The sequence below is a fragment of the Staurois parvus genome, unplaced genomic scaffold, assembly GCF_062004578.1.
Source record: "Staurois parvus isolate SC_StPar_1 unplaced genomic scaffold, SC_StPar_1.0 ptg000067l, whole genome shotgun sequence".
Taxonomy (NCBI): domain Eukaryota; kingdom Metazoa; phylum Chordata; class Amphibia; order Anura; family Ranidae; genus Staurois; species Staurois parvus.
The window spans coordinates 3,852-75,940 of record NW_028317863.1 but is presented as its reverse complement, the minus strand read 5'-3'; the positions used below and the strand labels follow the sequence as shown (position 1 = coordinate 75,940).

The 72,089-nt window shown below is 45.6% G+C and overlaps 4 protein-coding genes and 1 pseudogene across 5 annotated transcripts; 4 read left to right on the top strand and 1 right to left on the bottom strand.

The window, feature by feature from the left end:
* The first annotated feature begins 11,041 nt into the window (after positions 1-11,041).
* On the top strand, positions 11,042-12,616 carry LOC149469573 (E3 ubiquitin/ISG15 ligase TRIM25-like). Its single transcript, XM_089668969.1, has one exon. The coding sequence runs from the start codon at positions 11,042-11,044 to the stop codon at positions 12,614-12,616; it is 1,575 nt and encodes a 524-aa protein (XP_089525095.1).
* Positions 12,617-27,449: 14,833 nt separating this feature from the next.
* LOC149469572 (E3 ubiquitin/ISG15 ligase TRIM25-like) lies at positions 27,450-33,746 on the top strand. The gene has a single exon (XM_089668966.1). The coding sequence runs from the start codon at positions 27,703-27,705 to the stop codon at positions 29,266-29,268; it is 1,566 nt and encodes a 521-aa protein (XP_089525092.1). The 5' UTR covers positions 27,450-27,702; the 3' UTR covers positions 29,269-33,746.
* A 7,418-nt stretch (positions 33,747-41,164) lies between these two features.
* Positions 41,165-41,280, top strand: LOC149469571 (U2 spliceosomal RNA; annotated as a pseudogene).
* Positions 41,281-44,695: 3,415 nt separating this feature from the next.
* On the top strand, positions 44,696-46,345 carry LOC149469570 (E3 ubiquitin/ISG15 ligase TRIM25-like). The gene has a single exon (XM_089668970.1). The coding sequence runs from the start codon at positions 44,696-44,698 to the stop codon at positions 46,220-46,222; it is 1,527 nt and encodes a 508-aa protein (XP_089525096.1). The 3' UTR covers positions 46,223-46,345.
* A 7,152-nt stretch (positions 46,346-53,497) lies between these two features.
* LOC149469569 (aquaporin-8-like) lies at positions 53,498-69,785 on the bottom strand. 2 transcript variants are annotated; one of them, XM_089668965.1, is made up of 7 exons: positions 69,512-69,785; positions 65,966-66,095; positions 63,823-64,116; positions 61,091-61,217; positions 57,246-57,457; positions 54,685-54,819; positions 53,498-53,789 (listed from the first exon to the last, which is right to left on the bottom strand). In XM_089668965.1, the coding sequence occupies exons 3-7, from the start codon at positions 64,092-64,094 to the stop codon at positions 53,747-53,749; spliced, it is 789 nt and encodes a 262-aa protein (XP_089525091.1). In that variant the 5' UTR covers positions 64,095-64,116; positions 65,966-66,095; positions 69,512-69,785; the 3' UTR covers positions 53,498-53,746. The 2 variants fall into 2 exon arrangements, with proteins under 2 accessions (XP_089525091.1, XP_089525090.1); XM_089668964.1 differs by having other exon boundaries at positions 63,823-64,119; positions 69,512-69,700.
* Between the last annotated feature and the right edge of the window lie 2,304 nt (positions 69,786-72,089).

The window sequence follows — 72,089 nt, the reverse complement described above, 5'->3', positions numbered from 1 at the left end:
TGTAATGTGATGTAATCGCACAGCAACCAGAAGCGGGGGGGGGGCACGCAGCTCGCTCAGATTTGATTACATTACATGGTTGTAAGGAAGGTAACAATGTATCTGATGATCCCTTTAGTGTGGTGAACTGAATGAGTTTTAGAATGCGAGGCTTTAAAAAATAAAACCCTTGGGGGGTCAACTTATGATACATTTGTTGGCCGAAGGTCACAAGCATTCGCCCAGCCGCCATGAATTGTACCCGCATTTCCTCTATTACGGGGGCTCCAAACTACAACTGGCAGATTTTCGGAGGAGAATATTCGTAAGAAAAGTCTTCCGAAAATTCTTTGTACCTTCGGTGAACGGACGAATGTTGTTTGAAACAGCTTGGGGCTTCACAGCCGAGTGCCCACTGCACATGCGCGAGAAGCGCTGCGCTTTGTGAATGGCCCGGCAGTCTTCTGGGACCTGTCACGTGTCCCAGAAGATGTGGAGGGAAGGAGGGGGAAGGACAACTCTGCGTAAGTGGGAGAGGGTGCCTGTTGAATTCAGGTACCCACTCCCCCCCCTTCCGCTTCCCAAAAGTCTGCAGTCTCTGGTCATCTGTGCCGTGTCCGCAGTCTCTGGTCATCTCCTGTACTGTGTCCGCAGTCTCTGGTCATCCCCTGTACTGTGTCCGCAGTCTCTGGTCATCTCCTGTACTGTGTCTGCAGTCTCTGGTCATCTCCTGTACTGTGTCCGCAGTCTCTGGTCATCTCCTGTACTGTGTTCGCAGTCTCTGGTCATCTCCTGTACTATGTCCGCAGTCTCTGGTCATCTCTTGTACTATGTCCGCAGTCTCTGGTCATCTCCTGTACTATGTCTGCAGTCTCTGGTCATCTCCTGTACTGTGTCCGCAGTCTCTGGTCATCTCCTGTACTGTGTCCGCAGTCTCTGGTCACCTCCTGTACTGTGTCCGCAGTCTCTGGTCACCTCCTGTACTGTGTCCGCAGTCTCTGGTCATCTCCTGTACTGTGTCCGCAGTCTCTGGTCACCTCCTGTACTGTGTCCGCAGTCTCTGGTCACCTCCTGTACTATGTCCGCAGTCTCTGGTCATCTCCTGTACTGTGTCCGCAGTCTCTGGTCATCTCCTGTACTGTGTCCGCAGTCTCTGGTCATCTCCTGTACTGTGTCCGCAGTCTCTGGTCATCTCCTGTACTGTGTCCGCAGTCTCTGGTCATCTCCTGTACTGTGTCCGCAGTCTCTGGTCACCTCTTGCACTGTGTCTGCAGTCCATTGGTTCATAATATTTTTTTTCTTGTTTTCCTCCTCTAAAACCTAGGCACGTCTTATGGTCAGGTGCGTCTTATGGAGCAAAAAATACGGTAGAACTTAAAATAAAATACATAGAAAATATGAAGACATTATAATAAAATGATAGGAGATTGGATTTTTATCTTGTGGGGTTGTGATGGTTTCATCAAAAGAGTTTTTATTAGTATTACATGCACCTATGTTGTACATATTGAGGGAGATTTACTAAAACTGGATCACTGAGAATCTGGTGCAGCTCTGCGTGATAGCCAATCAGCTTCTAACTTCAGCTTGTTCAATTAAACTTTGACAATAAAACCTGGACACTGATTGGTTTCTATGTACAGTTGCACTAGATCTTGCGCACTCCAGTTTTAGTAAATCCCCCCCATTGAGTCAACACAATAGATAAGGTCTCTGCAATATAGCATACAGAAAAGGAATGTATTGCATAGACAATTTCCAAAGTTATCAAATTTCTGAAGACAAATGAAATAAGAGACCTAATCACAGAATATTTGTAGAAATAAATGCTACATAATATAGCAAAGCCCCTATATTTACTGTAGAGTATTATCAGAAACTATGAAAACCAAAAGTGTCGTGTGCTGTCCAAAACCTAGATTTTTGGAACTTCGTAGTACCCTTTGTCACAGATCGCACGGTCGCCTCCACCAACATGCGACAATCGCACGACCGTGACTAACAGTAATACGTTACGCCCACGGCGTCAGACCCCAGACCTTCTCACCAAACTCGTGACCGAAGGACCGGCCGATCTAAAACCACGGTGTGACGTGCGTAACAAGGCCACACCCAGCTGCACCCTGCACAGTGATTGTCCAGCTAATGGGCTACAATCGGTGCCTGCAGCCTGAATGCGCTTGTTACTGGGTCGGGTTAATTACACAACTAACCCTCTACTGCCACCACCACTTTTGTCGGAGACTGGGAAACTCTCGTTATCAAATATACACTATAATGATTAAAAAGTCACCTGTCCAATATGGTCAATTGGGCAGAGAATTAAACAAACACAGTAGCATCTCTTCAAAAGGCAGGAATTCGTGAATTGCAAATAAGCGCTGAAAAACAGTTTAACACTTTCAGAAAGAAAGATTTATAGAGTCAAACAGGTGCAATAAAATATTTACAAAGGGATGTCACTAAAATGTATATATATATGTATATAAAGGTATAGCGAAGAGATAATAGGGAGGAAATTACAGGGTTAAGTTACTTGCCCATATGCCTTGGTAGCAGATCCAAGTTGCAGAGCAAGATGATTCGTTGATCTCCTTTTGTTACGATGTTCAGCTGAGGAGATCTGTTACACTCTAACTTCTAGGCTTGCTAGCCTGTCTCTTTTTTAAAAATCCCTCTGAAAGGGGGGGGGGGGTTGCTCTGACTACGCTGTGTTGGGAGGGGTCAGGAGAACTCTGAGTTAGAACCCATATCTGTCATAATCCATGACATGAAACATCGGGGAAAAGCCTGACTTAAGGAATGTTCAATTACTGCTGGTCAGTTTTATGATGGGTGAAAAAGGTTACACTTACACAGGCGGCTGGCACCAAACTAGGAATGCCTAGCCTGTGTTGACCCCCCACCATCTGTCACTCAGGAGATAACGTTTGCCTCTCAGGAAGGGAGGGGGGTAGGGAGTGTGAGGAATAAAAGAAAAAGGGGAACTCTGCGTCCAACTCTGATGAGCTAGTTTGCTACACCCTTTGATAGAACAAATCGCCAATGATTCTACAGCACTGAAGCCTGAGTACATGAGACCTAAACACATAACAGCCACAAGTTGATGCTCCGTATAATGGACAGCAAGTAGAAGGATCTGCCTGCCACATACCTCCAATTTTCTGAAAATTTTCAGGCATCTTCTGTGGTCATAGATTGGTTTCCTATACTGGAGCGTTTTATCACTCTCTTCTTTCCATTGTTGTAAGGTAGGCACCCCAGCTTGGATCCACACCTTAGCTATCAGCTTCTTGGCCTCTGGTGGGGATTTTCAAGTAGATCTAAAACCTAACTGGAATATGTTTTGTTAATATACCCAATTAGAATGAAAATAATATGAACAATAATATAAAGCCTGTTCCTCCCATTACCTTATCGTCCATTCTCCGGGTTCCTTTAAAAAAGAGCTAATTCCTAGTGGTGGCCACCACAACTATAGCAAGACCCTGGAGATCAGAACATATGTTTTGTTAACCACTTGCCGCCCTGCCACTGTACATATACGGCGGCAGGGCGGCACTCACAGGCAAAACCACGTTTTAAGACGTGTGTTTTGTAAACAAATAGGAGGCGCGCCGCTGCCCTATTTGTCCTGCGGATCACCGCTGCAGATGTCAATCGCCGGGTCACAGCCGCTCCTTAGCGGCTATGTCCCGGCGATCGGCGGTGAACAGTGACAGGGGGCACAGCTGCAGTAGCTGTGCTGTCTGTCACTTCCTTCACAGTTCGAGGATGAGCTGATCGAGAAAAAACAGTTTCTCTTTCTCGATCAGCCTTGTCCCGCCCAGTACACACCCCGCCCCCTAGTAAAACACTCCCCTCACTCCTATAACCCTTCCCCAAAATAAAGTTAACCCCTTCCTCCCCAGTGCCATTAGTACAGTGTCAGTTTTTTTTTTTTTTGCACTGATCACTGTATTAGTGTTTTTGGGGATGTCAGTGACCCCAAGTCAGTACCCCCCAATGTCAAAATGTCCGCCGCAGTCCCGCCATAAGTCGTTGGTCGCTGCCATAAGTCCCTGATCGCCGCCATAATTCGCCGATCGCCGCCATTATTAGTATTAAAAAAACCCTAAAAATCCCAGTATCTTTCCCGCCATTTGTAAACGCTATAACTTTCACGTAAACCAATTAATTTACACATATTGGGTTTTTTTAAGCAAAGACATGTCACAGAATGCATTTTGGCAGAAATTTATGACTAAATTTGATTTTTGCATTTTTTTTTACTGGACATGTTTTATAGCAAAAAGTCCAAAATATGGTTTTTTTTTTCTCAAAATTGTCAGTCTTTTTTTTTTATAGCGCAAAAAATAAAAACCGCACAGGCGATCAAATACCACCGAAAGAAAGCTCAATTTGTGGGGAAAAAAGGATGTAAATTTAATTTATGTACCATATTGCATGACCGCGCAATTGTCCGTTAAACTAGTGCAGCGCTGTATAGCAGAAAAATGGTGTAAATTGCAGTATTTATACCATAGTTTGTAGACGCTATAACTTCCACACAAAGCAATCAATATACACTTATTGGGATTTTTTTTTACCAAAAACATGGAGCAGAATACATTTTGGCCTAAATTTATAACCAACTTTGAGTTTACTATATATTTTTTATAGCTGAAAATAAAAAATATTGTTTTTCTTCAAAATTTTTGGCCTTTTTTTGTTTATAGCGTGAAAAATAAAAAGCGCACAGGTGATCAAATTACACCGAAAGAAAGCTCTATTTGTGTGAAAAAAAGGACGTAAATTTCGTTTGGGTGCAGCATTGCATGACCGCGCAATTATCAGTTGAATTAGTGCAGCGCCGAGTTGCAAAAAGAGGCGTGGTCATTAAGGGGGGTAAATCCTCTGGAGCTCAAGTGGTTAAAGTGATTCTAAAGGCTCAAGGTTTTTTACCTTCATGCATTCTATGCATGAAGCTAAAAAACCTTCTGTGTGCAGCATCCTTCCAGCACCCCTAATACTCACCTAAGCCCCCTCTCGATCCAGCGATGCGCGCTGGAGTCTCAGCTATCCCAAGACTCCCTCTTCTCATTGGCTGAGACAGAAGCAGGAGCCATTGGCTCCCACTGCTGTCAGTCACAGCCAGTGAGCTAATGAGGAGAGAGAGGCCGCCCCTCCATGTGTGAATGGACACATTATTATAATACAGGATTTATAGCGCCAACAGTTTGCTCAGCACTTTACAATATAACGGGAGACAATACAGCAACAATACAGTTCAATACAAGAGGGATAGGAGGGCCCTGATCCTGGGAGCTTACAATCTAGGAGCAGTACGTGCCCCCATAGCAAGCTGCTTACTGTGGGGGCACCTGACAGGAGGGAGGGGCCAGGGGAACCTGCAGGGGACCTGAGAAGAGGAGGATCCAGACTGCTCTGTGCAAAACCATTGCATACAGCAGGTAACTATAGGCATGTTCATTATTTTTTCTTTTAAAAAAAAAATAAACCTTTAGAATCACTTTTATTTACCCTTTTGGGATGAATTTCTAAACATTTTCAATGAAATCATGGACAATAATATGAAGCCTAATCCTCACATTACCTTATTATCCAGTATCTTGGTTCCTTTATGAAGGAGCTAATTTCTAGTGGTGGCCACCATAACTAGCAAAACCCTAGAGATCAGAATATACCCCTGACTGTTGTGATGTGAGTGTGTGAAATAAGTGAAATGTAACCTTTTGAGATAAATTTCCCCCAGGAAGAGAATAAACTTGAGCTTGTATTGTTCCAGTAGGAATACTTTAAGTCCTCTCTAGAGTTCTCCATATTCCAAGGGCACCTAGGAGCCTGATTTGTAGTATGGCGGCCTGCTGGGAGTAGCTTGGTGAAGGGTCACACTCTCTTTCTTTTATTTTCCTTTCTCTCCTTCTTCTGTTCTCTTTTCTGATTGGTTCTTCTTTTTCTTTGTTTTATGCTTCCTTAACATTTTTTTTCTTCTCCCTGTGTAGTCCCTATAGTGGTAGTCTTTGTTATTTTTGCTAGTCAGAGGCTGGGTAGCAGCCTGGGAGTGAGGTAGTGAGGAGACCTCAGGACAGGCTGGGAGGAACTCCGGAGCCCTTCCACCCTTCCAGAAACGTCTGGAACTTTCTGGAAGAGGGTCTGATGAGGGGAGGAGGCCTAGATTAGCATGTTTATGGGAATGTGGCCAATCCCCAGTCAAAAGGCCGGGCATGGTGGCCAAGGGCAACTTAAATATGACAGAGCCTGTGCAGCAGGGAAATTGGGTGGAAGATGGACTAAGAGAAGGCTGGAGTGTGGAACCTGGGAGGGGGCCCCAGGGAGGGGAACATACCAACAGGCTGGTTGCTGGACAGAAGGATCTGCCCTGCCCTACAGTCTCCTAGGGAGGATAACATGTCAGCCAGGAAGAAGTCAGCTCAGCGTAAGGCCTGAAAGCAGCTGCAACCCACCAAGCTAACAGGACAGGACAATGTGAGTACTTCTACACCCCCTGGGCCAGATAAAGGGAGAGGGCGGTCAGGTGCAAGACCCAAATAGCTCTCATCTAGGAACTTAATTGGCAGATCTTGGAGTCCCATGCCCAGGGATACCCTCAGTGCAGCCAGATGAAGAGGAAGGATTCATCTGGGGTCTGAGGAGGTACATCAAGGGGACTTCAGTGCTTCTTAAAGAGACAGGGCTATTTTTCTGTTCCACAGTTTTGTATGGTGTACAGTTCGCTAGGAAGTTGTCTTCAAGTTTAAGTTCCTCGGGCATCCCATATACCCCTAGACCCCATCCAAGCTCAAGGACTGTTTTACTAACTCTGTATATCTAAAGGTAATTGAATAGAAAAATTGAATAATGTATGGCCAGCTTTAGGCTGGCTCCATTCTGAATGGGGGAGCAACAGAGACACACTTGGACAGCAGCATTGTGAGTAAGGGGAGAGGGTAGTGTTAAGCTGAGTTTTTTTTTCATTCCACCATTTGCATTGGCTGATGGCTGGTTTTTGAGTAGGACTGTTAAAAAAAGACAGTCGAACTACCGGCTTCTGTTGAACAGAGAGATATATAGACATCGAACTTTGGACGCTTCCTGCTGAACTGGCTAAACTTTGATACGTGTGTACCCAGCTTTAAATGGACTAACAAATTTAGATGGACTTGATTAAAAAAATAAAGCCGAGCTCCAGCTCACACTTTATAAGCAGTTACAGCAACAGTTTTGTTCCTTTTTAGATATAAGTTACATATATAAATAAAAGCTGATCATTGCATGTATCTCTGATAAATGCAGGAAAAAAAAATAGATAACTACACACCTCAGAAAGTTAAAACTCCAGCTTCTTTATTTTAACTATTAAAATCCTGAGGAACCTGGCTGACGCGTTTCACATCCACAGATGTTTAATCATAACCTGTTGCATCTGTGTGCAGAGGGCAAATATAGAGCCAGCAATCAAGGCTCAGCCCTTTTACAGCTGGACACAGGGTAACAAAAGTTCCCAACACCTTACAATGCCATACTTTTATTTAAAATCAATATAGAACACAGAGTATATAAAATCTTATAACAAAACCCACAATAAACATCAAAGGTGCACATTCCAAATCTACATGTAAACGTTCAAAAACTACCTCCTGAAATGCAGTGGCCTCACTAGGTTAGTGTCACCTGTTGCTGTAAAGCACGGGTGCCAAAGTGGCGGCCCTCCAGCTGTTGCCAAACTACAAGTCCCATGAGGCATTGCAAGATTGACAGTTACAAGCATGGCTCCCAAAGGCAGAGGCATGATAGGACTTGTAGTTTCGCAACAGCTGGAGGGCCGCCAGTTTGACACCCCTGCCGTAAAGCATAGTGCCACTCCCCCCCCCCCCAATAAGGTTTAGAGAGAAGGGTGTGAGAGAGCGTTGGAGGGGGTGAGAGAGAAGAAGTAATAGGGGTGTGAGAGAGACAGGGTCAAAAAGAGAGAGGGTGGTGAGAGAGAGGTGGTGGGGAGTGAGATCGGTAACTCAACCGATGAAAACAACAATTAAAGTACTCCTGAGACCTGCTCCCCTAATACCCCTCTCTGGGACAACCCTACGCTCCTTCATCTAAATACTATTCCTAATCCAGTTGTTTGGCAGAGAGTGGGCATTCAAACCCTCAGTCATATCTTCCAGACAGGCAACCTCCATACCTTTGATCCATTGAAAGAGGAATACAAACTCTCCAACTGGCTCAGGGATTCACCCAGAACAGCTGAATTAGGAGAATCTGAGGTCTGGGGTAGTACAGGAGATGCTGGCTAGCTCTCCAGGATGAGGATTTTTGCATAAAGACTTGTACATAGTTCAGGAAGATTGTCCTCAGTTTTTCAGCTCCCATACACCCCTTACCCTATCCAAGTTCAAATCCCCTAATAAAACTTCGAACCAAGCTCAAGGACTGGCTACTGTATCTTGGATGCAAGGTGATGTGGAATATGCATGTTGCTTGGCTGTGCAAGACTATAGGAGACCCAAACTTTAGTGATTCCTAAGGGGGTAGTACTATACTTGCTTTATGTCTTGTTTCTAGTGAACCTTGAACCCTTTGCTACTTCCATAAACATCCTGATTTAAACCATGTCTCTGCACTTCTTGTTTGCCAGATTATTGTACTCTCTCCAGGCAGTATCTTACTCCTTTCGCTCCTGCTGCCATCTGTATCTGCTCAACCCTCTGTTACCGACCTTTGGCTTGTTCCTCTACTATACTTCTGCTTGATTCCTATCTGCAACCATCTATCACTGACCTTTGGCTTGTTTACTGACTATGATACCTATCTGCTACCTCTGCCACCAGACCCAGGCTTGCTTACCTCCTGGTGGGGCGATCCTGAGATCCATGACCTGCAGCAAAGTCTATATCCACCTTCAGAAGCTCAGGTGAAGACTAGTTAGTGCTTAGACCTTGGGTGAGCCTGTGTCATCTGCCAGGGTGACCTGCTTGTGTACTTATCCTACCAGTCATAGTGAACCTCTGCACTGCTATAGCTACTGGTCTCTGAGCCTGACCCCTTAACTGTGACATTCAGCATACTGCTTCATTATCGAGACCACCTAATTTGCCTTCTCTGTCCCAGAGGTGAAAACAGATACATCAACAGCATGGACCACAACACTCAAAAGTAGGCTCATCAGGAATACCTTGACCAGAGTGAAGCCAAAAACTAAAGTTAGTCTAGCGGCCTAACTAGAGGAGGGCGCTACAGGTAGCTTAAATGCCTTGGACAGTCTGAAAGGACAGGCATATCGTTCTTCCTCTTCTGGAACAAAGAGAATGTATGGCCATGGTATGCTATAAGGTGAGCCTAGACCAAGGAGAGGGGTTTGGTAAGGTTGTACCGATAACGGTATGGGTGATGATATGCATTTGAATGAGAATCGATACTTATGCAAATGCATACTAAAAACCAATACCTTAAGGTTCGGTTCTTCCAGCTGTCAGATGGATTTTCCCACTGACAGCTGAAATGTAAACAACTGGCAGCAATATTTGGTTGTTAAGGACCAGGGCTGCTGCATCCTTAACAACCGATGACATTTCAGCTGTCAACGGAATTCCCCTTCCTCTCCCGCCTGGACCAGCACCAGCAAAAGGCTGGACTCACTAAGTCCTCTTGGCTTTCTCAGTCCTCCAGGCTCACTTAGCCATCTTAACTCACTGAGCCCTATGGATACAAAATCTCCCCTCTCCAGCATGAAGTACTGTCTCTTGAGTGGAGCACAGCTGTCTCACTCAGTCTGCTGGTCTTCTGGATGTTGGGTTTGAGACTTCTTCCAACCAAAAACTTTTCAAAGCCTCCAAACTCCAGAACCCAATCCAGGAACACCAAAACCCAGAGAAAGCTGTTTTCATCGCCAAAAATCGATACTCCAGAGCCACACACATGCGAACCCTGTGTCATTTATTCACTCCCTTATCATATCACGACTTGACTACTGCAGCTCCCTCCTCGCCGGCCTACCCCAACACAGGCTATCCCCGCTTCAGTCTATCCTGAATTCTGCGGCCAGACTCATCCACCTCACCAACCGCTCCGTATCCGCCTCCCCCTCTGCCAATCCCTCCACTGGCTTCCGATTGCCCAACGCATAAAATTCAAAATACTAACATTGACGTACAAAGCTATCCATAACACTGCCCCAAACTACATCACTGACCTGATATCCATCTACCACCCAAAACCCACTCTCCACTCCTCATCAGACCTCCTACTATCCAGTTCCCTGGTCTCCTCCTCCCATGCCCATCTCCAGGACTTCTCCAGGGCTTCCCCCATCCTCTGGAACTTACTACCCCAATCCATCAGACTGTCACCTACCCTCCTCAACTTTAGGCGCAGCCTGAAAACCCATCTCTTCAGAGAAGCCTACCCAGCCCTCACCTAATTGCTGATTTCCTCTGCTCTTCCCACCACTCCATCCCCCACAGCTATTTCCTCCTGTACAACTATCCCCTCCCTCCTAGATTGTAAGCTCCAAGGAGCAGGGCCCTCGATCCCCTCGTGTATCGCATTGTATTGTTACTGTGCTGTCTCGTGTACTGTCTCCCATTATAATGTACAGCGCTGAGCAAACTGTTGGCGCTATATAAATACTGTATAATAATAATAATAATTTCTACATCCATTTTCACAGTGGCGAGTTGTACGTTTTGTTTGTAAGGTTTGTGAGTTTGTAAGGTTTGCAATAAAAAAAACAATGTACACTAATGTTCCTTTGCAGGCACACACTAGAGCCAGTACTGGGTGAAAGAAGATTAAACTGCCACATTTATGGAGATGAAAACTGGAGCACCAGTATGAAAACCACACAATGGATCAAACCCAAGACCCCATGGTCATATGGCAAGGGTACTAACTGTGTATAATGCTTTGTTGTGCATACGTGATGGGATATTTATAATTCAAACTTACTGGGTTGTAAAAATAGGTGTGTGTCACCTTTATCTTCCAGAAGGGCAAAGTGCACATACCTACTGGGAGGTGGCTTATATTGAACACGTACACAGCTTTTTTTACCTTCTGATCAGAAATGGCTTGTGTTGCAAGGAAAGACACACTGACATGTTCGGTCTGCTTGGAAATCTATAAAGATCCCGTGACATTGTCGTGTGGACACAATTTCTGCCAGGACTGTATCAAACAGACATGGGTCCACCAGGAGGAAAAAGAATATTACTGCCCAGAATGCTTGCACAGGTACAGAAGCAAACCTGAACTAAATCGAAACACAAGACTAAGAGACTTAGTGGACATTTACCTAGCTGAAGCAAAGACAACTAGGATCTTGTGTACTTACTGTGTTGACACCCCTACACCTGCCGCTAAGTCCTGTCTGCGATGCGAATCTTCTTTCTGCGATAAACACCTAAAAGTCCACAGCAAGTCACCAGAGCACATCCTAACTGAACCCACCTCTGACCCACAGAACAGAAAATGCTCCATCCACAAGGAGATCCTGCAGTATTACTGTGAGGAAGACTCCACTTGCATTTGTAAATCATGCATGCAAAAAAAGATGCACCAAGGACATACCATACAAACCTTGTCTGAGGCAAGTACAAAAAAAAAAGACAAAAGTAGACTCATTTTAGCCAAGTTGACCAACCAGAGAAAAGAGATGGAGAAAAAAATCTACGGTTTGACAAAACATAAGGGCGAACTGCAAGAAAAAGCCATTGGCATATCAGACCGGGTTGCCTCTCTGTTCAGAACGTCCCAGAGGCAGATGGAAAACCTCGAGCGCAGAATCCTGGCTGGGATATCCACTCAAAAGGAGCAGATTTCGAGCTCACTTACTGGTCTGATCCATCAGCTGGAAATAAAGCATGAAAAGCTATCCAAAGAGATCCGTCACATGGAAGAGCTGTGTTCCATAACTGATCCGCTAGCGGTGATATGGGAATTAGGCCAAGGTGACTTTTGCTGTAACGATGAGGAAGGAGACAATGAAGATGGAGCAGGAGATGATGAATACATCCATGGTGCTGGTGATTTGGATGAGATTCTAATCTCTCTTAATATAAGGAAAGAATTGGCTGATATTGTAAGCAATGCTATAAAACATCTCCCAGTGCCAGAAGATTCAGATGTATTTCTTGATTGCAGCAGTGCAGCTGCTAATGTAGAAGTATCTGGTGATCTAAAGATTGCCTATGGAGTAGAATATGATCAAACTATTGAACAGACATTACAAACATTTGAGTCACACCAGGTTTTAAGTAGCACTGCTTTTGATGCAGGAAAGCATTACTGGGAAGTAGAAATGGAAGGCAGTAACAACTTTAGAATCGGAATGTGCTATGCCAGCATAGACCGGATGGGGCCATCATCTGTAATCGGCAATACTGGTGATTCCTGGTGCTTAGTACATTCAGATGGAGAGTTCTCATTTAGGCATTTGAATAATGACATTGAGTTACATCATGATTCTTTTATTAAGAGATTAGGGATCTACCTAGATTATGAGGCTGGGCGGTTGTCCTTTTATGAGCTGTGTGACCCGGTCAGGCATTTGCACACCTTCACCTCTGACTTCAGTGAGCCCCTCCATGCTGTGTTTCGAGTTGGCTTAGAAGTCTGGGCAAGAATTAGAAGCAAAAATTAAATATTTAGAAAATAAAAATTATTATAAAATGTTGAGAGATTGGATTTTCATCTGGTGAGGGTGGTGGTGGTGGGGGGTTAATCAAAAGAGTTTTTCTTAGTATTACATGTGCCTATGTTGTACATATTGTGTCAAAGCAATAGATAGGACAAATTCTCTGCAATATAGTATACCGGGAAGGAATGTATTACATATATGATTTCCAAAGTTATCATATTGCTGAAGACAAATGGAATTAAAGACCTAATCACAGACCGTTTGTAGGAAAAAATGCGAAATAATATAGCAAAAACCCACATAATTAGAGTATGATCGATTGAGAAACTATGAAAAACAAAAGTGTTGTGTGCTGTCTAAAATATGGAGATATCTGGACCTCACCCCCTTGGTCTCAGCCCGAATCACAAACCTACTGAGCGACATATCAGACTGGATGTCGCTCCACTTCCTTAAATTGAACCTCTCCAAAACCGAGTTTCTTGTCTTCCCCCCAGCCCGGACACCACCCCCCATTGATTTCTCCGTCACATCCAACAACGCTACCATCAAACCCGCCCTGCAGGCCAGAGTACTTGGTGTCATTCTGGACTCCAACCTATCCTTCCAGCCCCAAGTCCAATCTTTAACAAACTCGTGCAGACTCCGCCTCCACAACATCGCCAAAATCCACACGTTCCTAACCCCAGAAACCACTAAACAGCTCATCCACTCTCTCATCATATCACGACTCGACTACTGCAACTCCCTCCTCACTGGCCTGCCTCGCCGCTGGCTATCCCCGCTTCAGTCGATCCTGAATACGGCTGCCAGACTCATTCACCTTTCCAAACGCTCTGTCTCCGCCACCCCCCTCTGCCAATCCCTCCACTGGCCTCCACTCAGTGTCCTCCACCCCCCTCTGCCAATCCCTCCACTGGCTTCCGATTGCGCAACGGATCAAATTCAAAATCCTAACGCTGACGTACAAAGCTGTCCACCATACTGCCCCGAACTACATCACTGACCTAATATCCAAGTACCGCCCAACACGCACACTCCGCTCCTCACAAGACCTCCTTCTCTCTAGTTCCCTGGTCTCCTCCTCCCATGCCCGCCTCCAGGACTTCTCCAGGGTGTCACCCATCCTCTGGAACTCCCTGCCCCAACCCATCAGATTATCACCTACTCTCCTCTCCTTTAGGCGCACCCTGAAAACCCATCTCTTCAGGGAAGCCTACCCCATCCCCTGCTAACTTGCCAACCTCCTCCACTCTTCCTACCACTCCATCCCCCACAGCTATCTCCTCCTGTGCCACCATCCCCTCCCTCCTAGATTGTAAGCTCGAAAGAGCAGGACCCTCGATCCCCTCGTGTATCACATTGTATTGGTATTGTTCTGTCACATGTTCTGTCCCCCTTTGTAATGTACAGCGCTGAGCGAACTATTGGCGCTTTATAAATACTGTATAATAATAATAATAATAATAACTTCGTAGTACCCTTTGATATAACAGATCACCGTTGAGTTTATAGCACTGATGCCTGCGTACATCAGACCTAAGCACAACAGCTACAAGTAGATGCTTTGTGTAATGGACAAGTAGAAGGTTCTGCCTGCCACGGGAGCATTTTATTACTCTCTTCTTTCCATTGTTGTAAGGTAGGCACCCCAGCTTGGATCCACACCTTAGCTATCAGCTTCTTGGCCTCTGGTGGGGATTTCAAAGTAACTCTAAAACCTAACTGGACCATGCTTTGTTAATATAGTCTCCGAAGAAGAATTTCTGAAAATTTGCAATGAAATCATGGACAATAATATGGAGCCTTTTCCTCCCATTACCTTATTGTCCATTCTCCAGGTTCCTTTAAGAAGGAGCTAATTCCTAGTGGTGGCCACCACAACAACAGCAAGACCCTGGAGATCAGAACATACCCTGACTTTTGTGGAGTGAGTGTGTGAAATGAATGAGATTTAACCATTTGAGAAAATTTTCCCCCAGGAAGAGAATAGACTTGAATGGTTTTAACTTGCATGGCTCTAGTAGAAATATTTTAAGTCCTCTCTAGAGTTCTCCATCTTCCAAGGGCACTTTGATGTCTGATTTGTGATATGCCGGCCTGCTGGCAGTAGCCTGGTGAAGGGTCATGCTTCTTCTTTGTTCCTTTCCTTCTTTTCTGTTTTCTGCTTGGTTCTTCTTTTTCTTTGTGTTTCGCTTTCTTACCATTTTTTCTTCTGCTCTTCTCTAAGGCCAGGTTCAAATATGTGCAGGGCCGATTTCATTGCATGTTTTCAAAGGAGCCCAGTAGCCCCGTGCAGTTTAGTTCACCATTTCAGGTGCAAATTTGAACGTTAATTCGCACTTGAACTTCACTAAAAAAACCGCACAGGACTCTTTTTAAAAACGTGCATATATGTGACTCGGCTCCATGAAAAGGCTGCTGGTTCACATGTCATGCGAATTGGATGCGGTTTAAAATGCATCCAATTCACATATATGTGAACCCAGATTTAAATGCTTGTTGAGGAATTAGCTGCAACCATTGCACCAAAACATTTATGTTCATGAAGTACCATGGTGCTTCTTGTTGAATGATGTTAGCGACTCCTCCAGTAACTAAAATATTCCATTGTATTTTCTAATGCCACATTTTGCCACTTTGTATTATGATGTTATGATAAATGAGACTTTGATCCCAATCCAAGCTGCATGTAATGCTCATATATAACATATCGATGTAAAATGATATTTTCTGTGAATTTGCAATTGTATGCCTTCCCACCTGGGCAGACCAAACTGGGGCAGGAGCCTGGGGGGGGGGGGGGGTTGGGGGGCAAGGGTCTAGCCCAGGGCTTGAAATTTCCACTCACCTGCTCGCCAATGGCAAGTGGAAATTATGGTGGGGGCGGCGAATGTGTCCCCCAGGGCCGTCTTACTGAGCAGGCTCGAGGCTCAGGCCGGATCTGTCAGTGGCACTGGGAGCTGTCAGACTGCTCAATAGCTGAGCGCAGTGAAAGCACAGCAAGGAGTGTGTTCTGTGCTCTCTGCCTCCCCCTAGAGTGCAGTACCCGGCTCTGTGAGTGAACAACGAAGTACTGCAACTTTTTATAGGGGGGTGGTGGTGGTGTGTGTGTTTGTCTGTGTGTGTACGTGTACATGTGTGTGTGCCTGTGTGTGTCTGTGTATGCATGTACAATTGTACATGTGTCTGTGTGTATGTACATGTGTGTATCTGTACATGTGTCTGCGTGTATGTACATGTATGTGTGTGTACGTGTGTGTGTGTACATGTGTCTGTGTGTGTGTGCATGTACCTGTGCTTGTGTGTATGTACGTACATGTGTCTGTGTGTACATGTGTCTGTGTATGTATGTACATGTGTATGTGTATGTATGTACATTAGTCTGTGTGTATGTACATGTATCTGTGCATGTGTATTTCTGTGTATGTATATATATCTGTGTGTATGCGTGTCTGTACGTGCTTGTGTGTGTACACATGTGTCTGTATGTGTGTGTGTACATGTGTCTCTGTGCATGTGTGTACATGTTTCTGTGTGTGTATGTGTGTGTGTGTGTGTATGTCTGTGTGTGTGTACAGGTGTCTCTGTCTGTGTGTGTTTGTTGGTGGCGAGTAACTCTAAGGCCTGGCTAGTAGCTCAGGACTTGAAATTTTAAGCCCTTCTAGCCTTCTACCCACTGATTATGGCCCATGGAGGAGACCAGGGATTTTGTCTGCTTCTCTCGGTGAGAGCATGGAGGAGAGTTTGGTTCATCCTCTGATCCCATGGAGAGAGCAGATCCATCTGTGATGATTGATATTAATGTGATGAACGCTGAGAGCGAAGCTTGGATTGGTTCTCTGAATAAAGACAATACAGCTTCCCTTCAGGAGTGGATGGAAAGGTGTAGTATTGATCTGGTGCAGGTTAATGGTCAGGGGAAATATGGTGGCCCTCCTGCAGACTGGGTTGGAGAAGCTCCTCCACTTGGGAAAGAAATATTTATCACCAATTAACCTCAAGAAATCTATGAAGATAAATTAATTCCACTTTTTCAGACTGATGACTTTTCTAGTTGATAGATTGTACAAGTGAAAGGAAACCACCTGAAAGACAGCATGTATAATGGACCTTGTATATCCAGGAGGGTGGGCTTGTTGCCAGATTGTCTGGGGTGGGCTCCTGGTTGGTGTGGGTGCCTGGCTGTTTATTAGCTTTCTGTTAATTAGATCACTGTTAGCTGTTAATTAGGTTCCTGTTTGATTAAATCACTGTTAAATGTTAGGTGTTCATTAGATGTACTGATGATTTTACCATTTACAGGTTGCATTGTTTAGGATCATGCGATTAAGCTTTTATATGATTTTGTGTGATATAAATTCTGTGTAAATTTTCAATAAAGTTTAGTTCCTTTTTGCACCTAAGCTAGTGTCATCTAGTTTTTGGGTGCAATGCCCAGCTATAATACCCTGGTCCTATGTCGCAGCGGGAAGGAAGCAGTTCTCTGAGGGAAGCACCCAACCGGGTTGCCTGGCAGTCCATCGCGCAGATTATACCTAACTGGAAGACACTCACAACAATGTGCAATACCACGGAGATGCATTGTATGTGCGTGTTTCAGATCGGTGCAATTTATTACAGTGATATTAAATCCCAAAACAAAAATGTTAATATATCTCAGCTTGCCAATCCTTAGATGTGGTGGATGCCAGGGGCGGACTGACCATTTGGAAACTCGGGCACTGCCCGAGGGCCCAGGGTCAGTAGGGGGCCCCATGAGATGCCCCTGGTACCTTTTTCATAGGCTTTTTTGAGTTTGGGCAAGGACACAGGGCCCATGATCCCCTATTGCCCGGGGGCCCCATGAGTTGTCAGTCCGCCCCTGGTGGATGCATTAGTTTTCCTTTTTTTAATTTCTTTTTTCCTTTTATTTTAACCTGGTGATCTGGCCACTAACATACTTTCTGTCTAATGCTGGTCATACATTATACAATTTTCTTTGAGATTTACCAAAGCCATATAATATGAGGTTAAACCTAAACACGTTCTATTTGTATTCAATCAGACAGGCCCTTGCACCAGGGCCGTGGATAAGGGGGTACCACCAGTTCTCCTGTACGGGGCCCAGGCCAGCAGGAGGGCCCAGGTAGCTGGGTCAATTGGATATGGGCAGGGAGGGTGATCGCCACAGTAAAGGGGCAATTACTGGAACCAATTCCCTGTATGACTGTCCCTGCAGCAGCTGAAAGCTGACTTATTCTCTTTTCTCTTCTGTTGGCTTTAAGCTGCTGCAGTGACAGTCATACAGGGGATCAGTTCCAATAATTACCCCCCATGCAGCACCCACCACCCTCCCTGTAAACCATACGTTTCCCCCTGCTGCCCAGGCCCCCCTGTGTGCCCCCACCCCCGCAGCGCTTCCAACTTCCCTCCTCTCCTTCCCACCGGCAGCTGCAAGCACACAATAGGATCCTTCAGAATGGAGAGTTGGGTGGAAGGGTCCGGTAAGAATGTCACATTTACCAGCCGTTTCCTTTCCTGAATGAACACAATGAGTGATTGATACCGATCACTCGCTGTGCTCATTGATAACAGAAATGGTGGGGGGTTGGGGTTAAGGGGAGGGGGCCTGTTAGGTTGGTTGTATGGGGCCCCGCGGTTTCTAACACCAGCCCTGCCTTGCACTACACAGTTGAAGGTAAGTCTAAATGAAATTGAATAAGAAAATTGTATAATGTATAGCCAGCTTTAGGGTGGCTCCATTCTGGATAGGGGATCAATGGAGGCACACTTGGACAGCAGCATTGTCAGTCTGGGGAAATAGTAGTGTTAAGTGGGGTATACTCTCTATCTATCCATTCAGTCGTACCCAACCCTTGGCGATTGGACGGACCGTCACTTGTAAGTTACTTTTTCCATGAATTCTCTTAGCAATTATTTTACAGGGTAGGTTGCCAGGTCTTTCCCCAATCCCCACCATGCAGGAGACCCCACATGGCCAGGGAGGAAACTAGGACAATTTAGACAGGAGCCAATTAACCTACCAGCATGTCTTTGGAGTGTGGGAGGAAACCAGAATACCCGGAGGAAACCCATGCAAGCACAGGGAGAACATGCAAACTCCATGCAGGAGGCGCCATGGTTGGGAATTGAACCCATGACCCATTTACTGCACGGCAGATGTGCTAAACACTAAGCCACTGTGCCACCCAAAGTGGGGTATACACTATGAGAAAATCAGAAGAAATTTGTACGAGGCATGATCATTTTATCTTTGTATAATGTAGTGTGTAAAGGTAAAGAACATATGTGTTGGGTAAATCTGGGGTTGATATTCCCTCTGGAGGTACCATCCCTATGCATTGAATATGGATATAGTATTTAGGATTTGGGACTCTAAATCGGTGGCATCCCTAGGGGGGTACGGGCTGCACTGGGTGACACCATCACAGGGGGTGCAGGAGCAGGATGCCAGCAGAGCTTGTGGGCTCTGTGAAGGTCCTGGCCAGTTATTGGGGTGATCCCGGCACACAGACAGCTGCCCCCGGCACTGCTCCCCCCCCCTCCTCACTACAACTCCGCAACTAACAAAACATCCAGCGCTGGGCGCTCAGCCAATCAGCGGCCAATGGGAAGGTGTCTGGCTGAGTTGGAGCCGCAGCAGTTCGGTCTGTAGAGCGGAGAGTGTGCGGATCTGTATGGGACTCCCAGCGCTGGACTACGAGCTGCCCGTACCGACACCCCCCCTCCTTCCGGGCCACAGACTCAGCCCTCCTCCTGCCTGGAACTGTTCGGACACCAACTTCCAGATCTCATCTCCTTCCAGGACCTCCTATACGGATCCCCTGGACCGCTGATCACCTCCCATGGAGGATCGCACTAGAGGCTCCCGTCACCGCTCTTTCCTCTCTGGAGGGGTGACACCACATGTTACCGCACCGGGTGACACCAACCCCCGTGATGCCTCTGCTCTAAATGTACTTCCTTGGGTATGATACCAAAGAGTATAACAATTCATAAAAGCAATATTTTATTTGTTATCATGTACATATATCACACAACAGACATTATAAGAGACTTTTAAATTCAATAGCATGGCTTGGAATGTAACCAAATATGTGGACATAAGATCCTTATTTAGAATAGCCGATGCATTTCGCAGAAGAACCGCTTCCTCAGGGCCTTGGAACTTGTTATACACAAACTAGGATAAAAAATATGTAATTAATAACATTGTATGATAATCATAAACTTTATGGACAATCATATACAACAATTTTGAAATATGGACACAGTTAGTATAATTAAACCCAATTAGAAATTACCCATTCTGAACTGTAAGGTAAACTTGAGAGGAGAAAAAAAAAAAAAAAAAGAGTGTACACAACTTTCAACATCCGATTCAGACTTTTCAAACCAAAATTTCCAAAGGGACAAACTCCAAAAATTTTCTTGTACGTGAACAGAACTAACGATTTTTGTTTGACGTGTACTGGTTTTCGTACGATAAAGATCAGATACAAAAGACAGCGCATGATCAGAAACAACAGACAACAACCAAAATAAAAAATCCTTTGTCATTCAAGAATTTTCATACAATTAGTCCTATCCTTGGTTTCGACCTACTGTGAATCATTGAAACGTTCAAACGTTCGTCCGATAGTGTGTACTGGCCTTTAGGCTGGCCGTACATTATACAATTTTCTTGGACAATTTTCCTTTGGCTTTACCAAAACCATATAATATGAGGTTTGTAACGGAACCGGACCCCGACTGCACTGGGGTATTTCCATTAGTCTCCCTCTTCCCTGTCCGAACACAGATCCACGGACACCACTCAAAGTAATATCAGGAAACAGACGGCTTTATTTTAACACAGACACAAGATATAAACATTCAAGGTAACAACCCACCTCCCTGCATATGGGCACAGGGCGGGGCAAACCAAATCTAGCAACCAGAAACACATCAGCAGACACCCCCCACCAAGCCAATACACAAACACATACATCCCATAATAGTTTGCTCCCAAACAAGACACACAATAGAACAATGGGATGCACCACATGGCAGTAAACAATTATTATTATTTTTATTATACAGTATTTATATAGCGCTAAAAGGTTTTCTCAGCGCTGTACATTATAGTGCGGAACAGAACATGAGACAATACAGTAACAATACAATACACGAGGGGTTCGAGGGCCCTGCTCTTTCGAGCTTACAATCTAGGAGGGAAGGGATAGTGGTACAGGAGGAAGTGGCTGTGGGGGATGGAGTGGTAGGAGGAATGGAGGAGATTGGCTGTTAGGTGAGAGATGGGTTTTCAGGGTGCGCCTAAAGGTGAGGAGGGTAGGTGACAGTCTGGTGGATTGGGGTAGTGAGTTCAAGAGGATGGGGGAAGTCCTGGAGAAGTCCTGCAGTCGGCCGTGGGAGGTGAAGACCAGGGAGCTAGAAAGTAGGCGGTCTTGTGTGGCGCAAAGATTACGGGTTGGGTGGTATTTGGGTATCAGGTCGGTGAGGTAGTTTGGGGCAGCATTATGAATGGCTTTGTATGTCTGTGTTAGTAGTTTGAATTTAATGTGTTGGGCAATCGGAAGCCAGTGAAGGGATTGGCAGAGGGGGGTGGCAGATGCAGAGCGGTTGGTAAGGTGGATGAGTCTGGCCGCTGAGTTCAGGATAGACTGAAGCAGGGATAGTCTGTGATGAGGTAGGCTAGTGAGGAGGGAGTTGCAGTAGTCCAGACGTGAGATAATAAGGGAGTGAATGAGTTGTTTAGTAGTGTCTGGGGTGAGGAATGTACGTATTTTGGAGATGTTGCGGAGGTGGAGCCTGCATGAGTTTGCCAGTGATTGGACATGGGGCTGGAAGGACAGTTTTGAGACTAGAGTGACACCTAGGACTTTGGCTTGTGGGGTGGGACTGATGGTGGTGTTGTTGGTCATGATGGAGAGGGTGGGTGGGGGGGGGGCACGGGCTGGGGGGAAGACGAGGAGCTCGGTTTTGGAAAGGTTCAATTTGAGGAAATGGAGCGACATCCAGTCTGATATGTCGTTCAGTAGGTGGATGACATGGGCTGGGTTGAGGGGTGGAGAGGTAAATTTGCGTGTCATCGGCGTAGAGGTGATAGTTGAAGCTGTGGGAGTGTATCAGTTTGCCAAGGGAGGAGGTGTAGATGGAGAAGAGAAGGTGCCCGAGGACAGAGCCTTGGGGGACCCCAACATAGAGGGGGAGAGAGGGGGAGGTGGTAGCGTTACAGGTAACGCTGAAGGAGCGTTTGGATAGATAGGAGGAGAGCCAGGAGAGAGCGGAGTCTCTGATGCCAAGGGAGTGTAGTTTATTAAGTTGGAGGGGGTGGTCAACTGTGTTGAAGGCCGCGGAGAAGTCGAGGAGTAAGAGGACTGAGTAGTGGCCATTAGCTTTGGCAGTTAGCAGGTCATTAGCAATTTTGAGTTTCAGTGGAGTGTAGGGGACGGAAGCCAGACTGTAGTGGATCGAGGAGGTTGTTGTCAGTGAGGTGGGTGCTTAGGCGATTGTAGACTAAGCGCTCAAGGAGCTTGGAATTTAATGGCAGCAGGGAGATGGGTCTAAGGTTGTTCAGGTCAGTGGGGTCCAGGGAGGGTTTTTTGAGTATGGGGGTGATGTGCGCGTGCTTTAGGGGGGAGGGGAATGTGCCAGTAGAGAGGGAGAGATTTAAGATGTGGGTGAGGGAGCATAGGATGGAGGAGGAGGGTGACCGGAGGAGTTGTGTGGGGACAGGGTCAAGGGGGCAAGTGGTGAGGTGGGCTTCTGAGAAGACCTTAGTGACCTCCTCAGTGGTAGCAAGGCTGAAGGAGCGGAGTGTTGGGGAGGTTATAGTGTGTGGGACATTAGGTGTGGTGGGGGGTAACCCCCACACCCCACCTAGACATGTCTACACAATATTAGGACAGATCATCCTGTACCCCTAACAGGCACAGGGTGACTTTCACATAGGAGAGATATGGGGAGCTGAGACAGGGGTCTCCACACCCCTCCAAAGTGAGCTGTGTTCCATGGGCCCCCCACCCAAAGTCACTCCCGTCACAGGGTCAAACCTAAACACTTTCAATTTATATGCAATCAGGCAGGCCCTTGCACTACATCGTTGAAGGTAAATCTAAAGGAAATTGAATAAGTAAATTGTGTATGACCAGCTTTAAGCTGAGCTTTTTTATTAGCACTGATCACTGTATTGGTGTCACTGGGGATGTCAGTGACAACAAGTCAGTTCCTCCCAGTGTCAGAATGCCCACCGTAGTCCCGCTATAAGTTGTTGATCGACACCATTATTAGTAAAAATAAAAAATAAATAAAAAGCCCAGTATATATACCGCCATTGGGTCATGCACCAAATATATTGAACCATACATGTTTGACACATGGCCATGGAACCCCTGGCAACTTTGATTGACATGCAAACCCTCAAATTCAAGGTATACAGGTGGGGGCACTGGAGGACAAGTTATCACTGAACGCCAATGATGCATTGTTGCATCTTAATGATGTTCAGTCCTCCTTGGCCACCTCTCTGCAGACCTTTAATGACTTTAATTACTCAGGTGTAAAAATAAACTGGTCCCACTTTCCCATAGACAAACATGCCCATCAGTTGGCTACCGCTACCCTCTTACAACAGGTTCAACAGTTTAAATATTTGGGAGTTCATGTTTCCCTAGATCCTAAGTACCTTCTGGACCTCAATATTACACCACTGCTAGTCCAATTTAAAGCCAAATGTGAGACTTGGTCTGCTTTCCCTCTATCAGCAATAGGATGTGTAGGCAGGCGCAGTCTATTTTCTCCACTGCAGTTGGCGCTCTTCCACAGCAGGACTATTGCTGGAAGAAAGTCAAAAGGAGCAAGGATCCTATATGGTTTACTGGGTCACTGTGGAAGCTATCCTATTAGATTCTGCAACCCCATGTGACTCTAGCTGCCATTTTGGGTAAGGCAGAGCCTATTTAAGGCCTTGGCTCCCAGGTTTGGCACACATTTTTCGAGTTGTTAGAAAAGGGATAGGTACACCTCCTGTTAGGGACAGTATTAGCAGTTTCTTTCTTGCTTTCCCTCCTTTCTTGCTTTCCCCCCTTCTTTCCCTCCTTCCATACGCCTCTCTTTCTCTCTCTCTCTCTCTCTCTCTCTCTCTCTCTCTCTCTCTGCTCTCTCCTGCTTCCCTCCTTCCTTTCCCTCTTTCTTTCACTCTCTTTCTTTCCTTCTATCCATCCGTTTCTTTCTATCTTTCTTTCTCTTTCTTTCTTTCTTTCTTTCTTTCTTTCTTTCTTTCTTTCTTTCTTTTTCTCTCTCTTTCTTTCTTTCTTTCTTTCTTTCTCCTGTTTCCCTCTTTCCTTCTTTCTCTCCTTCCTTCTTTCATTCTCTCTTTCCTTCTTTCTTCTTTCTTCTTCCTTTTGTCTTTCTATATGTCTCTTTCTATCTCTCTCTGTCTCCTTCCTTCCTTCCTTTTTCTCTCTCTTTCCCTCCTTCTTTCTTTCCCTCCTTCCTTTTGTCCCTCTTTCTTTCCCTCCTTCTTTCCCTCTCTGTCTCCTGTTTCTTTCCTTTCTTCCTTCTTTCTTTTCCTCTTTCGTTCACTCTCTTTCTTTCCCTCCTTCTTTCCCTCTCTGTCTCCTGTTTCTTTCCTTTCTTTCTTTCTTGCTTTCCCTCCTTCTATACGCCTCTCTTTCTCTCTCCCTCTTCTCTCCTGTTTCCCTCCTTCCTTCCTTCCTTCTTTCTTTTCCTCTTTCGTTCACTCTCTTTCTTTCCCTCTTTCTCTCTTTCCTTCTTTCCCTCCGTTTCTGTCTTTCTCTCTCTTTCTCTGTCTTCAGTGTTTGTTTCTTTCTTTCTTTCTTTCTTTCTTTCTTTCTTTCTTCCTTCCTTCCTATACATCTCTCTTTCTTTCTTTCTCTCTCTGTAAATATATATAAAATTGTAAAAATGTAAAAAAAAAAAACCCACTGACACTAGTGGCAAAACTACCTCTTTCGCTCTTGCAACTGTGGGCCCTGGCGTTCCGCCCCCTGGGCTCCGAGGAAAAGGTCTTCAGGCTTTGGGCTGCTCAGTCCAAAGTGCCCGGGCCTATTTTGTGTCCTAGTGTGGGCCTGTTCTAAGATGATTGGATTGGCCTGTGTATGGTGTTCCAAATCATTTCATGCAATGGTACATGTTGCGCTTTGAATATCTGGTTGTAGAGAAATCACGCGGTCAATTTGCATAACTGTTTTCACATGGTGCTGAGTTACTGAAAGTTTCCTACACTACATTTCTTGACAGTTGATTTCAATTAATTAATATTCGAAAGTAATTGCTGGTTTGAACTTCTAACCATTATTCGGATTAGATCATTGTACTGTTATTTTAATTTTTTTTTATTATTTATCATCACCTATTATATTTCCTTACCATTTTGCACTGAATTTTATTATTAATAAATATATATTTTTGCACATTATTGCGCTTTATTTCATCTTCAAATTAGCACAAATAAAGAACTCGGATTATCAGTCGATTTATGAAAATTAGTAGGGAATCTCCTTCATTCCAGTTCCCCGCCTGTTTCATAAATTATTTCCTGATTATTTTCCCAGAGCTGAAGTTCTGACAACCCCTCACCCCATCCAAGTTACAATCCTCTAATGAAATTAAAAAAACAAGCTCAAGGACTGGTTACCGTCTCCTGGATGCAAGTCTGTGTGAAGATGCGTGTTGCCTGGCTGTGCAGGACTATAGGGGGACCCAAAATGTCAGAAATTCCTAAGGGGGTAGTGCTACATGTTCACAACTAAAATAAAAACATTTAGGTGTACATACACTTTAACCACATGCCATCCATAGGCCCATTACAAACAGTCTGGACTTCAAGGGGTTAAAAGAAGCCAGCACCCGGCTTTTCGGTAAAAGTGATTTAGACGGATGTAGAGCCGCCAGGTCACTTCTGCACTCTGCAGTGAATGCTCCATGGTAAATATGTGTGTTGTCATTGCTACCTGAGCAAGACCTGTTTTTCAGGGCCAAAGTTGAAAAAATTTTAAGTTTTGTTTACTGCAGCAGCTGCTAGCGATAGCTAAAAAAAAAAAGGAGCTGAACTTCTCCATCTGTCTGGAGGGCTAGAATGGCTCTAGATGTTTGTAGAGCAGGCATTATTTATATGCTGGATAGTCAGAGAGGAGGGGGTGCCTGTATCCCAAATGGTCAGTCCGCCCCGATCCCATACCAGCCAATATCACAAGAAAAAATGATAGCTTGGAAAGGAAAAAAACATGGGGTGTGTTTCGGCAAGTGGGGTGGCTAAATTGTGTTGGATATTGGATGTGTCGTAAGGGAACATATGCATCCATAGACACATAAATCCATTCATCCATCCATCTACCCATCCATTCATCACCCCATCCATCCTTCTACCTATCCATCCATTCATCACCCCATCCATCTATCTACCTATCCATCCAGCCATCCATCCATCTACCTATCCAACCATCCATCCATACATACACCGATAAAATCCATTCAACACCCCATCCATCCATTTACCTACCCATCCATCCATCCATTCATCACCCCATCCATCCTTCTACCTATCCATCCATCCATTTATTCATCACCCCATCCATCTATCTACCTATCCATCCAGCCATCCATCCATCTACCTATCCATCCATCCATACACCTATCCATCCATTCATCACCCCATCCATCCATTTACCTATCCATCCATCCATCTATTCATCACCCGATCCATTCAGCTACCTATCCATCTATCCAGCTACCTATCCATCCAGCCATCCATCCATCTACCTATCCATCCATCCATACACCTATCCATCCATTCATCACCCCATCCATCCATTTACCTATCCATCCATCCATCTATTCATCACCCGATCCATTCAGCTACCTATCCATCTATCCAGCTACCTATCCATCCATTCATCACCCCACCCATCCATCTACCTATCCATCCATCCATCCATCTACCTATCCATCCATATATACATACATACACCTATCCATCCATTCATCACCCCATCCATCCACCTACCTATCTATCCATCCATCTACCTATCCATCCAACCACCCACCCATCTACCCACTTATCCATTTATTCATCACCCCATCCATCCATCTACCTATTCATCCAACCACCAACCCCATCTACCCACTTATTCATCACCCCAGCCATCCATCTACCTATCCATTCATACATCTACCTATCCATCCATTCATCACCCCATCCATCCATTCATCTATCTATTATCTATCTATCTATCTATCTATCTATTATCTATCTATCTATCTATCTATCTATCTATCTATCTATCTATCTATCTATCTATCTATTATCTATCTATCTATATATCTATTATCTATCTATCTATTATCTATCTATCTATCTATCTATCTATCTATCTATCTATCTATCTATCTGTATCTATCTATCTATCTGTATCTATCTATCTATCTATCTATCTATCTATCTATCTATCTATCATCTATCCATCCATCCATCCAATCACCCACTCATCTACATATCCATCTACCCACCTATCCATCCATACATCCAGCCCAGTTCATACTAGTGTGGGCCCTGCGACCCACATTTGGGCGGACACAGCAGTTTATTAATTTGAATGGGCTGCTGTGCCTGCGTTTTATGCACAGAAAAAGGTGCATATGCCTTTTCCAAAATGCACGGAAACCGCATGGTCAAAAAGACCTGCACCTGCATTGACTGACTAATGATGTGGGATGAGATGCGTGGGGGTGCCATTCATTCTAAATGCCACCGCCCACCCCCTCCCCCTGTCTCACAATGGAATGTGGCTGTGAGTGGTTGTGGGAACTGGTGTGATTCCTGCACCTGCAACCAGCCACAGGACTAGTGTGAACCATCCATCCATTCATCCACCCACCTATCCATCTATGAACACTTTGTTGATCTTGAAACGAATACATAATGGAGTTTTAGCTTACATCCTGCTCCTTCAGGATTGGGTGCTTCATGGTTAATGTTCTACGTTTGCTATTGCTACGTCACCAAGGCTTGTTTTCAAGGCAAAGGTTGATTTAAGTTTCGTTTCCGGCTGCTGCTGCTAACAATGGCGTCTGCTGACTTGAAGGAAGAACTGAACTGCTCCATCTGTCTGGAGGTTTTTACGGACCCGGTAACTCTGAGATGTGGTCACAACTTCTGCCGAGCGTGCATCAATCAGGTGCTGGATAGTCAGAGAAGACAGGGTGTCTTTACTTGCCCCGAGTGCAGAACAGTGTTCAATAAACGTCCTTGGCTGCAGAAGAACGTAACTCTGTCTAACATTGCAGAGCGATTCCACTCTACTTTGCCTGACCAGAAGAAGACCGGGGTCTCCTGTACATACTGCATTCATTCTGCCATACCTGCCGTTAAATATTGTCTGCACTGTGAGGCTTCCTTGTGCGATAGTCACCTAAAAGCCCACAGCAAGTCATCAGAACACGTCTTCATCGAGCCCTCCACTTCACCGGGGAAATGGAAATGCTCCATCCATAAGAAGATCCTACAGCATTACTGCGCCGTGGATTCCACCTGTATCTGCACGTCATGTTTGCAAGATGCCAACCATCGCCGACACCAGATCCAGACACTTAGTGATGCCTCCAAGGACAAAAAGGATAAACTGAAAAAGATCCTTACACAACTTACCTCCAGGAGAAAGGAGGTCGAGAAAAGTCTCCAAGGTCTACAGGAGAAGAGGAAAAACGCCAACGATGAAGAAACAGCCCTCATGGCACACGTTAGTGCTGTGTTTCGACAAATCCGGCAAAGATTGGATGTTCTTGAGGTTCAGACTGTTGACCAAATTACCAAGCAAGCAGAAATGAATGCAAAGCCGGTCTCTGATCTGATCAAACAGATGGAAATGAAGAAGGACGAGCTGTGTAGTAAAATATGTCACGTCGAGGATCTGAGCAACGTGACGGACCCTCTAACGCTCCTAATGGAGAAGGAGTCAACTGAAGCCGACTTCTGCGTTACTGAAAAGGGAGGTCGCCAATATGCCCCCAAAATTGCAGAAATGGATGAAGTTTTGATCTCTTTGAACTTACACCAGGAATTATCCGAAATATTAAAGAATGTTCCAAAAGTGCTCAACCTTTCCGGGCTACCAGACTTACGACTTGATAAGAAGACGGCTGCGAGTAACGTGGCCATTTCCCCCGATTTATCGATCGCACATGGAACACAGGATAATGACTCTGTTGATGACACAGACAACAGGTTTGATTCTCACCAGGTGTTAAGTAGGATAGGACTCAGTGGGGGCAAACATTACTGGGAAACTGAGTTGTGTGACACCAATAACTGGAGGATAGGGATGTCCTACTACTCAATAGACAGGGATGGAGATGACTCTATCTTTGGGAATACAGATGAGTCGTGGTGCCTGTGCAAAAGCATGCAGGACTATTCATTCAGGCATGATGGAGATCGCATACGTTTATCCTCTTCATTTAAAAAATTTAAACGGTTGGGAATATATCTAGATTTCAAGAAGGGGCGACTCTCTTTCTACAACTTGGAGCCGGAGGTTAGACACTTGCATACTTTCTATAAGAAATTCAGAGAGCCGCTTCATGCTGCCATCAGGGTGAGCTGGGGAGTCTGGGTGAAAATTGTTGACTAAAAACAGGAGGGCTTTGGGATGGAAGAAGAAATTAGCAGAAAACTATTGGGGTTAGTCAAGAACAAGAGAAACCAGGATGTGACTATTCTTCAGAAAATTAGATATTAGACTTTCTAACATTGAAAAATAACTTTTGGCCTTTTCGAGCATTTGGAAACTACTTTTCTTGATTGCTGACTGGTCACCACAGGCAAGGGCCAAATTGGGATGGGAATGGGCCATTTATGCAGTACCGGAACAGGTTTGTTCAGTGCCTCCCTTCTACACTCCTAATATATGCAGTAGAATGGGTGTACCACCCTGTGCCCATTCCCAGCCCCCTTTGAACTAGCTGCCTATGATTACCTTGGAGTCTTCACTACACTTTTGGCCAATTGCTTGCTTTCTACAGAGCCATCTTTAAGGCAGGGCAAAAGGGAAAGCTGCCCTGGGTCCAGTCATTTTTGTGGGGCCCAAAGCAGCTGCCCCATATTTGCCAATTGTTCCAGTTTACATACCCTTGTCCCTTGAAGTCTTCATCCTGCGCTATGTCCCAATATCTCAATGTGAAGTGCTGTCTCTTATACTGCCTAGCTCTGCCTTATTGCAGTGCACAGATGACCCAGATCATGTCAGCATTCACATGTAAATAACCAACATTGATATGTAAATAGCGACAGCATTCACTAGTAAAGTGGGGGGGGAGGGTTAGAGCAGACAGGTTGGGGAAGATTTGGGGTGCAGAGGTTATCAATCAGTGAGTCGTAATGATGTGCTGTAACCTCTAGCAACCAATCAGTGAACGGTAATGTTGTGCAGTAACCTCTAGCAACCAATCAGTGAGCAGTAATGATGTGCACTAACATCTAGCAACCAGTCGCAACTTCTGCATGATCTGCTGCAGTAAACTGATTTTGATTCTAGCTGCTATTTATTGTTTGTCTCAGAGCGGATGGAGAGCAAAATTGCATGGTGGGGGCAAGAAAATGTTTGCTCAGGGTCCAATCAATATTAAAGACGGTCCTGGCTTTCTAGCTGATAGAAGATAGTTGCATATGCCCGGTGCGTCTTTTGTATCAGCTGAGGGCAGACGGGTTGAGAGTGGGCGATTGGGACATGCGTGGATTCAGTAACTGTCAGTGTAGACAATAATCTGCTCCCTGCTGGTTGCTGGTGGTAAAGAGGCGCCCTCCCTACCGCTGCGCCTTGGGCAGCTGCCTCTCCTGCCCACCCCTTGTCCCAGTCCTGCATGCACGGCCTCATTGAAGTGTCAGATTCATTTTAATGGTTGTTCCATATGCTACATATACTCATCTTAATTGTTCTGCCTCCAGGAGGGAAGAAAGCTACACTGTGCTTCCAAGTGGTATAGGGGACTATGTGGCTCCTGTCCATGTGATAGAGCTGGTGATTGGTGTTACTCAGCCATGGGGGGGGGGGTGCAGAGACAGAGTCCTCAGTACTTTGTAAGCTCCAAGTCAAGACTACTAGCTACAAGGATTCCTCTCTGTGGCAGTTGGGGAGCAAAGGGATGGGATTTGCTGTCATTGAGGTGGAGTTACAATGAGGGCCAGTTACAGACTGGGGGAGGGGCCATTTTTTTGTAGAGTTAAAATGAACCTACCGATTCGCAGTTTGCTTTGGTGTTTTTTTTGTTTTTTTCTTCTGAATAGCATGAAAAGCGGTTAGAACCCCTGTCAAGTTTTTATTGCTCTCTGCTTCCACACTGGAGAGGTTCACTATTCCTTGTTTCTCCAGGGGTCCATTGTCTCTAGCACAGAAAGTGGTGGGAAAATCCAAGTTGTTGAGTTGTCACCAGAACAGGAACAGTGAGGAAGTCTTCCATTGGGGACACCGCCTAACAGTGCATACCCCTTACTTTGGAGGGATTTTTTTCTTCAGTTCCTGTTGTGTTACATTACAGAAAGTGAAGACAAATCTCCCCAATAGGAAACAGACTGCAACAAAGAGACATCGCAGGGGTTTACACTCTCCTTACTCTGTCCAAAGTGAAAAAAAGTGTGAAAATCCAAGTTGTTGAGTTGTCACCAGAACAAGAACAGTGAGGAAGTCTTCCATTGGGGACACCACCTAAGAGTGCATACCTCTTACTTTGGAGGGATTTTTTCTTCACTTCCTGTTGTGTTACATTACAAAAAGTGAAGACAAATCTCCCAAATAGGAAACAGATGGCAACAAAGACATCGCAGGGGTTTACACTCTCCTTACTCTGTCCAAAGTGAAAAAAAAGTGTGAAAATCCAAGTTGTTGAGTTGTCACCAGAACAGGAACAGTGAGGAAGTCTTCCATTGGGGACACCACCTAAGAGTGCATACCCCTTATTTTGGAGGGATTTTTTCTTCACTGCCTGTTGTGTTACATTAGAGAAAGTGAAGACACGTCTTCCCAGTAGGAAACAGACGGCAGCATAGAGACATCGCAGGGATTTACCCTTTCCTTACTCTGTCCAAAGTGAAAAAAAGTTTGGGATTTAGCCCGGGTTCACACTGCAGCGGTGCGGTAAATCCCATGAGATTCGCACAGGAACCGCACCGCATGCCTGTACACATCACATGCGATTTGTGTGCGGTGCGATTAGAGACATACATTTTCACACCGCACTAAAAGGGTGCAGGACCCTTTATTTGGTCCACACTAGAATCGGATCTCACGGGTATTCACACCTATGCGATCTGATTCTGCACATCGCACCGCGTTTTGTGGACTGATGTGGGGGGCGTTTCGCGGACTGATGTGGGGGGTTGTTAACTTAACATACACACCCGCATCGGGTCGCATGAAAAATGCTGCGAATTTCGCACCGCATCAGTGTGAACCCGGGCTTAGACATGACTTTGAAGCGGAGGACATGGAGTCATATCCACTTGTGTTTATTATTGCTTTTGTCATGTATTGCTGTTCACATCTTTTTTTTGCAGTCCTATTCTTTTTCCACCATTTCTATTCCTCTTTATGTCTGTATGGATACAGTGTGAAGGAATTGTTTCTGGATCTCTCTTAGAACCTTGCTAATGATATTAATGATGTGATGAGAAGACTGTATTTCTAGAGGGATTATGTATAAATGAGGACTCTGCATGAAAGGATTTACTATATCTACCAGGGAGGATTTGATTTAAATCACTAGTGAAAAGGCTCCATTTAAATCATAATTTTTAAAGAGCACCTGTCATCTCTGTCCCGCAGCGGCTCCTCCTCCGACCCGCTGTTGACTCACCAACAGTCCCATTCCCTTTAATGGGATGGCTGGTGATGCGGCAGGGACACAACAAGGGGAGGGACGTGGCGGTAGCAGGGGAGTGGATGCCCGCTAACAGGCGCTGCCATGATGGATCAAAAATGACAGGTGCTCTTTAAATGTAAGGAAACCGACTCATTCTTGCTGGTAGTTAGAATCTTTAATATTTGCAAACCAAATGGAGGTTTCTTTTTTATAATAACTAACTGTCAGGTTAGTAAAACAGCGATCTCAGAACCGATTTTAGGTTAATAGGTTAACCACTTCCCGTCCAGCCATTGTATATAAACGGTCGGACAGTGGCAGTGCAGGGTCGGGTGGCCATTTATAAACGGCCTCCCTGCCCCCTGCTTGTGCGTGCTCCCTGGGAGCACGCAGCACCGTGATCCGGTGCTCGCTATGTCCTCCGGACACAGAGGAACACCAATCGTCGGACGGGACCTCTCTGCGAGGTCCTGATCATGTGATCACTGATTGGCCAATCAGTGATCACATGCAGAGTGGTAAGCAAGATGTCACTTCTAACATCATTGCTTACTATGTGTGAAATCTTTGAATGATCACAGAGGTCACATGGTACAGGGCTATTCACAACAGTCTTATACCATGTGACAAGCTGTGACCATTCACAGCTCTCACAGTATTTCTCAATGGCTGCAAGAATGCAACCAGAGAGAAGGAGAAATGATTGCTTTTATAGCCTTTATAGGTGTAAAAGCAATCAGTGTAAAAAAAAAATCTTCATCACCCCCCACAAGTAGTACAGTGTCACCATGGTGACACTACTGCTAGGGTGACAGTATGTAAAAAAAAAAAAAAAAAAAACAAATAATATAAAAAAATAAAAAAAAATGTTTAAAAATGATAATTTTTGGTTATAAACTAATTTGGGGTATTATTTTTTTTTACTAAAAAGATAACGGAATACATTTTGGCCAATATTTATGATGAAATACTATTTATTTGCAAAATTTTATAAGAAAAACACTTTTTTTCTAAATTTTTGGACATTTCCATTTACATAGAAAAAAAAAATAAAAATCCCAGTGGTGAATAAATACCACCAAAATAAAGCTTTATCTGTCTCAAAAAAATGCTAAAAAATTCATATGGGTACAGTGTTGCATGACGGCGCAACTGTCGTTCAAAGTGTGATAGCGCTGAAAGCTGAAAATTGGCCTGGACAGGAAGGGGGTGAAAGTGTCCGGACTGGAAGGGGGGTGAAAGTGTCCGGACTGGAAGGGGGGAAAGTGTCCGGACTGGAAGGGGGGGAAAGTGTCCGGACTGGAAGGGGGTGAAAGCGTCCGGACTGGAAGGGGGGGAAAGTGTCCGGACTGGAAGAGGAGGAAAGCGTCCGGACTGGAAGGGGGGGAAAGTGTCCGGACTGGAAGAGGAGGAAAGCGTCCGGACTGGAAGGGGGGGAAAGTGTCCGGACTGGAAGGGGGTGAAAGCGTCCGGACTGGAAGGGGGGGAAAGTGTCCGGACTGGAAGGGGGGTGAAAGTGTCCGGACTGGAAGGGGGGGAAAGTGTCCGGACTGGAAGGGGGTGAAAGCGTCCGGACTGGAAGGGGGGGAAAGTGTCCGGACTGGAAGGGGGGTGAAAGTGTCCGGACTGGAAGGGGGGGAAAGTGTCCGGACTGGAAGGGGGTGAAAGCGTCCAGACTGGAAGGGGGGGAAAGTGTCCGGACTGGAAGGGGGGGGAAGTGTCCAGACTGGAAGGGGGGGGGGGAGTGTCCGGACTGGAAGGGGGGGGAAAGCGTCTGGACTGGAAGGGGGGGGAAAGCGTCTGGACTGGAAGGGGGTGACAGTGTCCAGACTGGAAGGGGGTGAAAGTGTCCGGACTGGAAAGGGGTGAAAGTGTCCGGACTGGAAGGGGGTGAAAGTGTCTGGACTGGAAGGGGGTGAAAGTGTCTGGACTGGAAGGGGGGGAAAGTGTCCGGACTGGAAGGGGGGAAAGTGTCCGGACTGGAAGGGGGGTGAAAGTGTCCGGACTGGAAGGGGGGGAAAGTGTCCGGACTGGAAGGGGGGAAAGTGTCCGGACTGGAAGGGGGGGAAAGTGTCCGGACAGGAAGGGGGTGAAAGTGTCCGGACTGGAAGGGGGGAAAGTGTCCGGACTGGAAGGGGGGAAAGTGTCCGGACTGGAAGGGGGTGAAAGTGTCCGGACTGGAAGGGGGGTGAAAGTGTCCGGACTGGAAGGGGGGGAAAGTGTCCGGACTGGAAGGGGGGAAAGTGTCCGGACTGGAAGGGGGGGAAAGTGTCCGGACAGGAAGGGGGTGAAAGTGTCCGGACTGGAAGGGGGGAAAGTGTCCGGACTGGAAGGGGGTGAAAGTGTCCGGACTGGAAGTGGTTAATCACACAGAGCTGAAGAACGACTCAAATTCTTTTATTTCATGTTTTTTCTCATGATTCCTGTGAAATTGTGTGAATGCGTCCATGCAGCGCATGTGGTCGCAGCTTGCAGAGCTTGGGTTCATTGAATGAGTTTGCCAAAAATGTAAATATTGCAGAATATCCAGCCTCATGCTATATAGCTAAGCTCCATTACATGCTGAATAAACTCAATTATTAATGTATCTTAAATAGAAAACTATCTTTAGATCAATTTTTACTCCAAAAGCATTTTATTAAAAATAAATTTGATAAAGAATAAATAAAAACAGTTTTAAATTTTAAAAAATTTAATTGTTTTGATTTTTTTTTTTTTTAAAAAACCATCGATTTTTATCCACCCTGATATCTACATAAGCAGACTTTACAGTCCAGGAACTTGGTTTTGTCTAGAAAAGCTGTAATCCTATATTCCTAAATTGCAATCAAGGCATTCATATAGCACCTAACTTGGTTGATAAATACTGATCTAGCCCTGGTTCACACTCCTGCGACTTCTGGTGCAACTTGCTGCGACACAGAAAGCTGCAAGACAAGTAAAAACTCATTTATTTCAGTGGGTGCGGTCTTAATTTCAGAAGATCCATAAGCAGGGGCGTTCCTAGGGTTGGTGTCACCCGGTGCCCTACGACGATCTCCACAGGATGGATGGGATCTGTGGATTGAGCATAATGGATCGGAGTCCGATCCATTATCCTCCCCAATCCGCAGATCCCATCCATCCTGCAGAGATCGTCGGCTTGCTTTAAAACTTTTCGTGGAGAGATCAGTGAACTCCGTATAGGTTGCAAGCCAAGGATCCCTGCAGGATGGATGGGATCTGCGGATTGGGGAGGATAATAGATTGGACTTCGATCCATTATGCTCAATCTGCAGATCTGATCCATTCTGCGGGGATCGTCGGCTTGCTTTACAGTAAACCTTCCCTGTTCGTGGAGCGGGTCCGGTGTCACCCCGTGCAATAGGCATCACCCGGTGCTGCGCACACCCCCTGCACCTGCCTAGGGACGCCCCTCTCCATAAGCACTACACATCAGGGGCGGACTGACCATTTGGGTACTCGGGCACTGTCTGAGGGCCCGGGGTCAGTAGGGGGCCTTGTGAGATGCCCCTGGTACCTTTTTCATAGGCTTTTTTGAGTTTGGGCAAGGACACAGGGGCCCCATGATCCCCTATTGCCCGGGGGCCCCATGAGTTGTCAGTCCACCCCTGCTACACATCAAAGGCAGACCAATGTTCATGAGATGAGCTGACGATCCCTGCAGGATGGATCAGATCTGCGGATTGAGGAGGATAATGGATTGGACTCCTATCCATTATGCTCAATCCGCAGATACGATCCATCCTGCGGGGATCATCAGCTTGCTTTAAAACGTACCTTGTAGTGGAGTGGGTCCGGTGTCACCCCGTGCGATAGGTGTCACCCGGTGCGGCGCACACCACCCACCCCTGCCTAGGAACGCCCCTGTACATAAGTACTACACATCGAAGGCAGACCCATGTGCATGAGGTGAGATGAATGGCAGTCTCAGCCCGGTCTCCAGCCAGGACTCATGACATTGCTGCAGCTTGGAGTTTGGATGAGCTCCCTATCCCTAGTCTGGACTTCGCCTTCCTACCTGAGCCGCACCTAATCTTGTTTTTGCTGTCTTAATTACTGCAAATCAAGTTGCAGCAAAAAAAAAAAAAAAGCTCCTGTAGCACTTTTTCTGTCTTTGGTGTGACATGAGTGCCATAGACCGCAAGGTTAAAAATCACAAAAGTCTTAAGGTAGTTATTATTATTATTATACAGGCTTTATATCGCGCCAACAGTTTGCTCAGCACTTTACAATATAACGGGAGACAATACAGCAACAATACAAGAGGGATAGGAGGGCCTGATCCTGGGAGCTTACAATCTAAGAGGGAGGAGCTAGTGGTACAAAAGGTAGTAACTGTGGGGGATGGACTGGTAGGAGTAGAAGATTCCATTATTATCTGAGGGCAGGATAGGCTTCCCTGAAGAGAGAGGTTTTCAGAGATCGCTTAAAAGTAAGCAGAGTAGGCGACAGTCTGATAAATTGGGGTAGAGAGTTCCAGAGGATGGGGAGGCTCTGGAGAAGTCCTGGAGACGAGCACGGGAGGAGGAGACAAGGGAGCTAGAGAGCAGGAGGTCGTGCGAGGAGCAGAGAGGACGGTTTGGGTGATATTTGGAGACAAGATTGGTGATGTAATTGGGGGCGGAGTTATACACAGCTTTTAGGTAGTTGTATCTTTGTCTTATTTTTGTGACTCCAGCTGAGACTTCAGAAGGTTTTTTTAACCCAAAGCTACAAAACATCAAAGTCGCATTGAAGTCACATCAAGTCGCAAGCAGGTCGCCATGCAAAGTTGCGCTGGAAGTCACACGACTCTGAGGTCTAAGCAGTGTGAACCGAGCCTTAGACCGCGATGCTATTGAATTATGTAAACAATTTAAAAACATTTTTTCTACTGTAATTTTTCTATATTAGGGTGTTTATATAAAAAGGAACATTACATTATTTCTAAATATATTGGGGAATGGAATATTGTTGATTCATAGGATATGAGAAAGCTGTAAACAGGTTGTTACATTCTAGCGTGTTGAAAAGAAGAGATTCTGATTTATTAGTCTGTAAACATTTAATCATTTTTTTTTAATGCTTTAGTAATTGTTCTGGTATATAAATAAAAAAATGTGTTCTTATTCGTTCATGAAGTCCAGTTTCCTCTTTCCAGCTCCAATGTTCTTCTCAGCCACTTTTCTCCATCTTGGTCCAACGTCTTGCACATGCTCAGATACACCACGAGTCTCTTCCAGATCTTGGGACTCGGCAGAGCCACACGTCATGTCTATGTATGTGTGGGATCATGTGAAATCCCCACATATCACGTGGCTCTGCCAGGTCCTATAGACCTGCTGTGTTCTGAGTATTAATGGGGGCTTCACTTGATGCTGTGGCAGGTCCTACAGATCCCATGGCGTGTCTGTGCATATATGATCTGTGCGTGTCTGTGCATGCGTGTCTGTGCATGATCTGTGGCGTGTCTGTGCATGCGTGATCCTACAGATCCCATGGTGTGTCTTTGCATGCATGATCTGCGCGTGTCTGTGCATGCATGTCTGTGCATGATCTGTGGTGTGTCTGTGCATCCGTGATCCTACAGATCCCATGGCCTGTCTGTGCATGCATGATCTGTGCGTGTCTGTGCATGCGTGTCTGTGCATGATCTGTGGCGTGTCTGTGCATGCATGATTCTACAGATCCCATGGCGTGTCTTTGCATGCATGATCTGTGCATGCGTGTCTGTGCATGATCTGTGGCGTGTCTGTGCATGCGTGATCCTACAGATCCCATGGTGTGTCTGTGCATGCATGATCTGTGTGTGTCTGTGCATGCGTGTCTGTGCATGATCTGTGGCGTGTCTGTGCATGAGTGATCCTACAGATCCCATGGCGTGTCTGTGCATGCATGATCTGTGCATGCGTGTCTGTGCATGTCTGTGCATGCGTGTCTGTACATGATCTGTGGCGTGTCTGTGCATACGTGATCCTACAGATCTCATAGCGTGTCTGTACATGCATGGGATCATGCGTGTCTGTGCATGATCTGTGGCGTGTCTGTGCATGCGTGATCCTACAGATCCCATGGTGTGTTTTTGCATGCATGATCTGTGCGTGTCTGTGCATGCATGTCTGTGCATGATCTGTGGTGTGTCTGTGCATGCGTGATCCTACAGATCCCATGGCGTGTCTGTGCATGCATGATCTGTGCGTGTCTGTGCATGCGTGTCTGTGCATGATCTGTGGCGTGTCTGTGCATGCATGATCCTACAGATCCCATGGCGTGTCTTTGCATGCATGATCTGTGCATGCGTGTCTGTGCATGATCTGTGGCGTGTCTGTGCATGCGTGATCCTACAGATCCCATGGCGTGTCTGTGCATGCATGATCTGTGCGTGTCTGTGCATGCGTGTCTGTGCATGATCTGTGGCGTGTCTGTGCATGCATGATCCTACAGATCCCATGGCGTGTCTTTGCATGCATGATCTGTGCATGCGTGTCTGTGCATGACCTTTTGCGTGTCTGTGCATGCGTGATCCTACAGATCCCATGGCGTGTCTGTGCATGCATGATCTGTGCATGATCTGTGGCATGTCTGTGCATGCGTGGTCCTACAGATCCCATGGTGTGTCTTTGCATGCATGATCTGTGTGTGTCTGTGCATGCGTGTCTGTGCATGATCTGTGGCGTGTCTGTGCATGCGTGATCCTACAGATCCCATGGCGTGTCTGTGCATGCATGATCTGTGCATGCGTGTCTGTGCATGCGTGTCTGTACATGATCTTTGGCGTGTCTGTGCATACGTGATCCTACAGATCTCATAGCGTGTCTGTACATGCATGGGATACCTGCTGCATATGCCATCCTTGAGTAAGCGAGGGTGCAAGAATTTAAACAAATAAAAATATTTGTGTATTTATTATTGAAAGAGAAAGAAAATCCCAAAGAAATGATACATTTCTGTGCAAACAAAGCAGTTCCATTGCACATACTGAGCACTGACCTCTAGTGGCCATCAGATGAAGGTGAACATACTGCACGTTAACACTGGCTCATCCATACTCAACTGGCCACCATTAGAAGCAGTGATATACTTACCTTTGTGGCAGCCTATACATTGAACCCTTGCTGCATCTCCACTCCCCAGCCGCTGCAAGTTGGATGAGTCGAATGCTTGCTGCCCTGGCTGACCAATGTGGTTCCTCCAGCTGGGTCAAATAATTGAATGCTTGCCCACCTGCCAACTTCTATATTTCTCCTGTTGCCTCATATATCCAAATACTTGCTCCGCCAAATGAGCGCTTTGGTTCTTCATGCTGTCCAAATCCTTTCTCCTCCTGCTGCCTGCTGTGGTTCCTCCCACTGACTTGTACATTCAATTTCTTGCTCCCCCTGCTGCTGGTCTGGTTCTTTCCACCAGCTCATGTGTTCATATGCTTGCTCCCCCTGCCGGCCACTGATGTTCCTCTTGCTGGCTTATAGGTCCTGAATGCTTGCTCCCCTTGCCAATTCCTTTATTCCTCCCATTGGCACGCACATCCTGATTCTTACTCTTCCCATCATCCACTGTGGTTCCTCCATCTCATGTGTCCTATTTCTTGCTCCCTCTACCAACCACTGTGATTCCCCGTTTGCTTGTACGTCCGAATGTGTGCGCCTCTCTCCCCAACCGACTGCTGTGGTTCCTCTTGCCAGCTTGTGTGTCACAAGAGCATGAATGAATGAGTTTGGAGGTCATAATTTGCTGACCTGCTGTCATCAAGACCTTATGAATCTTTGACCTAAGCCTGTGAATCGGTCAGAAGTCCTAATTAGGGATGAGCTTATGGTTCGGATGGACCAAACCTTAGCTATTCAGGTGTTTGGAAGAATGCGCAAAGATTTACCCATTCGGTGGGACGTCATGGAACGTCACGGAAATATTGATATTACTATTGCATTATACATGAAAGCTTCCTGCTGCCAATAGTAGTGGAGGCACTGCTGAGTTCTTAACAAGTTGTGTCATCGCCAACCCCCATTCCTTTAAATAGCGGGGAATCTCCAGCCACGTAAGTAAAGTAGCCAGGAATAGTTGAACAAAAAAACAACATGGGGTCCCACCTAATTCATATCAGGCCCTCCAGGTCTGCTATGAATTTTACGGGAACCCCATGCAAAGAAAAAATTAAAAAAGAAATGGTGTTTGGTCTCCCCCCCCAAATTCTACACCAGACTCTTCGGTCAATAACGTCACCTGGGAGACTCGGACCTTTGTTTATATCAGCTCCTGGTCATTCATCAGGAGTGCAGCAACAGGACCACATGTGTTTTGGTGGGTGTTGGGTTTTTCTCTTTCGGCGGGTCAGCGGACGTCGGGCATCAGGATTGACATGGATCTACATCACTGAACGATGTGATTGAAGACAGATTTTGGGGCATTATTTTTATATTAAAATTCTTATTATATTAATATTATTATATGTTATTAAAGAAGGCTTGGAGATTCCCCACAACCAATGGGCCAGGGATATGGGGTGCCGCCTAGCAGCCCTAGGGTGATTGGTTTGAATCCCAACCACACCTCTACCTGCCTCGAGTTTGCATGTTCTCCATGTGTTACATGGGTTTCCTCCGGATAACCCGCTTTCCTCCCACACTCCAGAGACATACTGGTAGGTTAATTGGCTCCTGTCTAAATTGGCCCTAGTATATGTATGTATGAATTGCTTCTCGGCCTTTTGGCTAAGATCAAGTGTAGTATCTGTTCTTATCAGTGTCCAGTGGGGGTGCTCCCGGCCATTCTAGCTTTGCGGGGATGGCTGTTGTATAGTACCCTCACTGGTATGATGGGGTCCGGAAGGCTAGTACCGGAGGGACAGAAACCGGGGAGCGCCACAAGTTAAGCTGGGGCCCTGGGAGTAATTCCTCCGGGAAAACTGGAAAGACCCAGTACCTCCTGATTTGGACGGATCTACCTTGGTCTGGCCAGGGGCTGAGGAGGCAGAAAGTCCGCAAACACGGTGCCCCCTGAGTAGTCGCCTCAGGGGTGCTCTGAGTAGCACTTGGGTGTGGGACCCCACGTTGTGAATGAGTACATGGTCACTGCATTTAAAACACTTTTTGCACTGCGCCTCTAGGACCGGGCCTTTTGGCCAAGTCCTGGGCAATTTTTTTTTTGCTACAGGCCTCAGGGTCTGGTCAGTGCACAATTTGGGCACGACCACTTTTTATTATTTTTATAGATTTATTTAATTATTTATTTATCTTTTCTCACCCCACGTTTGTCACTTTTATTTATGTGTGTGTTTTTCTCACAGGATGGAGGGTGTGGGTCCTCGGGCCTGCCCTGAAGTCTAGGGGGAGGATGTGTGGCCTTTTGGTTCCTTCCTCCCCTGTCCCTGGGGGGTTTTCTCTTCGGGAGAGCCCCCTGACCAAGTACTGGATGTCCGGCTTCGGCTGGACATAAGGAAAGGTGGTCCACCAGGCCTTTTGGCCAGGAGGACCAAACGGGAACCTTGTCCCTGTCAGGAGCTTCGTGCCCCGGGGGATCAGGGTAGTGGTCCAACCCCTTCGGGGGTAGGACAAAGCACACCCCTAAGTGCACTTTTTGTGTGGTGTTTTTGCACTTGCACTTTTTTGTGAAACACTTACGGGTTTTTTCGTTCTAGTTTGCACGTTTACGGACTTAAGAAAAAAAAAATGTGTATGTATGAATGTGAGTTAGGGACCTTAGATTGTACGCCCCTCACATCACGACTGATGTGAATGTACAATATATATGTAAAGTGCTTCGTAAATTGAAGGCGTTATATAAGTACCTGAAATAAATACATAAAATAAGTAAACATGGTACCCTTCCAATCTGAGGGCATGTAGTCTGTTATGGGTCGAGAAGGGGGTAGGGGGGTTTTCACATTTATCCCCCCCCCCTTTCCTGGCCTGCCAGGCTGCATGCTTGGATAAGGACTGGTATGGATTATTGAAAGGGAATCCCCACCTTTTTTTTGCATGGGGTCCTCCTTAAAATTCAAACAAGACTGGTAGTAATTACAGGGAGAAACCCTATGCCGTTTTTTGTGTGTGATCTTGGATGTGTATAGATGTAAATTGGCCGCCTCTTAACATTTAAATGAGACCCAGGGGCAGACTGACAACTCATGGGGCCCCCGGGCAATAGGGGATCATGGGGCCCCTGTGTCCTTGCCCAAAGTCAAAAAAGCCTATGAAAAAGGTACCAGGGGCATCTCATGGGGCCCCCTACTGACCCCGGGCCCTCGGGCAGTGCCTGAGCTTCCAAATGGTCAGTCCACCCCTGATGAGACCCTCATATAGAAAAAAAGGTTTTCACTTCAAGCATTTTTACTTTTTTTTTTCTTTTTTGCTTTGGTACATGCCCCCAGGGCAGTTCCCAACCACCCCTCCTCTGTGCCTATTAGCCTAGAACAGGGGTCTCCAAACTTTCTAAACAAAAGGCCAGTGTACAGTCCTTCAGACATTAGGGGGGCCAGACTGTAGCCAGTAAGAGTAGAAAATGTCCCAGCGGGAGTAGACCATGTCCATGTGATCATTGGGAGTAAAAATGACATAGAACCCATGGTCAGTAGAACTAATAGTGCCCCATCATTGGTATTAGTGGGAGGAATTATGCCTCATCATTGGAGTCAGTGGAATAGTGCCCCATCATTGGAGTCAGTAGAAGCAATAGTGCCCCATCATTGGAGTCAGTAGAAGCAATAGTGCCCCATCATTGGAGTCAATGGGAGGAATAGTGCCCCATCATTCGTGTCCATAGAGGAAACACTGCCTTGGAGTTGATGTCAGTGTCAGGGAGCGAGGAGCCAAACACACAAGGAGGTGCAATTAAAGGTAGGTTTATTTACACAGAAACAAGGCAAGAGTCTATGCAAGTCCGACAGCAACAGCAGATGACTTGGTAGGACAGAAGTTCTCCTGCCGAGGTCGTCTTCCAGGATAATCAAGTCGAGAACCAGCGGGAATCATTGCCAAAGCCAGGGTCAGAAGCCAGGAAGAATGGTCGCCAGAGCCGGGGTCAGAAGCCAGGATGAATGGTCGCCAGAGCCGGGGTCAGAAGCCAGGAAGAATGGTCGCCAGAGCCGGGGTCAGAAGCCAGGAAGAATGGTCGCCAGAGCCGGGGTCAGAAGCCAGGAAGGATGGTCGCCAGAGCCGGGGTCAGAAGCCAGGAAGGATGGTCGCCAGAGCCGGGGTCAGAAGCCAGGAAGGATGGTCGCCAGAGCCGGGGTCAGAAGCCAGGAAGAATGGTCGCCAGAGCCAGGGTCAGAAGCCAGGAAGGAGGGTGCCAGAGCCAGGGTCAGAAGCCAGGAAGGATGGTCGCCAGAGCCGGGGTCAGAAGCCAGGAGGAGTCTTTGCCAAAGCCGAGTCGGTATCCAGGAGAGCAATGAGTTAACTGAACAGGAGCTTGCTGCTGTGCAACAGACAAGACACGAATGCAATGGACAGCTACAAACAGCAGACTTAAATGTGATAAGCCGCCACCTCCTGGGAGGAGCCGTAGAAGGCTGAAAGCATAAAGGATCCCACAATGCTTTGCAGACCTAAGATGGATGCCAGCACATGGAGCAGCACAAGCCCTGAGGAAAGGTAGGACCTTGATAGTCAGTGGGAGGAATGGTGCCTTTTGATTGTGGAAGAATTAGTTCTTCATGTCAGTAGGAGGACCAGTGACCCAAGGGCTGGATAAAGGTAAGTAAAGGGCCACATCTGGCCCATGGGTCGCAGTTTGGAGAATTTGCCATTACTGTTTTTTAACATGTGTCTCCTATTGACTTCAAATGGGGTTCGGATTAGGTTACCCTGAACCCGCCTCTGTCCCTTTTTCCTCGGTTCCCAGTTTCTTGCCTGATGTTTGGACGTGTCATAAATAAATGTATTATTTTGCTTCTTTTGTATACAGCAATAAACTTTTCATCCATCCCATAAATGACTGCATTTGTTATTTTGAAAATATTTAAAGGAAAGTAGAGATAAAAAAGCACTTATGGGTTTAATTAATCATCTTTGTTTATTGGTTGTTCAAGGTCCAGGTAACTGGAGACGTGTTCTTTGCCTTGTTTGTGCTTTATACTGTAAGGTGTTCCTGTTTGTGATCTCAGAAAGCTGTGAGGTATTTAGGAAGTGTTGACTTGATGAGTCAGTTCTTGGCAGATTACTTTCTGTATGTGTGGTTTATCAGAAGTCAACTTACATTCACTTTCATTTCTTGCTCATCTGCAACATGGCATCTGCTGACCTAAGACACGAGCTGAACTGCTCCATCTGCCTGGAAGTTTATAGGGATCCTGTAACTCTGAGGTGCGGACACAGTTTCTGCCAGGCCTGTATCCATCGTCTAATTCGTAAACAGGATGGGTCCAGAGTCTACACCTGTCCACAATGCAGACAACGATCAAAACCACCACTTAGGAAGAACATTGTGCTCAGTAGTATAGCAGAGAGATTCCATGCTGGTCCAGCAGGCAAGGGTGGGAAGTTTGTCTCCTGTACCTACTGTGACTTCCCTGTTCCAGCCATGAAGTCTTGTCAGCAATGTGAGACTTCCCTGTGTGCCGATCACCTGAGGAAACACAACGAGAAGGTGGAGCACATTTTACTGCCACCAACGGCTGATCCTGGAAAGAGAAGGTGTCCTGTCCATGGGAAGATCTTAGAATATTATTGCACTGAGGACTCCCTGTGTGTCTGCGCATCTTGCAGGTTGGATGGAGAACACAGAGGACACCAGATTGAGTCGTTGGAGGAGGCTTCTGGGAAGAAACTGAAACCTATGCTGGAGAAGGTGACTTTGGAGCGAGAAAAGATTAAAAAGAAAGTCCAGAGCCTTCAGGAACACAAGACAAAAGCTCAAGGAGTAGCCACCAAAGTAACACAGAGAGCCACTGCCGAGCTTGACAACATCAAGAAGCAGATGGAAGATCTCGAGAAAATGGTTCCAGAAGAGATCTCCAGATGGGAACAGCAGATTTCACAGACGATCTCTGATTTAAACCAACAGTTGGAAACAAAGATGGATGATCTATCCAGGAAGATTCATCATTTCGAGGGGCTACGTGACCTGGCTGACCCACTAACTATTTTACAAGATCAGGAATTAGACAAAGACTTGTGTGACACTGAGGAGGCACTGCCCGATGACCCTGAATTTCCTGATCTACAGGAGGATCTGATCTCAAGTTCGCTACGCAAATTATCTGACATAGTAACAAGTGCAAAGATGTGGATACAAAAACCTGCAGACATAATACTGGATATCTGCACAGCAGCTAATAATCTCTGGATATCAGACAACCTAAAAAGTGCCTTCAGGACAGAGATAGAACTGCCTTATCCAAAAACACCAGAGAGACTTCAGCACTGTGGGGTTCTAAGTCTTAGCAGCTTCTGCTCTTGGAGGCATTACTGGGAGGTGGACACCAGCCGGTCAGATAGCTGGAAAGTCGGTATGTGTTACCCTAGCATCAACCGGAAAAACCGTATCAGTATGATTGGACAGGACAATGACTCCTGGTGCTTGCGGAGGTGGAAGGATAACTATACCATGATGCATAACAGTGACCATATCCATCTATCTCACAAGCCTTCCAGCCATAAATTCCGTATCTATCTGAATTACGAGGACGGCCAGCTCTCCTTCTATGAGGTGGGAGACCCGATGAGACGTTTGCACACTTTCAAAGCCACTTTCTCCGAGCCCCTCCATGTTGTGCTTGGAGTCTTTCAAGGGTCCCTTACAATTAGTAACTAGAGGATTAGATATGGTGACTTGTACAGTATTTTCTGATGTAGGAGATCCTGGTGGTCTCTAAAAATGGCTACACTTGTATGTAAATAGACCTCAAGATGTCGAGTAAATAATTGTGATCAATAACTTAACTAGTCTTGAATTCAATGTTATAGTAAGGGTGTGCTTTGATGTCACAAGTTTTTTTTCAGTTTTACATGGAGTTGGGAAGGGAAGGAACCTTTATCAGTGTTTTTTGCTGGTTGTGTCGTTGTTGGGGAGATTACCCTCAAATTCTGTCCTGGTGACACAGCAGGAAATTTAGCAGTTCCATGAGCTTGGTCAACGTGAACCTGTCATTCCAGAGTCACTATCAAAGAAGGTCAGCCCTGTTAAAAAAAAAACATCTATACTTTCCAGAAATGTCACTCCTCCCGCAGCAGGAAGTGGTTCCTCCCACTGGCTCATACATCACTACAGGACATACAGTACAGGCCAGTGGTACAAACTACTGTGTGCCAGCAGTGGGATCAGATATTCAAGCCACCTAGAAGGGTTTAATACTGTATGTAGCGGTGAAGGACCAGTTTGGAGACATTGCCTGCCGAATAGGTAAATATGGGCTTTACAGGGTGGCCTTCTATTATACAGTAAGTGACTTGTGGTGACAGGCTCACTACAAATGTATTTTTTTATTTTCAGTTCTCATTCTACAGGTAACAATCGCATTAACTTAGTGAAATCTTTACCAAGTATTTACAGACCTGTTAGTGTAACTTCTATAGTTGGGAACAGGAGCGGACTGACCATTTGGAAACTCAGGCACTGCCCGAGGGCCCGGGGTCAGTAGGGGGCCCCATGAGATGCCCCTGGTACCTTTTTCATAGGCTTTTTTGAGTTTTGGCAAGGACACAGGGGCCCCATGATCCCCTATTGCCCGGGGGTCCCATGAGTTGTTAGTCCGCCCCTGGTTGGGAAGATACTGGAGCGTTTAATAAAAGACCACATAGATGAGTTCTTGCTGGAAAAAATATTTTAAGCAACCGACAGCATGGATTCATGAAAGACAGAAGTTGTCAAAGAAATCTGATATCTTTTTATGAGGAGGTGAGCAAAACCTTGCACAGAGGGGTGGTGGTGGACCTGGTATAATTGGACAGAGGGGTGGTGGTGGACCTGGTATAATTGGACAGAGGGGTGGTGGTGGACCTGGTATACTTGGACAGAGGGGTGACGGTGGACCTGGTATAATTGGACAGAGGGGTGGCGGTGGATGTGGTATAATTGGACAGAGGGGTGGCGGTGGATGTGGTATACTTGGACAGAGGGGTGGTGGTGGACGTGGTATACTTGGACAGAGGGGTGGCGGTGGACGTGGTATACTTGGACAGAGGGGTGGTGGTGGACGTGGTATACTTGGACAGAGGGGTGGCGGTGGACGTGGTATAATTGGACAGAGGGGTGGTGGTGGACGCGGTATACTTGGACAGAGGGGTGGCGGTGGACGTGGTATACTTGGACAGAGGGGTGGCGGTGGACGTGGTATACTTGGACAGAGGGGTGGCGGTGGACGTGGTATTCTTGGACAGAGGGGTGGCGGTGGACGTGGGTATACTTGGACAGAGGGGTGGTGGTGGACATAGTATACTTGGATAGAGGGGTGGCAGTTGACATGGTATACTTGGACAGAGGGGTGGCTGTGGACGTGGTATACTTGGATTTTGAAAAAAGTGTCTGATACAGATCCCCACACACGGCTTAATGTGTAAGGTGAAGGTGATTAGAGGAACTGAATTTATTCTCTACTGAGAAAAGGAGATTAAGGGGGGATATGATCTCCATGTATAATACATAAGGGGGGGATATGATCTCCATGTATAATACATAAGGGGGGATATGATCTCCATGTATAATACATAAGGGGGGATATGATCTCCATGTATAATACATAAGGGGGGATATGATCTCCATGTATAATACATAAGGGGGGATATGATCACCATGTATAATACATAAGGGGGGATATGATCACCATGTATAATACATAAGGGGGGATATGATCTCCATGTATAATACATAAGGGGGGATATGATCTCCATGTATAATACATAAGGGGGGATATGATCTCCATGTATAATACATAAGGGGGGATATGATCTCCATGTATAATACATAAGGGGGATATGATCTCCATGTATAATACATAAGGGGGGATATGATCTCCATGTATAATACATAAGGGGGGGATATGATCTCCATGTATAATACATAAGGGGGATATGATCACCATGTATAATACATAAGGGGGGATATGATCTCCGTGTATAATACATAAGGGGGATATGATCTCCATGTATAATACATAAGGGGGGGATATGATCTCCATGTATAATACATAAGGGGGATATGATCACCATGTATAATACATAAGGGGGGATATGATCTCCATGTATAATACATAAGGGGGATATGATCACCATGTATAATACATAAGGGGGGATATGATCTCCGTGTATAATAAATAAGGGGGATATGATCTCCGTGTATAATACATAAGGGGGGGATATGATCTCCGTGTATAATACATAAGGGGGAATATGATCACCATGTATAATACATAAGGGGGGATATGATCACCATGTATAATACATAAGGGGGGGATATGATATCCATTTATAATACATAAGGGGGGAGATATGATCTCCATGTATAATACATAAGGGGGGATATGATCTCCATGTATAATACATAAGGGGGGGTATGATCTCCATGTATAATACATAAGGGGGATATGATCTCCATGTATAATACATAAGGGGGGAGATGATTTCCATGTATAATACATAAGGGGGGGGGGGGGGATATGATCACCATGTATAATACATAAGGGGGGATATGATCTCCATGTATAATACATAAGGGTGGGATATGATATCCATGTATAATACATAAGGGGGGATATGATCTCCATGTATAATACATAAGGGGGGGATATGATCTCCATGTATAATACATAAGGGGGATATGATCTCCATGTATAATACATAAGGGGGGTATGATCTCCATGTATAATACATAAGGGGGGAGATGATCTCCATGTATAATACATAAGGGGGGGGGGATATGATCACCATGTATAATACATAAGGGGGGGATATGATCTCCATGTATAATACATAGGGGGATATGATCACCATGTATAATACATAAGGGGGGGGGGGATATGATCTCCATGTATGATACATAAGGGGGGATATGATCTCCATGTATAATACATAAGGGGGGATATGATCTCCATGTATAATACATAAGGGGGATATGATCTCCATGTATAATACATAAGGGGGGGATATGATCTCCATGTATAATACATAAGGGGGATATGATCACCATGTATAATACATAAGGGGGGATATGATCACCGTGTATAATACATAAGGGGGGATATGATCTCCGTGTATAATACATAAGGGGGGATATGATCTCCGTGTATAATACATAAGGGGGATATGATCTCCATGTATAATACATAAGGGGGATATGATCTCCATGTATAATACATAAGGGGGATATGATCTCCATGTATAATACATAAGGGGGGGATATGATCTCCATGTATAATACATAAGGGGGGATATGATCTCCATGTATAATACATAAGGGGGGATATGATCTCCATGTATAATACATAAGGGGGGGATATGATCTCCATGTATAATACATAAGGGGGATATGATCACCATGTATAATACATAAGGGGGGGGATATGATCTCCATGTATGATACATAAGGGGGGATATGATCTCCATGTATAATACATAAGGGGAGATATGTTCTCCATGTATAATACATAAGGGGGGGATATGATCTCCATGTATAATACATAAGGGGGATATGATCACCATGTATAATACATAAGGGGGGATATGATCTCCATGTATAATACATAAGGGGGGATATGATCTCCATGTATAATACATAAGGGGGATATGATCTCCATGTATAATACATAAGGGGGGATATGATCTCCATGTATATTACACAGGGGGGATATGATCACCATGTATAATACATAAGGGGGGGGATATGATCTCCATGTATAATACATAGGGGAGATATGATCTCCATGTATAACACATAAGGGGGGATATGATCACAGTGTATAATACATAAGGGGGATATGATCTCCATGTATAATACATAAGGGGGGATATGATCTCCATGTATAATACATAAGGGGGGATATGATCTCCATGTATAATACATAAGGGGGGATATGATCTCCATGTATAATACATAAGGGGGGATATGATCACCATGTATAATACATAAGGGGGATATGATCTCCATGTATAATATATAAGGGGGGATATGATCTCTATGTATAATACATAAGGGGGGATTTGATCTCCATGTATAATACATAGGGGGGATATGATCTCCATGTATAATACATAAGGGGGATATGATCTCCATGTATAATACATAAGGGGGGATATGATCTCCATGTATAATACATAAGGGGGGATATGATCTCCATGTATAATACATAAGGGGGGATATTATCTCCATGTATAATACATAAAACTCTATTATCATTTTGCTGAAATGTCATTGCAGCAACTCAGAATGGTCCTCAGTAGTTTGTATGGCCCCCACGTGCTTGTATGCATGCCTGACGTCGGGGGAGGTTCCTAATAGACCACGGATGGTGTCCTGGGGGATTTCCTCTCAGATCTGGACCAGGGCATCACTAAGCTCCTGGACAGTCTGAGGTGTAACCTGGTGGCGTCAGATGGACCGAAACATGACATCCCAGAGGTGTTCTATTGGATTTAGGTCAGGTGAGTGTGGGGGCCATTCAATGGTATCAATTCCTTCATCCTCCAGGAACTACCTGCATACTCTCACCACATGAGGCCAGTCATTGTTGTGCACCAGGAGGAACCCAGGACCCCCTGTACTAGTGTGGGGTCTGACAATGGGTCCAAGGATCTCATCCCGATACCTAATGGCAGTCAGGGTGTCATTGTCTAGCCTGTAGAGGTCTGTGTGTCCCTCCATGGATATGCCTCCCCAGACCATCACTGACCCACCACCAGAACGGTCATGCTGAACCATGTTACAGGCAGCAGAACGTTCTCCACGGCTTCTCCAGACCCTTTCACGTCTGTCACATGTGCTCAGGGGGAACCTGCTCTCATCTGAGAAAAGCACAGGGGGCCAGTGGTGGACCTGCCAAATATGGTGTTCAATGGCCAATGCCAATCCAGCTCTATGGTGCCTGGCAGTGAGCACAGGGCCCACTAGAGCACGTTGGGCCCTCAGGCCACCCTCATGAAGTCTGTTTCTGATTGTTTGGTCAGAGACATTCACACCAGTGGCCTGCTTGAGGTCATTTTGTAGGGCTCTGGCAGTGCTCATCGTATTCCTCCTTGCACAAAGGAGCAGATACCGGTCCTGCTGATGGGTTAGGGACCTTCTACTGCCCTGTCCAGCTCTCCTAGAGTAACTTCCTGTCTCCTGGGATCTCCTCCATGCTCTTGAGACTGTGCTGGGAGACACAGTAAACCTTCTGACAATGACACGTATTGATGTGCCATCCTGGAGGAGTTGGACTGCCTGTGCAACCTCTGTAGGGTCCAGGTATGGCCTCTTGCTACCAGTAGTGACACTGACCCTAGCCAAATGCAAAACGAATGAAAAACAGTCAGGAAAAATGAGTAGGGAAAAAATGTCAGTGTCCTCCACCTGTAAAACCATTCCTGTTTTGTGGGTTATCTCATTGTTGCCCATCTAGTGCACCTGTTGTTTATTTCATTAACACCAAAGCAGCTGAAACTGATTACCACCTCCTCTGCGACTTACCTGACCAGATCCATATCCCAGGAGTTTCATGGACTTGATGCTATTCTCTGATTAAAAAGTATTTCATTTTTTTGAGTGTACATTTTTTTTTAACCAGAGTTTAGTGTCACTTTAACATCAATCCAATTTCTGAAGATAGGTCCACTTGCTATACATAAGTTCTTCCAGTAGGTGTCAGCATTGGCTATATAAAAACCTTATAGAACCACATGGAAGAAGCTGAGTAGTTAGAGCTCTTGCTTTGCTGGGGGCTTAAAGCGGTAATAAACCCCAAATCAAAAATGTCACATATTGCAGCTTACCAATCATGAGATGTGGCGGCTGCATTCGTTTTCTTCTTTTAGGGTTTTTTCCCCCCTCTGTTTACACCTGGTGATCTGGCCAGTAGCACACCTCCTGTATTAGAGCGTCTCCACTCTGGAGAGAGGAACACAGGTGACACCTTTTAGGCAGCAGCATTGCTATCCTGGGGGGGGGGGGTGTGTGCCAGATGTACTATCAGATTTAGATACACTAACACATAGAAGCCAGACTCCAGCTAACACTTTATAAGAGGTTTTGTTCCTTACTGGGATAAAGGGGTTTTTTTGTTTGTTTTTTTTACAATACAGGGTGTTTTATTGTAAAAAGTAAAAACATTACAGCAGGGATAAAGGTTTTACATCTATAAATCAAAGCTGATCATTGTAAGCACCCCTGCCAGTGGTAAACGGTTTGTCTCATTCCTGTAAACAGATACATTCTGCCGGAGACCTTGTTCTTTTGAAAACCAACAGACTTACTGGCCGGATCACCAGGTGAGAATAGTAGAAAGAAAGCCTCTGTGATCTACAGAACCCCTCCCTACTATGTTACGCAGATGAGGAGAGGGGGAGGTGTTCTGTAGTCCCAGGGTGACAACGCTGCTTCTTCATAGATACAGGTCATTGAAAATGCGTTGTCACCCTAGAACAGGACGTTTGCTGCTGGTACAGAAAATACTTGTTGATCCAGCCAGAATTTCAGGATCCGTGTCCCTTCCTGTGAGCTGAACCGAGATTGCAAACAATGTTATCTTCTTTCCAAGTTATCATCTGTGTACTACAAATTCCTCTGTAATGGGGATGAGGAGGTGTTTGTAGTCCAAAACAGGAGGGCAGCCTAGGGTGACACCCTCTGTAGAAACATTAGTACGCTGAGAGAGCGTTGTCATACTAGGACAGGAAGTGCGTTACTGGCAGGATCACCAGGTGAAAATAAAAAGGAAAAAAGCCTGGAGAAAGAAAATGAATGCAGCCACCCCATCTAAGGACTGGTCAGCGGCAATATATTACATAATTGTTCTTGGGTGTAGATACACTTTAATGCTATAAAAAAAATTATCAATGTACAGCCAGTAATAATTGTAGAACCCCCCCCCCTCCCCCCTCACACCCAAAAAAAAAAAAAAAAGAAATCAGATCTCTGTTTATTGCAATCATGGCAACAGTAAGAAATGTCCCCTCCCCCCAACACACACACACCTATGATTGGTTACCAGGCTCTTCAAGATGTCAGCACAGAGCCTGCTGCACAGAATGTGGCATCCCCCGCAACATCCTCAGGTTACTGCACTGGGGGTTTCATGAGGGCTGCATGGGGGTACCCGGCGCAAGCCAAACAAATCCATCATCTCACTTTAATGTTAAAATTTTTTTTTCTTTATTTCAGGATTAATCGGTGACATCTTCCAGCCAGGAGTAACCTGCAATATAAAAGTGGACAAAAGTCAATTTTTAGGCCGATGCCATAAACGATATAACTCCCCCAGCCGTATGCTCGAGTCACAGTGCCCCAACCGTGCCCATTACCTGCCAAAGGATTTGTATTTCTGTCCATCCAGTCCTGAGATCTATACCGCTCTGCCACACAGCCCTGTCTGGCAAGGGAGAGGATCTGATCTTTATCTGCTGCAGTGGCACCTTCACTTGCGTCCCAGCGCCGTTTATATGCAGCTCTGGTATCAAACTTTTTAAATACAATCACCTGCCAGCGTTCAGGTGAAAAGGATTTGGGCATCTTTGATGCCGTCCGGTCACTTCTAAAACTGCTGGAGCATGTCCTCTGCGCAACCCCCCATAGGGAAGAAAAATATATTTGAAATATTCTTCCCAAATATATTGACTTATATTTGAAATGCTACAATTTTGGCCGTATTCAATATATTTCAATTAATAAATATATATCTGCCTGCTTTTCCTGGTCTACCTCGTGTCACCTTCTGGTCTCCTCATGTTTTAAAAAACTTATGGAAATTCCTTTGATTTTCTTGCCGGTCTACTTATTGGAGGGCTTTTTGGTTTGATCCTTAAAATTTGGTGAAGGTTTTGGAGGAGCAGCGAGGAAAAGGCCCTAAGGATATAATCTGTGAAATGTGTGGTTCAAGATGCCCATTCATCACCAATCTTGTGAAGGTCAACATAAAAATGTGGTCCTTGTTGGATCTGGAGCCCCTTTCTTGTAATTAAGATTGAAGAGGGGGGTAGATCCAAGGTGTCGTTGAAGTACACGGCCCCTACAGTCTACATTTTAATTCTGTTCAATATATTTCTTGGTTCTGGGTTTCTATTCTAGATCAGCCTTGAGGAGTCCATACTTACCTGTAGATGAGAGACACCAAGATGGCAGCAGAGGCAGGGCCCACCCAGTACACCCAGTGGTAATCCCAATAGCCAGAGACAACAGCGGGACCCAGAGCTCGAGCGGGGTTCAGACAGGAGCCGGAGATGGAACCCCTGCAAGACCATAAAAGACATAGACAAGGTCAGGTAATGAGAAGCTCTTTCCCTTCCTTACCCTGAGCTTCTGTTGCATTGTATTATTCCTGATTTACACCGATTAGCCATTATGACCACCCACCATACCATGACCACCCACCATACCATGACCACCCACCATACCATGACCAACCACCATACCATGACCACACACCATACCATGACCACCCACCATACCATGACCACCCACCATACCATGACCACCCACCATACCATGACCAACCACCATACCATGACCAACCACCATACCATGACCACTCACCATACCATGACCACCCACCATACCATGACCACTCACCATACCATGACCACTCACCATACCATGACCACTCACCATACCATGACCACCCACCATACCATGACCACCCACCATACCATGACCACCCACCATACCATGACCACTCACCATACCATGACCACTCACCATACCATGACCACCCACCATACCATGACCACTCACCATACCATGACCACTCACCATACCATGACCACCCACCATACCATGACCACTCACCATACCATGACCACCCACCATACCATGACCACTCACCATACCATGACCACTCACCATACCATGACCACCCACCATACCATGACCACTCACCATACCATGACCACCCACCATACCATGACCACCCACCATACCATGACCACTCACCATACCATGACCACCCACCATACCATGACCAACCACCTCCTATTATGTAGTATTTCTTTTGCCACCAAAACATCACTGACCCATCGAGGCATGGACTCCACTAGACCTCTGAAGGTAGGCCATGGTATCTGGCACTGGAAGTAGCAGATCCTTTAAGTTCTGTAAGTTGTGAGGTGGGGTCTTCATGGATCAGACTTGTTTTTCCAGCACATCCCACAGATGCTCAAATGGATTGAGACCTATGGAATTTGGAGGCCATGTCAACACCTCAAACTTGTTGTGTTCCTCAAACCATTCTTGAATTCATCAGACCAGGCCACCTTCTTTCATTGCTCCCTGATCTAGTTCTGATGCTCACGTGCCCATTGTAGGCTCCTTTGGCTGTGGACACAGATCAGCATTTGGCACTGGAAGCTGCAGATTCTTTAAGTCCTTGAAGTTGTGAGGTGGGGCCTTCATGGATCAGACTTGTTTTTCCAGCACATCCCAAAGATACTCAAATGGATTGAGACCTACGGAATTTGGAGGCCAAGTCAACACCTCAAACTTGTTTTCCTCAAACCATTCTTGAATTCATCAGACCAGGCCACCTTCTTTCATTGCTCCCTGGTCTAGTTCTGATTCTCACGTGCCCATTGTAGGCTCTTTTGGCTGTGGACATGGGTCAGGATGGGCCCCCTGACTGGTCTGTGGCTACACAGCCCCATACACAACATACTGCGATGCTCTGTGTGTTCTGACACCTTTCTATCAGAACCAGCATTCACCTTTTCAGCAATTTGAGCTCCAGTAGTTCTTCTCTTGGAACAGACTACACAAGCCAGCCTTCCCTCCCCATCAATGAGCCTTGGCCACCCATGACCCTGTCGCTGGTTGGCCCGTTTTTTTCCTTTTAGTCAGTCCTGACCACTGCAGACCGAGAACATCCCACAAGAGCTGCAATTTGGCGTTGCTCTGATACTGTCTTCTAAACATTGCAATTTGGTCCTTGTCAGAGTCCCTCAGATCTTTACACTTGCCCATTTTTTCTGCTTTCAACACATCAACTTCAAGGACAACATGTTCACTTTCTGCCTAATATACCCACCCACTTTCAGATGTCATTGTCACAAGATAATCAATGTTATTCATGTTACCTGTCAGTGGTCATAAAGTTATGGCTGACTGGTTTATACAGGAACAGAGCTGAGGCTGTCAATCACAGGCTGTGTGATGGAACTCCTTCCCCTGTCACCATTTTATCTCTTGTTGTCAGAAAAACTGGTCAGAAGTGAATCATGCTGATAGCAGAAGAAGGAGGCAGCAGACAGAAATGACACCTAGTGCTCTGGACTGAGACAAGCACACACTATAGAGGGATATGCTTTGTTCATAGTTCATATCTGAGGTTTACAACCACTTTAACCCCTTGACCACGGCATCACACAAATGGATGGCCTCACAGAACTGGGCTTTTTCCCATGGGGCCTCATATTTGGCACCTGTCTTTTGCTGGGAGCGCGCCGCACAAAGACCGGGCTTTCACTGAGAGCTCCGGGCCCCCGTTCTAACGATCGGGACTCCCGATTCCGGGTCACATGATCGCTGTGATAGCCTCTGATTAGCTATCTCAGTGATCAGTCACTGTACAGCACACTCCACCTTTATCCGCTGGAATATCACTTTTGAGAGGACAAACATTGTAAGAAAAAGTGAGACCCTGGAGGGTTTTTTTTTCCACATTTACCCGGCTAAAATTCCAGTGATGACGGTTAAGCCGATAGAGTAAGAGGCCAGCGGCGTCCGGCTACGTTCCCCCACCGCCCCCATCACCACAGCAAAGATTAAGAAGAAGCTGAAGACTATCTCCACTCCAACCGCCTTGCCCACGGAAGTGCCCCCGTCCACCATGCAGGCCGCTCCACTGTGATTCAGGAAGGACTCCTCATCCGCCAAGCCCTAGAAGAAGCAAATTATAAACCCTCAGAGGTCTACTTATAACAAAAAATCCCAAGTCGCATGTCTCAAGTATAGCTGTAATCCCTAAAATTTGTCTAAGTTTATTTCCTTTGATCGTCAGCTCCATCTAGTGGCCATAATGCAGTACTTCCCTGATACTGGTATTTTAGGAAAATACTACATCATGGCCACTAGTGGGAGCTGTTACTCATAGGAAATAAACATATCGGGCAAAATAGGGAGATTATTTGTGATGGCTTTACAAATGCTTCAGACATTTTTTATAAACAGACCCTTTAAATCCTATGTAAACCCTAACAATGTAATCTCTTTTATTTCCCATCTTTCAGTCAGATAAATATTAATGTTGGGCTCTATGTTCGAGTCAAAGCTAAGTTCACTGAACACACAAACGGTACGGGCGTTCGGCGGGCTATTAGCCCACCGCTCCCCACAATGCACTGTGCCCTGACAGTATATTGTGATTGGTCAGAGTAATACTTCCAGGGACATTATTTTTACTTACATTTTTAATAAAGGATTTGTCAAAGACTGTCTCCTGTTCTTTTTACACTACACTTTTTTTGTGAATAGGTAGCTGTAAAGGAACCGGACCCCAACTGCCCTTGGGTACTTCCGTTAGACTACCGCTTCCCCATCCGAACACTGACCACAGACACCACAGCAGACCATACAAGACTAGACGACACCAGTCTTGAAGTAAAACCAGGAAATAGACTATTTTAACAAAAATACAAGATATATACATTCAAGGGAACAGCCCCCCCTCCCTGCATAATGACACAGGGCGGGGCAATCCACACCCAGTAACAAGAGACACACCAGCAGACAGTCCCATCAGGGGGGGAGGGCTGCCGGCAACACCCCCACCAAGCCAACACACATAAACACATACATCCCATAATAGTTTGCTCCCAAGCAAGACACACAATAGAACAATGGGATGCAACCACATGGCATAAAACAATCACTAAACCCCACCCCAATATTAGGACAGACCACCCTGTACCCCTAACAGGCACAGGGTGATTTACACATAAGAGGGATATGGGGAGCTGAGACAGGGGTCTCCCCACCTCTCCAAAGTGAGCTGTGTTCCATGGGCCCCCCACCCAAAGTGACTCCCATGTACCACATATTCATTCACATGGGGGGCCCCTTTGTTAAAGGGGGCTTTAGATTCCAATAAGCCCCCCGTCTACAGACCCCCACAACCACCGGCCAGGGTTGTGGGGAAGAGGCCCTTGTCCTCATCAACATGGGAACAAGGTGCTTTGGGGGGTGAGCCCCCCTGCCCCAAAGCACCCCCCCATGTTGAGGGCATATAGCCTGCTATGGTTCAGGAGGGGAGGGGGCTCTCGCTCATCCCCCCCTTTACTTACCTGTCAGGCTGCATGCTCAGATAAGAGTCTGGTATAAGTTTTGGGGGGGACCCCCATGCCATTTGTTTTAAAATTTTGGTGTGGGGGTTCCCCTCAAAATCCACACCAGACCAGAAGGGCTTGGTATGGATGGGAGGTGGGACCCAACGCCATTAAAATAAAAAAATAATAATTGTCAGGCTATGCCTACAATTGTTTTTTACATTCAACTGTCGGCGGGGAACCCCACTGACAGCGGAGACATCAATGAATGTCTTCACTACTAAAATACCGCGTGACTTCATACTAGAACTCATGCCAGATTTTAGTAGCTGCACGCAGGGGCGGACTGACCATTTGGAAACTCGGGCACTGCCCGAGGGCCCGGGGTCAGTAGGAGGCCCCATGAGATGCCCCTGGTACCTTTTTCATAGACTTTTTTGAGTTTGGGCAAGGACACAGGGGCCCCATGATCCCCTATTGCCTAGGGGCCCCATGAGTTGTCAGCCCGCCCCTGGCTGCGTGGTATCCAGGGGTGGACTGACAACTCATGGGGCCCCCGGGCAATAGGGGATCATGGGGCCCCTGTGTCCTTGCCCAAACGCAAAAAAGCCTATGTAAAAGGTACCAGGGGCATCTCATGGGGCCCCCTACTGACCCCGGGCCAGTGCCCAAGTTTCCAAATGGTCAGTCAACCCCTGGCGGTATCTTCATACTCAGATGTGGGGAGACACTGCTAAATTGTAAATTGTTTGTATTCGAAGTTGGCGGTCAAACATTCTGTAGGTTCAAATGTTCAACTGCGAAGGGAGGTGTTCGGCCCATCACTAATAAATATACCATTGAAAGTGTTTTGCTATCCTGCCAGATATCTTGTGACCTGATAACTTCCTGTGTCCTCTGACTTAGGCCCCATGTACACGGGACACTTCTGAACAATGGAAACTGACTGCTGGAAAACGTAGGTTAAAAACGTCTGTTTAGCGGCGTTTGCATAACGTGTTTATGCACATTTATGCGCATTTATGTGCGTTTGCATTTAGAAGCATTTTTTAAAGACAAGCACAGGAGAACCTCCCAAATGTCCAGAATGCACTGAAAAGTGGTAAATTATTAACTATTTCAGAGAAATACAGAGAGTAGAAGCAGAGACAGCAGTATGTGTTGAGATTAGCTTAGGTGTGAGTTGCTCATTAACATTTCTTTTGTTTCCAAGGGTGGGAAAGGTGTCTGGTGGAGGGAGTCATTAAGGTCACCTGGCAGGGGGTCTTCATGAGGAATTTGAGGTGTGAATGTTCATTAACATATCTTTTGTTTCCAAGGGTGGGAGAGGTCTGAGGTGTGAATGGTCATTACAATGTGTGACAAGCTTGGTAGGAACATCCTGTGTTCAGTGTTTTGTCCATTTGAGCACCTTGAAAACGCTTTGCATGTATTTTTCATGATGAAAAAAGGCTCTGGACAGCATTGGGAACTGGAAGAGTTAAAAAAAAATTTCAAACGCAAATGCTTATAAACACAATTTGCCGTGTTTAGCCGCGTTTACAAGCGTTGAAACGCTGATAAAATCGACTGCTGAACGCAAGTTTGGTGCATTCAAAAAAACGACTGCAAACTCAAATGCCTGTAAATGACTGTAAATGACGAGGTGTACACGGACACATAGGGAAACATTAGGGAGAGTTCAGGGGCTGCTGAAAAAAACGCAGAACAGCTCCTAAACGTGAGTTTATCAGCTTCAGTGTACATGAGCCCTAAGCTGACTGTTTCCAGTTACATTGTTTCCAGCTCATTCTAAGGACTACAGAACACCTCCCCTCTATACTATGGAGAAAAAGAGCAAAGGATTTTATTGCAGTCCTGTCCTAGGAAGAAGACACTGCTCCTCCATAGACACAGCATAGTCAGTGAGCGTTGTTCCCCCCAGGACAGCCTCTACAGGAGTGCGTGTGAAAGGGTGACAATGCAGCAGCCCAATAGGGAGACTGTGACAAAGCGTTGTCCCTTATAACAGGAAGTACCTGAACAAGGACCTTCATTGGCAGGATCACCAGGGATTATTTTTATTAAACGCTCATATGAGACCTTAGTGATTGGGCGTACATTTACAGCCACATAGTACAGTGTGTCCTTCTACTGTTTGTGCAGTCCAGAAAATGTTTCTCTGGGGCAGTCAATTTTAATTTTAAATAATATAAAAGTATCAGAAGGTATTTTCCCTGGTTGTATTCTGCCATGACATTGTACCCACCTTGGCCAACAGAGCTCCCAGCATGCCTCCTGATAGCTGGCATATCCAATAAGGTACAAGGAGGATGGGAGTGAGACCTCCGCAGCAGACCACGCTCAGGGTGACGGCTGGATTGAAGTGCCCTCCACTAAAAAAAAAGGAGATGAAAGAATTACCTACATGGTTCAATGGAAATATCATTTCCTCTGTGGAGTTTACTCCTTGTGTGTGCATAAGGACAGATGTGCAGCAATCAAAAGTGCATAGGTACATATTAACTATACAGTATATAAATATGTATGTACATCTTCATGTCACTAGAGGGGTCACCAGCGGGAGGAAGGAGGTCCTGATTCCTCTACATAGATCTTGATATCACTAGAGGGGTCACCAGCGGGAGGACGGAGGTCCTGATTCCTCTATATAAATCATCATATCACCAGAGGGGTCACCAGCAGGAGGAAGGAGGCCCCGATTCCTCTATATAGATCTTTATATCACTAGAGGGGTCACCAGCAGGAGAGAGGAGGTCCTGATTCCTCTATATAGATCTTCATATCACTAGAGGGGTCACCAGCAGAAGGAAGGAGGCCCCGATTCCTCTATATAGATCTTTATATCACTAGAGGGGTCACCAGCAGGAGAGAGGAGGTCCTGATTCCTCTATATAGATCTTCATATCACTAGAGGGGTCACCAGCAGAAGGAAGGAGGTCCTGATTCCTCTATATAGATCTTTATATCACTAGAGGGGTCACCAGCAGGAGAGAGGAGGTCCTGATTCCTCTATATAGATCTTTATATCACTAGAGGGGTCACCAGCAGGAGGAAGGAGGTCCTGATTCCTCTATATAGATCTTCATATCACTAGAGGGGTCACCAGCAGGAGGAAGGAGGCCCCAATTCCTCTATATAGATCTTCATATCACTAGAGGGGTCACCAGCAGGAGGAAGGAGGTCCTGATTCCTCTATATAGATCATCATATCACTAGAGGGGTCGCCAGCAGAAGGAAGAAGTTCCCAATTCCTCTATATAGATCGTTATATCACTAGAGGGGTCACCAGCGGGAGGACGGAGGTCCCGATTCCTCTATATAGATCTTTATATCACTAGAGGGGTCACCAGCGGGAGGACGGAGGTCCCGATTCCTCTATATAGATCTTTATATCACTAGAGGGGTCACCAGCAGAAGGAAGAAGTTCCCAATTCCTCTATATACTGTAGATCTTTATATCACTAGAGGGATCACCAGCGGGAGGAAGGAGGTCCTAATTCCTTTATATAGATCTTTATATCACTATAGGGGTCACCAGCAGGAGGAAGGAGGTCCCGATTCCTCTATATACTGTAGATCTTTATATCACTAGAGGAAGGAGGTCCTGATTCCTCTATATAGATCTTCATATCACTAGAGGAAGGAGGTCCTGATTCCTCTATATAGATCTTTATATCACTAGAGGGGTCACCAGCAGGAGAAAAGAGGTCCTGATTCCTCTATATAGATCTTTATACCACTAGAGGGATCACCAGCGGGCGGAAGGAGGTCCTGATTCCTTTATATAGATCTTTATATCACTAGAGGGGTCACCAGCGGGAGGAAGGAGGTCCTGATTCCTCTATGTAGATCTTTATATCACTAGAGGGGTCACCAGCAGGAGGAAGGAGGTCCTGATTCCTGTATATACTGTAGATCTTTATATCACTAGAGGAAGGAGGTCCTGATTCCTCTATATAGATCTTCATATCACTAGAGGAAGGAGGTCCTGATTCCTCTATGTAGATCTTTATATCACTTCCAGGGTCACCAGCGGGAGGAAGGAGGTCCTGATTCCTCTATATAGATCTTCATAGCACTAGAGGTAGGAGGTCCTGATTCCTCTATATAGATCTTTATATCACTTCCAGGGTCACCAGCGGGAGGAAGGAGGTCCTGATTCCTCTATATAGATCTTCATATCACTAGAGGGGTCTCCAGCAGAAGGAAGAAGTTCCCAATTCCTCTATATACTGTAGATCTTTATATCACTAGAGGGGTCGCCAGAGGGAGGAAGGAGGTCCTGATTCCTCTATATAGATCTTTATATCACTAGAGGGGTCGCCAGGAGGAAGGGGGTCCTGATTCCTCCATATAGATCTTTATTTAGACCTTATTTAGAATACTCTGTCCATTCCCGAAGACCTCAATTAAAAAAAGATGTTGATAAGATAGCAAAAGTCCAGAGATGGACAACAAAAATGATTAAAAGGTCTGAGTGATAAAACACATCAAGAGAGACTAAAGGAGATTCATATGTATGGGGGGAAGGCAGGAAAGAGAGGACATCATTAAAACCTTTAAATAAATAAAGGATATGAATAAGGTTTAGGAGGGCAGTATACTGTCCACAATATGAAGCTAAGAACATGGAGACATGACCTCAAGGAGGGTAGTTGATGCTTGGAATAGACTTCCGGTAGGGGTAGAAGGTCAGTTAACAGTAAGTGAATTTAAACATTCATGGGACAAACATAGATCAATACTCAACAAAAGAAGGGTCAGGGTTGGACCACTTGGTCTCTTTCTCACTCTTCCAAGACGGTCGTGTTCCTTGTTTTCATTATAAGTAATAAGGGAAGGGGCAAAGTAATCTGAACCGACCAATCACAATTTCTTCTTCTGTGATCTGGCTTAAAAAAAACGAATTCCCATTGGCCGATGCGGCCTTCCTCTCTTCTCATAACTACAAAATGGTTGGCAACCTTTAATGCTCACCTTATGTTGCCAAGGACAGAGATGACAACAGCCAACGAGAGTCCGTGTGCCAGGGCCGGAAGCAGGGGGCCCGCTCCGTGTGGGTTGACCAGAACAGATAGACATCCGATAGACAAGAATAGCGTGCTGCCCAGCAGCTCCAGCAGACATGGCTGAATAAATCTTTCCAGAATGTTCGGCTCTTCTCTATTCTTGCCGGTCAGAACCTCCCTGGAGGCCGAGTCTGCAGCCCGGAACTCCGTCTCTTGGATGTACTCGTCGCATTTGGCCATTGGCGATCCAATCTTCAGTTGGCTTCTAACGAAAGGAAGAATTAGAGCATTATATATATATACAGTCGGGGTGGATTGACAGCTCATGGGGACCCAGCATAATAGGGGCTCATGGGGCCCCTGTGTCCTTGCCTACACTCAAACCACACCTAAAAAAGCCTATGAAAAGTACCAGGGGCATCTCATGGGGCCCCCTACTGACCCCGTGCCCTCGGGCAGTGCCCGAGTTTCCAAAATGGTCAGTCGGCCCCTGTATACAGTATATACTGTATTTGGTCAAATTTTAATTATTTTTACCTGCCAGCCCCTTCACATCACAGCGTCGTACATCTCTAACAAGATTTTACATAGAACAAAATTTTCCAAATATTCCTCTTTTGAAGACTTTAATTAGAAAGACGACAAAACTAAAATCAGTCTGTAACATTTGTAGGTATTTATGACAGTGCTCCCCCTAACAATACCTACATCCCCTTTTCTCTCCAAGAAGGACGGTGCCATCTTTGTTCTGGCATCATCCAGGGTCACCATCTACTTCCTGGTTAACAGATGACACCATCAAGGACATCTCGGTGCCTGTGCGGTTCTTGGCTGTTTACACAAATGTCTGACGCGAATCAGTCCCTGCTGCAGCCCATCACCTTGGGGCTTAAATTCAGGGGAGGACTGACAACTCATGGGGCCCCTGGGCAATAGGGGATCATGGGGCCCCTGTGTCCTTGCCCAAACTCAAAAAAGCCTATGAAAAAGGTACCAGGGGCATCTCATGGGGCCCCCTACTGACCCTGGGCCCTCGGGCACTGCCCGAGTTTCCAAATGGTCAGTCCGCCCCTGGGCTTGATACATAACTAAAATGCCGCAGCATGATCATTGAGGGGAAAGCACATGACTACTTTGACAGCCTCCCACATCTTTTAGGGCTAGTTTATGCTAGTGTTAGCCCTCTGAAGTGCTACCCGCGGCGGATCACTCTTCATTGGGTGTTTAACAGATCCCTACAAATCTGCACCACTGTGCTGCAACAGGTGAATGGGCCATGTTGGGAGCAGGGGCGGACTGACCATTGGGAAACTCGGTCACTGCCCGAGGGCCCGGGGTCAGTAGGGGGCCCCATGAGATGCCCCTGGTACCTTTTTCATAGGCTTTTTTGAGTTTGGGCAAGGACACAGGGGCCCCATGATCCCCTATTGCTTGGGGGCCCCATGAGTTGTCAGTCCGCCCCTGGTTGGGAGGGCAGTACTGTTTGCTCAGGTCAACGGGGGTTATAACCCATATAGAAGAAAAATATATTTGAAATATATTTTTAATATACTCTTCCTAAATATATTGGCATATATTTATTATTTGCACTTATTTGATCTCTATATATGTTTATCTGTTTATGTTGGATATTGATTGAGCATTACAATTATTCATTTGTATTTATTAGTTTATGATAGAGCGCTACACCAATTTCTTTGTATTTATTAGTTTACGCACCTAAGGGTGTAGGATTGGGTGTTAGCAGCTTTTAGTTTATCACGCGTTCATTTGAAGCGCAGGAGGATTATTACTTAATACTTTATACCTTTCGCTGCAAATGAGAATTTTTGCACCTGGACAACAGGAAGCTTCCAAAATCTCACTTATTTGGATCTTGACTTAATTGGTTTTAGTATGTACAGTATGTAAATGTACAGTATGTGAGATATGTGACCTACAGCAAATGTGGGGAGCGGATCTGGCCACTATGTTTATGTATGCGAGATGTGACTTTAGACTGTAAGCTCTTCAAGGCCACTGAGCAATGTGAATGTACGGTATGTAAAGTGCTGGGTAAATGACCAGTTCTATATAAATGCCTGTAATAAATGTAATAAATAAAAACTCACGTGTATTGCCCTCGATTGTCCCTCTTTAGCAGCTCTGACTCACACCGAAAGTGGATTTTAAAACTTCTGAATGTTTGGGACTTCCAAAGTTCAGCATGTAGTAGGATGACCACAGTTCAAGGGCAATGACCTAGAATTCAAAAGATGTGAAATCCACCCCAAAACATTTTTTTACAATTTTTTTTTCACAGAAATAAAAATGTTTTTAGCTAATTACCTTTTCAGAGGAAGGTTACAAATGTGGCTAGCAGAAGCTTCTCAGCTAGTACTGTAGAGCAGGCACTGGTCATTGGGTTGGCCAATGCAGAAATTTTACATATTATAGTATATACACTATATGGCCAAAAGTAATTGGAAGCCCCTCCAAATTATTGAGTTCAGGTGTTTTCAGTGAAAGGTACTGTTGATTCTACATCATATAAAGACATTTAGACAACTATGCTCCTTGTGCTTACCTTGTGGTAACAGTTTGGTGAAGACCCTCTTATGTTTCACCATGACTGTTCTGTGCGTACAAAGCAACCTCCATAAAGACATGGTTTGACCAGTTTGGTGTGGAAGAACTTTTGTCCCGCACAGAGACCTGACCTCACCCTTACTGAACACCTTTGGGATGAAATGGATCACCAAAGGTGGTTCACATCTTCTCATCTAACATCAGTACCTGACCTCAACTTTACTGAACACTATTGAGATGGATTGGATCACCAATGGTGAGCCAGGTCTTCTCCTCCAACATCAGTACCTGACCTCAACTCTATTGAACATCTTTGGGATGAAATGGATCACCATTGCTGAGCTAGGTCCTCTCATCTAACATCAGTACCTGACCTCAACCAACATCAGTGCCTGACCTCAACTCTACTGAACATCTTTGGGATGAAATGGATCACCATTGCTGAGCTAGGTCCTCTCATCTAACATCAGTACCTGACCTCAACCAACATCAGTGCCTGACCTCAACTCTACTGAACATCTTTGGGATGAAATGGATCACCATTGTTGAGCTAGGTCCTCTCATCTAACATCAGTACCTGACCTCAACCAACATCAGTGCCTGACCTCAACTCTACTGAACATCTTTGGGATGAAATGGATCACCATTGTTGAGCTAGGTCCTCTCCTCTAACATCAGTACCTGACCTCAACCAACATCAGTGCCTGACCTCAACTCTACTGAACATGTTTGGGATGAATTGGATCACCAATGGTGAGCCTGGTCTTCTCCTCCAACATTACTACCTGACCTCAACCTTACCGAACACCTTTGGGATGAATTGGAATGCCGACTGTGAGCCAAGTTTTCTTATGTAGAATCAGTACCTGACCACACAAATTGGCACAATTTGCCACAGACATCTTCCAAAATCTTGTGGAAAGCTTTCCCAGAAGGGTGGAGGCTGTTATGGCTGCAAAGAGGGTTAGGATGGGGCCACTCCATGTTAAAGTGGAGATAAACCCTAAGAGCAAAAATTTTCCAGCAGGTTGGGTTATACTGAGGGTCTCCTCTGCCAAAAGAAACTTGTTCACTATACTGTTATCAATTTTTTACATTTGTATGCTGATTGCGGTGCATGCTCAGTACAGTGCACAGTCCCAGCATCTAGTGCTGAGATAATGTACATAACTCTAGCACACATGCTTAGCAGTTACATCTCCGGTTCTTGCCCAATGAATGAAACAAGCCTGGAAGCAGAGGAGGATAATGTGGCATTAGTGGGATGGAATGGACATTGGGAGATTGGATCTCTCACCTTTCTAGAGTCCTAATAGATCAAGAGCACCCCTGGGTGCACAGATTGTTGAGGGGCTGGTAGGTACAATATTTTTAACTGAACAAAGATGAACTGGTCTAAAAACTGTAATGTCACATTATGATGACAAAATATTTAAGAGATGTATTGAAAAGTAGATAAATTATATAGTGTTTCAAAACTACATATAATGTATTATCTCCTTATTTCTAAGGAGACCTGGGACACTCAGTAGAAGACTGCGGGGTACTCAGAAGAAGACCCATGGCACTCAGTAGAAGACCTAGGGCACTCAGTAGAAGACGTGGGGCACTCAGTAGAAGACAAGGGGTATTTGATATAGGAACCAGGGTACTCAGTAGAAGACCTAGGGTACAGATAAGATCATCTGGGGCACTTAACAGAAGACCAGGGGACCACAATCTGGGGCACTCAGTAGAAGACTCTGGGCACTCAGTAGAAGACATGGGACACAGCAGAAAACCCAGGGCTCTCAGACAAATATCTGGGGTACTTAATAAAAGGTCAGATGTACTCAGTAGAAGACCAGGGATACGTGATAAAAGACCAGAACACCTAGTAGAAGACCCAGAAACACACAATAGAAGACCAGGGGTGCCAAGCAGAAGACCTAGGGTACTTGATAGAAGACCAGGGCATGCAGTAGCAGCCCTATCACACTCTATAGAAGATCCGGGGCACTCAGCAGAAGACCCAAGGCACTCAGTAGAAGACTAGGGGCACTCGATAAAAGACATGGGGTACACAGTAGAAGTCCTGGGGAAATCAGAATAAGACCTGAGGCACTCAATAAAAGATCAGGGACACTCAGTAGACGACCTGGGGCATGCAGTAGAAGACCTGAGGTACTCAGAAGACCTGGGGCACTAAGTAGAACTCCGGGACACTTAATAGAAGACCTTTGGCACTCAGAGGAAGACCTGGAGCACTCAATAGAAGACTCAGGGCACTCAGTAGAAGACCCAGGGCACTTGATACAAGACCTAGGGGGCACTCAGTAGAAGATCAGGGGCACACAATAGAAGACCCCTTGCACTCAGGAGAAGACCCAGTGCACTTAATAGAAGACCAGGGGCACTCAGCAAAAGACCTGGGGCACTCGATAGAAGACCGGGACACTCAGTAGAAGATTCAGGGCACTCTTTAGAGGGAAAAAGACCGTGGCTCTCAGCAGAAGACCCAAAGAACTAAGTAGAAGACCCAGGGCACACAGTAGAAGACAAGTAACACTCAGTAACAGACTTGGAGAACCCAGTGGATCTGGGGCACTCAACAGGAGATCTTAGGCACTAAGCAGAGAACCCGGAGCATGTGCCCCAGGTGCCATGGTTTAACAATGCCCCCACTCACTCACATCACTGGAGGAGAGTTGTGCATACTTATGGCAAATGATGGCTGCCCCGCCATCATTTTACCTCTGCTTAAATGCTCATGATTTTGAAATTGGATGTTCAACATTCTTATATAGTTGTGATGGTCAGGTGTTCTCAAACTTTTTGCCATTTAATACATAAATAGATATTTCACAATATGGAGAATACAAGAGTGCAACAACTCTTCTTTCTGAAGGTGGAACAAAGGGACCTCTAGGGTGTGGTCTTGCACGGCTCTAAAATATGGTTAGCAGCTCTTGATACTGGAATCTCCAAGATGTATAAAAAAAACAGTATGCCATTTTGCCCGCTATCATCCACCCATTTAGGAAATATTTATTTCAGATTTTTACCAAATGACGTAAAATTGTTAATAAAAAAAATGATAAAAAAATTACCTGTAAATGGAGGTTTACATTTTTGCCTTTGCATTGAATTCTCGCTTTGTATTTCCTGGGAAGCGTCTTTACATTCGGGCAGCTGTTGGTATATAAAGCTTGGATTCGATGGAAGGTACCTCTCCCTTTGTGCACAGAGTTTTGGCATGGCATCCCGACCATTGTCATGTTGGTTTATGTTTAGCTGCCGATTGCCATTCTTGGGGACAAGCTGCCCTCTGCATTGTCCGTGGCTTCTCTTGTGTGGAGTATGCCTTGGCTCTTTGCCCGGCCCAGCGGCCTGTGAACATGGACCTACGGACTGTACAGCAGGGTACTGCCAACTGGCTGCGTGCTCTTCTAGGCCTTGGCCATTGTAACGCTGGCCAAGTTCAGACTACGAGGGCGCCCGGAAACAGCTTACAGGAGCAGATGTCGGAAGCCCAGGAGGTCCCAATGCAAATTCTGTTTCAGAAAATGGGTAAATTGTAAAAGTGTTTCCTTATGGCAGGAAAATAGTACCCTGAATATTTGTTAAAGTGGAACTCTGGTTTCTGCATTTATTTATTTTGTAAATGGGTTGCACATTTAAGAGATAGGCAACTTTGGGTGCAATATTCACTTTCTATTTGGCACTCTCCACCACAGAAGGTCCATCAGTCCAGCTACTAGCTGTCACTTCCTGTAAACCCAGGCTATTGAAGTTTTGAAAGGATGTGAGCTTGTATAGACCTTTTAAAAGATTTTTATTTTGTAACAGCCAACACGTTTTAGGGGTTCAGCACTACTCCTTCATCAAGGCTAAAAAACAGATAAGTTAGGCACCTAGATTGGAAAAGCATACAAACATTTTCTGTTTTTAGCCCTGATGAAGGGGGAGTGCAGAGCCCCTGAAACACGTTGGCTGAGGAGTGCTGAATGTCCGAAACATGATGGATGTTACAAAGGCTTTTCCAATAAAGGTGCTTACATTATGTGTTTTTTAGCCCTCTTGAAGGAGGAGTGCTTAACTGCTGAAACACGTTGGCTGTTACAAAGGCTTTTTCAATCCAGGTGCCTACAATATCTGGTTTTTAGCCCTCTTGAGAGAGGAGTGTTGAACCACCGAAACATGATGGATGTTACAAAGGCCTTTCCAATCAATGTGCCTACATTATCTTATTTTAAGCCCTGATGAAGGGAGAGTGCTGAGCACCCAAAACGGGTTGGTTGTTACAAAGGCTTTTCCATTCCAGGTGCCTACATTATCTGGTTTTTAGCCTTCATGAAGAAGGACTGGCTGAGCCCCCGAAACACGTTGGCTGTTACAAAGACTTTTCCAATCAAGATGCTTACATTATCTGGGTTTAAGCCCTGACGAAGGGGGAGTGCTGAGCACCCAATACAGGTTGGTTGTTACAAAGGCTTTTCCATTCCAGGCGCCTACATTATCTAGTTTTTAGTCCTAATGAAGAGGTTGAACTGAGCTCCCGAAACGGGTTGGTTGTTACAAAGGCTTTTTTGATCCAGGTGCCTACATTGCCTAGTTTTAAGCCCCGATGAAGGGGGAGTGCTGAGTACCAAAAATGGGTTGGCTGTTACAAAGGCTTTTCCAACCCAGGTGTTTTTATTGTAAAAATATAAAAATTTGGTGCTGCGCTAACTTTTTATATATTCACATTTGGGTTGGTTTAAGCTCTAATAGGATAACAGCAGCGATTTAAGATTTTTGGATGTTTCTTTGATTAGTTTCTCATGTGATACATTTATTAGTTAGTCCCATTTGATAAACTTTGACACTTAAAGTTTTTGAACAACCAGAAATGTGCTGTGGTACAATTTTATTTAAAGTTTTTTCAGGCGCTTACATGATCTGGTTCATAGTCGTGATGAAGGGAGAGTGCTGAGCTCCTGAAACCCGTTGGCTGTTACTGAGTCTTTTCCAATCCAAATGCCCACATTATCTGGTTTTTAGCCCTGATGAAGGGGGAGGGCTGAGCTCCCAAAACCCTTTGGCTGTTACAGAGGCTTTTCCAATCCAGATGCCCACATTATCTGGTTTTTAGCCCTGATGAAGGGGGAGTACTGAGCTCCCAAAACCCATTGGCTGTTACAGAGGCTTTTCCAATCCAGCTGCTCACAATATCTGGTTCTTAGCCCTGATGAAGGGGGAGTACTGAGCTCCCAAAACCCATTGGCTGTTACAGAGGCTTTTCCAATCCAGATGTCTACATTATCTTGTTTTTAGCCCTGATGAAGGGGGATGCTGAGCTCTTGAAACCCGTTGGCTGTTACAGAGGCTTTTCCAATCCAGCTGCTCACAATATCTGGTTTTTAGCCCTGATGAAGGGGGAGTGCTGACCTCCTGAAATGTGTTGGCTGTTACAGAGGCTTTTCCAATCCAGCCGACCACATTATCTGGTTTTTAGCCCTGATGAAGGGAGAGTTCTGAGTTCCTGAAACCCGTTGGCTGTTACAGAGGTTTTTCCAATCCAGCCGACCACATTATCTGGTTTTCAGCCCTGATGAAGGGGGAGTGCTAAGCTCCCAAAACACGTTGGCTGTTACAGAGGCTTTTCCAATCCAGCTGCCCACATTATCTGGTTTTTAGCCCTGTAAC

Bases quoted from the DNA above. Each gene is read 5' to 3' on its own strand.
- LOC149469569 (XM_089668965.1), bottom strand. From the start codon at position 64,094: ATGGCCAAATGCGACGAGTACATCCAAGAGACGGAGTTCCGGGCTGCA. The intron at 54,820-57,245 runs GTAAATGTGGAA...ATGGTCTTGCAG, and splicing joins ATCACTGGAATTTTAGCCGG to GGGTTCCATCTCCGGCTCCT. The intron at 53,790-54,684 runs GTAAGTATGGAC...TTTATATTGCAG, and splicing joins TTGGTGTCTCTCATCTACAG to GTTACTCCTGGCTGGAAGAT.
- LOC149469572 (XM_089668966.1), top strand. From the start codon at position 27,703: ATGGCGTCTGCTGACTTGAAGGAAGAACTGAACTGCTCCATCTGTCTG.
- LOC149469573 (XM_089668969.1), top strand. From the start codon at position 11,042: ATGGCTTGTGTTGCAAGGAAAGACACACTGACATGTTCGGTCTGCTTG.
- LOC149469570 (XM_089668970.1), top strand. From the start codon at position 44,696: ATGGCATCTGCTGACCTAAGACACGAGCTGAACTGCTCCATCTGCCTG.